The sequence below is a fragment of the Neltuma alba genome, unplaced genomic scaffold (assembly GCF_004799145.2).
Source record: "Neltuma alba isolate B1F8T4 unplaced genomic scaffold, ASM479914v2 tig00005775_pilon, whole genome shotgun sequence".
NCBI classification, from domain to species: Eukaryota; Viridiplantae; Streptophyta; class Magnoliopsida; order Fabales; family Fabaceae; genus Neltuma; species Neltuma alba.
In genome coordinates, this window is record NW_021634227.1 from 1 (window position 1) to 56,921 (window position 56,921).

The window sequence follows — 56,921 nt, forward strand, 5'->3', positions numbered from 1 at the left end:
ATTTTTCACCTATTGATATTTAAGGTTTCTTAGAGTAACGGCTTAAATTTGTTTTGGGTTCTTATTTTTTTCTCCCTGTAGGAATTGGTTAAGAAGTACTCTCTGAATTTATCAACTTCCCTATCTATATTTGGGCAAGCAAGGAAACTGAGACTGAGGTTCCCGCTGATGAGGCTGAGTCTAGTGATGAAGATGAATCAACGTGTAAGTTATGGACTTGGTTGGTAACTTGTCTATGTTACACTCGACACATCAAGAAACTGTTTAGCGAACATCCATTAAGATGTTATTTGTATTTGCACAATTTATGCTTATTTTATCCTATCTTTCTATTTCTCCATTTTCAGCTGAAAGCAGCTCTTCTGAGGAAGAAAGTGAAGTTGAAGATGCTGAGAAAAGTGAAGATGAAGAAGAAAAGCGCAAGACAAAGAAGGTCAAGGAAACTACTTATGAGTGGGAACTCTTGAATGATGTCAAAGCCATATGGCTGCGGAGTCCTAAGGATGTTACAGATGAGGAGTACAACTCAATTCTACCACTCTTTGGCTAAGGTGCATACATGCATACTTGCCTCTTCATTAATTATGGGAGCCTTTAGATTTTATATGGGCAATTTTTTCCCCTGGCAGTGACATCTGCTTATATTCATGTGAATTTTTGCATTTTGCAGGATTTCAGTGATGAAAAACCTTTAGCTTGGAGTCACTTTACTGCTGAAGGTGATGTTGAGTTCAAGGCGGTCCTGTTTGTGCCACCTAAGGCTCCTCAGGATCTATATGAGAGTTATTATAATGCAAACAAATCCAACTTGAAGTTGTATGTTAGACGAGTATTTATTTCAGATGAATTTGATGAGCTGTTGCCTAAATACCTGAACTTTTTTGAAGGTGCTTACTGCTTTTCCCCATTTCTTTTGTGATATATCGTGAGGATCATAATTTTTTACGATTTTGGGTAATTCTTGTATGTTTTGACATTGGGAGTAGGGTCTTGTTGATTCGGACACATTGCCACTTAATGTGTCACGAGAGATGCTTCAACAACACAGTAGTCTAAAGACATTAAGAAGAAACTCATCAGGAAAGCCCTTGATATGATCCGTAGGATTGCTGATGAGGATCCTGATGAGTCAGCCAATGAAGACAAGAAAGGTATCGTGTGATAAGTAATAAATATTACTCTTTTGATCTTTAACATATGACCTAACAGTTAATATTGATCTTATATATAAGACTTATTGAATATTTATGATTTTTTTTTTTTCAAATTATCTTTATCGATATTCCCTTGACAATGATCAATCCAAGTAGGAAAGGAAGGGGGGAATTAATGAAGATACTTAAGAGTTTTTTAGAAAGAAATGTCATATTAACTAATTTAACTAATATTCTTAATCTATTCAAATTAGTTAATTAGTTCCTATGTTAGGAACCGAATGAGTACTTCTGAGCCTAATGGGCTTCTTGAAGGAGAAAAAAATTCGGCAGTTGGTTAGATATCTTTCTCTTATGATCTAAAGTGGCACACTGATGATGAATGGTTTCATTAACTTCAGTATCATTAATTCTGAATTTTGATGCAGACGAGAAGTCCCCTGACAATGATGATAAAAGAGGTCAATATGCTAAGTTCTGGAATGAGTTTGGAAAGTCCATTAAACTTGGTATTATTGAGGATGCTACCAACAGAAATCGTTTGGCAAAACTTCTTAGGTTTGAGAGGTAACTTTCCTCACTGGAATTAAATTCCGTTGCAGCGTGCCTCTTTCAATACTAGATATTGTTTCTTCTCTTTCATGACCTGACATCGTAAGTTATACTTGGACTATTTACAGCACAAAGTCCGATGGTAAACTGACTTCTCTAGATCAGTACATCTCTAGAATGAAACCTGGGCAGAAAGATATCTTTTACCTAACTGGAACTAGCAAAGAACAATTGGAAAAATCTCCATTCCTTGAGCGGCTAAAGAAGAAAAATTATGAGGTGCAATTAAAAATCTGTTTCTGTTGATGTTGTTATGTTATTTTGATGATATACTTGATCCCGTCAACTCTTTGATCTCTGTTGGGTTGGTGAACAAGCCGATGCTATCTCTTCTAATTTCCCCCAAAACGACTACAGGTTATTTTCTTCACAGATCCAGTTGATGAATACTTGATGCAATACTTGATGGATTACGAAGACAAGAAGTTTCAGAATGTGTCCAAGGAGGGTTTGAAGATTGGGAAGGATTCAAAAGATAAGGAGCTGAAGGAATCTTTCAAGGATCTTACCAAGTGGTGGAAGAATGCCCTTTCCAGTGAGAAGGTTGATGATGTGAAGATTTCCAGCCGATTGGACAACACACCTTGTGTGGTAGTGACATCAAAATACGGTTGGAGTGCTAACATGGAGAAGATCATGCAATCTCAGACTTTGTCAGATGCTAGCAAGCAGGCATACATGCGGGGAAAGAGGGTTCTTGAGATCAATCCTAGACACCCTATTATCAAGGAACTCCGGGAGAGAGTAGTGAATAACGCCGAGGTACATTTCGGAATAGAATATTTCCTGTTTGCTTTTACTTTGTGTGTGAAGAGATGTCAGCATTTTATTTGTGGTTTGGTTTGTTGTGTTTGGTGTTGTTTTGGGTGGTGGTGGGGTGTATACTGCTGCTTCATCATTGTGGCATTAAGGTGTTAAGTTCAAGTACATGTTCCTTCGTTGATGCTTCTAAAATTCTTTACATCGTTTCTTAATAGGATTCTTGGTTATTTGTCTTTTTCATTGTTGATCATTTATTAAGAAGCCTGGCTCGCCATGTGTTTATACATCTTGAGAATTAAATCGTCTGGATTTGCACGAAGTGGTTGCTGACACAATTGGCTTGCCTTCACAGGATGAGAGTGTGAAGCAAACGGCAAAGCTGATGTACCAGACTGCACTCTTTGAAAGTGGCTTCTTGCTAGATGACCCCAAGGATTTTGCTTCCCGTGTTTATAGCTCAGTCAAGTCGAGCTTGAACATCAGCCCTGAAGCTGGAGTTGAAGAGGAAGATGACGCTGAAGAAGTTGAGGCCGATAGCGAAGTAAAAGAAGATGCATCTACTCCGAAGGTTGAAGCTGAGGCTACCAACGATAATGCTGATGTTAAGGACGAGTTGTAGATTTGAAAGGATTTTGTATTTCCATTTTCTTGGTTATATTTAGGATTTAGCCTCTCGAGGAAAAAGCTTTTGAGGCTTCTGCGTTTAACTTCGATGCCTACGAAGTTAGAGAAGGAATGCTATGGCTGTAGCCTGTAGCTTACTGTGATCATACTAATGTAATCCATGGAAATTTGCTCTGGCGTTTAGTCTACTATACCAGGAATTGAGATTTTGTCTTCTATCTACTGCAAATGTGGCTCCTTTCTTTTTCCTTTTTTTGGCTTTTTAATTTTTCATGATCAGGGAATTAATATTTGAAAAGCCATCATTTTCCGGGTTGATGGGGAAGAGCCGTCGGGGAGAGAGATGGAAAGTAGGCCGCCTCCTGGGGGCGCATTGTCATGGGCAATGACAATAAAAAGAGCCCTTAAAAGGAGAGTTGGGTTTAATTTATTTTGTTTTTGACATTTATTATTTTTTAAATTATTTTTAAAAGAGATAGTATTAATGCAACTAATTTAAAAAATATTTTATAAATAAATAATTTAATTATTTTTAATCTACTTAAATTATAAAGTAAATCTTAAGATATAGTATATTCATTTGAGCATATTCATATATTTATACAGGTATCTCATTCAATATGGATAATTGTGTCATTCCATTGCACATATTTATATATTTGTTTGTATTGGTTGATTTAAGTAAATTTTTGTTTATTTATCTATCTTGTATTATATAAGTCATAATTAAAAAGTTGTTTATATATTTCAACCGAGGGTTATATCCCCTACGCGGGCGCCTACCATGACGAGGCCCGAGGGGCTTGCCTCCCTTAATTTTTTGTGGGCCTGTTTAAAATGAAGCCGTTGAGCCTAAAACAAAGTCCGCGCTGCTCAAATAGTGGATTTAGACGAGAGTTGATGAGCAAATGGCTTTCAAAGTCTGCTGTCAAGGACGAGAGAAACTAGGCATTGGATCATCTGGTGCAGTTGGAACGGGAATGAAGTCAACCTTGTGACTTTGACGCAGACCCCCGCATGATTTACACTTCCCAAGTTGCACAGGTACCAACCTTCACATTCCGGCGAAGTTGGGTGGGACGGCCATTTCGACTTACTTGTACTCACCATATTACTCGAATTCTAAATCCAGAAAAGCCAATAGTCTCTCTTGCCTACGGTAAAAACTCCTTACATATACAGACGCACGCACGCACGCACACACACCAGGGGCATGAGATTGCAACTTCCTCAAAAGTAATGAAGCAACAAAGAATGAATTGCATGGAAAGCTGGGCTTTAACATAATTCCTCAAGCCTCAAATACTGCATCGTTTGGAAGATGAGTAAAATGAGAGTGACAATTGAGGCGGATGAGCAGGACACTGAATTTGGCGAAAGTGAAATGAAAAAGTCTGGAAGCCATGCACTGTCGCTCCCCGTTGGCACTTCCCCACTCCCATTTTCTGGAGCTGAATCTCTTGCCGATTTCTGACTGCATTTGTATATACATTTATAATGAACGTAAAAATTAATTTTCAAATGAGAAAATTAACAAGAAATTAAGAAATGATTGAAATTGAAAACATCAATCACACAATGGGATTATAACTGAGATATTGCATTGTATATTTATTTCCATGCAGAGCAGCCTGGCATCGGCGATATCTTTATGTGTCTGCCACGCAAATATGATTCAGGCATTAACTTGTGCCACACATAAAGTACGCCTAGGGGAGAAAGACCATAACAGAGCGAACAATAAAACTCCAATGAAAGTTCATTAGATTAAATTAATAAAATAAATAATTAGGTCCACCAAAAAAATAATTGGACGAACACATCGGACCACTTTACGAATTCACGTAGCTAGAATATTTTAATGACGAAATCATAAAAAGGAATAGAATCGGGTACCTTGCGGTGGCAGGGCAGAATGTGATTGTGTAATCCGCACCACTACACGTAAATGTGCTCGTGGAATCGTCGTAGGCATAGCTGTATGATTTGGGACATGCCGATTTGAATATGTGGGAATAAACCGACGGCTTACAAGTGGCGGGTGAAGCATACGCGCCGCTGCAGCAGTACTCGGGACTCCGAAATGCCTCACAGGCACTCTTGCAAGCCGCATGCTCCCCGACCCGCAACTCATTCGGGCACCGCCGATTCAGATCCGTCACGCAACCTGTGGAGGCGCAGGACCCCGAACCTCCAGCCGCATCAATCTGCACAGGCAAGTTGTAGCCGTCCACGAGGCTGACGTCGTAATAGTCTTGGCTACCCGACCTGATGGTGAACTCCGCCAGTGTTGCGGGTGGGGCTGCTCCGGCCCCATTGCACTCGACCTGGTTGGAGCCACAGTCCCCGGTGACGCAGCTACCCTGCCCGCTGTTCGGGTCGAAAGTACAGTCGGTTCGGCCCCAGAGCCTTCCAGACCAGCTGGGCGGGACCTGGAAACTCCGAGATCCACCCGGTTGAAGCTCAAATCCGGTGGTGCTCAGCGCGGAGGTGCCTGCATTGGCCAGAATGCCAGGCCACACAGTGTAGTCACACTTGTTGGTGACAGTGAAGGTAGCAGCCGATGCACCTATATATATATATATATATCCAATGAATCAAACGCGAACAGCCAAATATAAAAACTAGCTGACAGAGTAGGAATCGTGTTATGCAAATCGCAAGATATAATGATGAAGCAGAATTACGACGCACCCCTCAGAAGCAGAAGAGAAATGAGATGAATGCACAGGGAGTAACGAGGAAGAAAGAAGAAGTGCATTGAAAGACTGAGATGGAGTAGGAGGCGAGGGTGAGAAGTAATGTAATAAGAATATATGGAGAAGGAGGGTAATGAGTGATGATATGTAGCAGGTTTATTACAATTTTATATGGCGGACGTGACAGTTAGAGCTGCAGAAGTGAGAAAGAAGGGGAGGAGAATAGAAAGAGTGGAAGGAGAAAGAGGATGAGGTCATAAAGAGAGGTCGGGTAAGACGAAACGATGAAAATGCGAGCGAATGAGGGATGTATAAACGTGGAGGCAGGCTCACCAACTGCCCAACGGCAACACAACAGGGGGCGGGCGCTTCATTCTAAAGCAAACTTGGGCGGGTCTACTTCCTCTGGCATGTTCCCATTGGGTTTCCATTCCAAGTCTCGCGCCCTTGCATTTCTGACCTGGCTTTCTTCTTTTCTTAATGCAAAAAGAATTCGTAGATTCCATTGTACCAAGCCAGTCTTAATGATGCATGGGTGATGGGAAGACCACTGAAGCGAGGCATGCCATGGGTTTCATCATCATATTAGGGGTCATAATGACTTTTGGGGCACACCTTCATTTGCTCTGAGTGAATGAGAGCGCTAAAACAACAGAATCAAATGAATATCGCCAACGAAAACTGGGTATCTTCAAACTCCATACCAAGCCCAGGCATGCGCAGTCAACATTGACATGACGGAAACTTTACTTTGAATGTTACTATGATTGTGAGTTGCATAACTTAATTTTTTTTTTTTGGTAACCAGTTATATAACTTAATTAGCGCAAGCAAAAGCAATTTTTCTTCAAAAATCGTGCTCTCCTCTTTTTCATTTTTTATTTTTCTCTTATTCGCATATACAGATTCCATGCTGATTAAGATTATTATAATTGTAGGAGTAGATTTATCAAACACGGGACAGTGCGTCTCACATTTTCAACATGGAATCTACGTTGGTTATATTCCGAGTTACTTTGCCTAACAAGGATACAACGAGAAGTCAGAATCTCTCTCATTTTTCTGATCAAATATCTGTTTAGTAAAAGAATTTTTTCCTATACGGAATCACATTCCCAACTGTGTCCCAAACAGAAAATATCCATGTTCAATCAATCAGGCGCATCTCATGGCTTCACTTTGATGGGTATGAAATCCAAAGAAGCTCATATATTCATGCGAGATTCTACCATAAAACTTAATCCTACAAATGGAAGAACCCGGTCTAAAACCAGCTCTTCCCAGCCGCGGCAGTTTTTTTATTCTGTTTGGTCTCATAACGAGAGGACGTGGTTTCAATCAAACGCGGCCGGCCGCGCTTGCGTGGAACATTCCAAGTTAGAGTTTGCCCAGAGAAACGTCCAGTCAGGATGGCCGAGTGGTCTAAGGCGCCAGACTCAAGTTCTGGTCCTCGTGAGAGGGCGTGGGTTCAAATCCCACTTCTGACAGTTTTGCCATTTCTTTGGTTAGTGGGCTCCCCTTATACATTGTGCCAGCTTCTAGGCCCAACGACAAATCATAACAGATCCACTTTAATACTCCGCATGAGGGGCCCATGATGCATTTGGACATCTGTGCAGAAGAGTTGGTAAAAAGTAAAGACGCATCTGCCAAAAGATTTCCGGTTAAACTGACCGCTGTTTCTTTTCTCGTCGTTCGCTCAAACACGAAAACGTTTTCGTAGATCTGCGAGAGATCAAGAGGGGCTAATTAGTCTTTGACAGAGTTTTTATTTATTTTTTATTTTATTTTTTCATACCAAAATAATTAACCCTGCATTTATTCGGTCAGGTAAAACATAGAATTAGGATATTCACAGCAGAAATCATTAACGGGTAAAAGATGTAGTTTTATCTTTAATCTTATCTCTCATATGCATTTAATACCTCAATCTTTTTAGGGATGTAATTTCACCAATGATCTTTTTATTTTAGTGCAATATTAAGTCTATGTATATGTTTAGTAATGGGTAGGATTGCATTAAAATGACAAAAAATAATGGGTGGAATTGACTCCTCAGCCAATTATAATCGCAGATGACTTTTTTCCCCCTTAATTATCTCAAACTGTGAAGCATGGGCATCTGACTTGGAGGGGGCGGCGGAGGCAGCTTCACTATTGCAAAGGCGGCCAAATTATATTATGCATTAATATTGAAGGCGGGTGAAGTGAATGCTGCCTGGTTTGGTGTCGACTGTCATGTCATGCATATATATGTGGCGGCTTTTGTTGATTGCTCACCTTCGCTCTTCGCATCCCGCCACAACGTTCATACTACATGCCACGTGCTAACACTCGCATCATTTTTTCCCCTCCTTTGGCACGAGGGCGCGTTTATTTTATATTATCCCCTCCGCATCTCCGATACTTTCTTTGTTATTGCCCAAAAAGAAAAAATATAACCCCAAAACAAGAGTGTAAACTGGTAGCACTGATGGACTGAAATGCGAGTCCATTCCGTTCGTAAATTATAATTATTCAAGTAGTACTAAGGTCCTCCTACACTGTTATAAACTACTATAAAGGAATCCCATCGCCCCAATCCAAAATAATTCTAAACCATATAATAGGGAGGGGGAAAAAAACCGGTTCATTAGCCTCTCTGCCTACATCGCCTACTTTCTTTTGTCGTTCTTTTTCAACTGGCCAACTGCCACCACCGAAGTCCGCCTTCACGGTGTCGGCGCCAATGAGAGTCGGAGGGTGAGAACGGATGTGTCACGTCCTCGTCAGCTGCGGGCCAGCGCTGGGCCCGGCAGCTGGGGAGGGTCGTGGAAGACGTGGAAGTCAGTGCAGTAGGAGCAGGAGGCTGAAAAGCCAAACGGTCATTGCCACGCGAGCAATAGGCCCGAATTTGGACAAGTGGGTCCCCCCTGATATTTCGCTCTGAGCAGCAGCTCCTTCATACACAATCGTGCTGTTCCTTGGTGATGCGGGTGTGCTCCTCGTGTCTTCCCCTCCTTCCGATGCTTTCTGACTGCAAAACAACGCCCCCGTTATGATTTGTTTTGACCCTCTCCCCCCACAAACCACATAAAAAATCAGCCGTACTAATACAACCAAACCTGGTGTTAGGTGTCGGACAAAACGTTATGGTATAATCTGCGGAGGCGCACGTAAATGTGCTCGTCTTATCGTCATACGCGTAGCTGTAGGCGCGTGGGCAGGCGCTTTTGAATATCTCCGAGTAGGCGGATGGCCTGCAGGTATCTGGCGTCGCATACGCCCCGCTGCAGCAATACTGCGGGGAGCCGAATGCCTCGCAGGCGCTCTTGCACGCCACCCCTTGTTTCCCATCCACGCTCGCAACCTTGAGCTCTGACGGACACGCGCCATTCAGATCCCCCACGCAGCCCGTGCTGGAGCAGTTGTCGCCCGAACCCCCTTGAGGGACCACCAGCATAGGCACGTTGTAACCGTCTACCAGGCTGACGTCGAAGAAATCCAGGCCGCCATCACCGTTCAGAGTGAATTCTGCCAGCGTGGCCGGCGGTGCGGCCCCATTGCCGGCGCATTCCAGCGTGCCCGAGCCGCAATCCCCGGTTACGCACGAGAACTTGCCGCTGGTGTCCTGGGAGCAGAGAGTCCGACCCCAGAAGCGGCCTCCCCAAGAGGTGGGTGCAGAGATCGTCTTAGACTCTCCCGTCTGCAGAACGAAACCGGTGATTGAAAGAGGCGTAACTCCAGCGTTGGATAGAATGCCTGGCCACACCGTGTAGTCGCATTTGTTAACTATTGTGAATGTAGTTGGAATTACTCCTGCAAGTAAGCATACCACGAATACATTAGACCCCTACAATTTTAGAACTCGGGCCAATACAGCTATGACTATAATTTGATCTCGCATCATGATTCTTCGGAGTTGAAGCTCGATTACCTGATGCCGATACATGAAGTGTTAATAAAAATGAAAACAATAACGTAAGGCGGTCCATCCGCAAATCCACGGAGGCGACGGGCAGTGGCCAGTGAGAAAATTAAGAAGAATGAAAGAAGAAGAAAATATGAAAAGCAGGGGTTTGTTTATTATAAGGCAGAGCAACTGACCGAGTTGGAAGGCGTATTTATAGACGAGTGACCTCTTTTACTATTTGTTATTTTACTTGTCTCTTCTGACTCTGAGCGCTGAGATGTGAAGTTTATTGAAAAAAACATTGAAAAAACAGCTTATTGAAAAAGTAGCTTATGGAGAAGTGAAGTTGAGTAAAAGCTAAATTGAATAAGCTAAATTGTGTTTGGATTAGAGTTTAGAAAAGCAGCTTATTTGCAAAAGTGAGATTGATAAAAAAGTTGTTTGGATAATGATTGAGCAAAAGTAAGTTTGGTTATAAAATGACCAAATAGATGAGTTTTAATAAATAATAAAACATGATTAAAAAATAATTTCACATAATATAATGAAATTAAAATAATTTAATATGAAGAAGTCATAAAAATATTTTAAATATAAAATAAAATATGAAAAAATAAAAATATATTTTTAGGAGTATATTTAAAATAAAAGTATATTTCTAGCTTATTTATTACTTTCAATTAATTTTAACTAATTTTTTATTATCTACAAATTAGTTATTTCAGGCTTATAATAAGAACCAAATGAGATAATAAATTTCTTAACTTTCTCTCTCTCCATATTTTAAAAGCTATAAGTCATAAGCCATAAGTCATAAGCTGTTAATTTTAGCTTATAGCTTATTGTAGCTTTTCAGACAAAAGCCCGATTGCAAAAAAGCCCAACCAAACAGACCTATTATGTCATTCAGGCTTATGGAGCTTATAAGCTACTTATAAGCTCAAATTAAGTGATGCCAAACAGGTACTAAGGTGGCTGGGAATTGTCAGAACAGTTGGTGGGCCCATTCTAAACCTAAACGAGTCTGGACGTGTACGGTTGAAGCCTGCCAGGCGCTACCTGGGTCGAGTAACGGTCTTCTCTTATTCTGGCTTTTGTTTTTGCTTAAAATAATGTTCTGTCTTTTTAAAAAAATGTTGAGTCTAACTGAACAAGTGACTAATAATAAGTGCGATAAAATTCTTCTATAATATCTGGGTGGGGACTTCTTACCCACGTATTGTCTTGAGTTAGCAAGAAACGGGTTGAAGGCCCCCTATTATTCACCTGAAAATATAAGTGTGATAAAATCCATATCCTTTCTCCTGATGGGCTAAAATGCAGGAGAAAAAGGAATGCTGGCAATAAAAAATGAAAAGGAACCGTAGCCTATCGGAGGGGGCAGTTGCGCAGTTAGAAATAAAGAGATTTTTTTTTAATCCAAAATACCATACGGTCTTCTAGATATGTGAGCTCATTCATTTGTATGGATCAGTATGGCAACGATTAAAACATAAAAGAATGAAGAAATTGACAACTGCTCGCACTCGTAGGCACAGGAGAAGCACGATAATCCAATGATGAGAGTTTACATGTACATGGAAGGCACAGGACAGGCAACGGTCGTTTCCATGGAACCAATGATGGGAGTAAATTGGAAAGGGCTTTGCACTGGACTCCAAAAACCTCACGATCCTTGGTACAAGTTACCAGGGCCTTCCAGGTTCGCAACTCTTTTCCCAACCTTCCAACTCCCCCCTTTTGTTGCCTCACTGGCCACTGCATTCCCTCACCGCGCTAATTCGTACTTTCATTTAAATCAACTCCGATTAATTTTCTTTACTCAGAAAAATTGCCCAATATAATACTGCGTTGTACGGATATGATTCGGGAGTATTGCAAAAAAGAGTGCTACTAGTAATTAATAATATTATGATTGAGGGGAACAGGGGAAGCATGGAGCCCATATGGCTGGAGCTGGTAATTAATTAAGAAGCAATTGGGTGATTGGGTCTGAATTGGCAAGCTTTTCAATTCGCACACGTTCTATTTATTTTATGCACTCCTCTCCTGACCAGTGGATCCCGGCATGCTCCGTTTTACTGCGCAGCCGGTTCCTTCATCTGTGGGGTCCCGTCCGCCAAATCTCACAATCCAAATTAACTTCCACTCCCTACAAACAAGTCTGGTGGCGAAATTCGTTGGACCAACTGCTTCTGCATATTTAATTTCAAACATTATCCGAACTCACAGGCGTTGAAAAGTAGGCGAGTCAAATATGGGGATTAATAGCTGATTAAAATATCTTTCTTGTAGGGATTGGATTGGGCAAGTGAATGGGTGCATATTTCTGTGTTTCTCGATCCTGTCGCTCTCCTTTCGCTTGATGCTATCAGCCTTTAATTTATCGACTCTTCAAACCCCCCCGCTCCTTGTCTTGCCACTATATTCCCCCTTTTTAAGCCGCGTAATTGGTGGTGAATCTTTCATACTTACATGCGTGCACGCAATCGTTTGCATCAGTTTTAATTCATGTTTGCGAAAATCGGATGTGAAGAACAGGAGATCCCTGTTTAATTTCTGTGGTGCTACGAGCATAAAGAATATATCCCCTGCAATTAACACCAGTAAGGGTGGTGGTTACCAAAACCCACCATTATGGGTCAATCCTCTTCCAAGCCATGGTTTCCAATGGATTTGCAGCTCTTTTCCTTCCCACTCATACGCTAAGAAAAATAAAGAGTTATGCGCGCCATCTTTAAATTAAGCATCTTTAATTTCCTGAATAAATAGGCAATCAGTGTGTTTGAAACAGAGCATGCTCGTAGATGTAATTAACTTAAACGTCAGTTTCAATAGGTTTGAAACTAAGAATCAGGAAATATCTTCATAAGCAGCATAAGAGGGAGGTAAACCATGTATCGTGAAATAAATATCATTGAACAAAAGGGGCCCGAGAGAGAGAGAGCACTCTACCTTGGTGTCGTAAGGCACAATTGAATTACACAAAGATGAACAGCTGCCCTGATTAATAAGAAAGTGACTTCAAAATATCTTATTCGCCGTCCTAATAGTGTGCGGAGTTAGTATTATTCTTGAGTTCTGTAATCCTGGTGGATAATTCATTGGCATTGTTTGAAGTTATGTTCAAAATGAAAGAGCCACTCTATTTAATAAGAAAAAGAACAGTAGTTTCGGCTTACGAGGGAATTTGGGAACTGACTAGCTCGTTCATGAAATCCAAGAACAGCAGCCTCGTACTCCAAGCGAGCACGAAAGCTTCCCCTAACAAGTAATTGAACCTCTCTCCGACATCATTATCCCATTCACACGATGCACAGAATGACGAATTCGTTACTATCCACAACAGGTTTTGGTCAGGTATTGAGCCATGGTTGAACATGGTGCAAAGGGAAGACCAATCTCAAGTTGTTACCCAAATGATTGTATTTTATTGCTTCCAATCTTCACAACCAATTGGTCCTTACGTCTTTGAATCGGCCTAAAGTTTCTCACTGGATTCCCATAATTTTTTCGGAGGTCCTTTTGTCTTTTACACAGGACTTCTTTTTTATCTCTCACAGGTTCCTCAATTTGGTCTTTTGTGGGATCGTATTTTTCAGTTGGATTCTTCGTAAATAAATAAATCTCTCTTAATTAAATTTCTGCAAAAACAAATGAACACTTCCTCTAATCCTTAATATTAGAACTAGTTGACTAATTTGAGTAAATTAAGTAAACTAATTAAGTTAGTTCTTTGTAATAAGTATTATATTTTTTAAAATATCTTCACTAATTAAATGTATTGGCTAGAACTACTATTATTACAAGGATTGTTTTAAAAAAAATAGATAAATATGAGAGACAAAATATATTAGAATCTTATATTTATGATCAAAATAAAAATTAAATGAACTCTTATATTAAAAACCAGAGATAGTATTACTGATGATTTTCTTTACAATACACGTGCTGAATTTGAGCACCACGGTTAATTGCCAGTGCCCGGCGGTCACAGCGCTGCTGTATCCACGTCGAACGAAAGGGTCACAGCCTTGTAAACAAAGATACTAATAGTTTACCTTTGCTTTTCCTTACTTCTGCATCAGCTGTCTTAATCTGAACGTCGGCAAAACGAAAGCAACTTTTTAGGTTTTGGAATGAAGGGATGCGCGGAAACGCACAAGGACTCATTAAAGGAAACTCATGCTTGAAACCATCACAGAGAGTGATTCTATACATCACAAGAGAAATATTCATAATGACAGATTTCATCAAACAAGCAACTTTTCGGTTTTAATCATACGAGAAACATGTCATCTCATCTCGATCGGCAACTAGTTTTACAGCGTATATTTTCACTAAGACGTCACAACTTCCGTTTGATACTTCTCTCTAAAAGACTACCAAGAAATCCATGATAAACGAACCAGCATTATAAGAATATTGGTTCACAGTCACAAGTAGCATATCTCGCCTGCACAGCCAGAAACTAGGAGGGTTCTCCGTTTGAATCAGACTTCCATTTGACTCGTTCAAAATTTATTTAACCATTTCCAAGCGGGCACAGGCTGCTGTGTCTGTGAAAGAGAAGGACAACCAGTCTTTGAAAAGAGAGAATGTTCCAACCTCTTTTTGGAATTTGAATTTCAAGTTTCCATTCAATCCAGTTAATTTTTCTTAATCAAAGAACCTGTTTTATCTTTCCCTAATACAGTGCTCTTTAGCAAAACAACTAATTTAATTTACATATATTAAAAAAATTAATTAAATTAGTTATTTGTAATAAATACGTAATGGTTTCTTAAAATATGTTTTTTTCATCATTATCCTAGCTATTAATAGAAACTCTTTTTTATACATGCAACTAATAGATATAATTTAAGGGAAAACTATAAATTTAAAAAAGAAAGTGAATTAAAATATTATATTTAAGATTAAAACCAACACTCAAATTGGCTTTCACATTTAAGATTAAAGGAAGTATCAACTAATAAACACAAAAAAAAAAAAAAATCATATATCATATTGAGAACTAGCAAATTTAAAGGGGGGAAAATCATGTATAACTTTAGTATCAACAAATCAACTGTTCTCCGGGAAAAAAATTTGTGGACATTGATAAATACCTCTATAAAGATATATACAGAAATAAACAATATTAGCTGGAAAGAATTTCGTTAAAGGCTGGGAGAAAGCGGACTACAAAAGAGGTGAAGAGGAAAGCCTTCAATATTTTAAACCATCCAAAATATCCAAATGCGTGGGGCTCTCATGGTCCCAGCGCGGTCTGGCATCCAACTCGTTATTGGGCGAGCTTCCAACACTCCTGCTGGAGCGCCAATCTCTGCCCAAACCTTCTTTTTTCTTGGCCAACGCTAAATCCTCACTTCTGCTAACTCCTGGAGTCCTCTTCCTCGCCATCACCTCCTCCAGCAAACTCCTATCCTCTTCAGATAGTTTTATTCCCACCGTTTTCCTACTACCTTCTATAGATATCCAGTGCTGTATTTTTGACTGGAAATCAAGCCCCTTCGAAGGAGATCGATTGGCCATTGGCTTCATGGCATCGTGTCTATATCTTCCAATGCTCATCAACTGGTGCAGCAGGGTTAATAATTCAAGAAGGTGAACATCTATCTTCTGTTTATCCGCATAGTGAAGCGTCAGGAGGCGGATTATGTTGCTTTCTCTGGCTGGATCATCTCCAAAGTCACTACTGTACACAATAACGCAATAATCTCAATTTCATTGTCCACACAATCTTACATTCATAGGTCAAGGACTCATAACCAACCTTTTATTCGCCCATTCGCCAACCCATCCAAAACCTTGATGTGCTCTGAACCGATACCAATCCAATAAAATATCAATTGCCAGGACATTCAATTGTTTCTCACCAAATAAATTAGACCAAGCGTAGGACCCCAAAGTAAACAATTAAAAAAGTGGATTTTTTAAAACAACAATCTTCCATGTCTTACTTGGTCGTATTTGTGGCAAGTGGAACAAGCCATTGAAGAGTTTTGTCAATTTCAGCTTTGACCTGAGTAATGGAGACCTACGGGTAATAGCCATTTAGCATATTCCAACCAGGAAAGGAGGAATCCACAATGAAGCATGTAAGACAGAGAAACAAATTAATCAAACTTAGGGAGGACATACCTCCTTCTTGGTATCAATAATTTGCAAGCGGGATGGAAGAGAAGCCTTGATATTATTGGGTAACGCGTGATATAATGTGTCCCTCATATTAGGCTGAACAAACATCGGACGAGATGCCTAATAGAAATCAACTTTTTGATTAAGATTTCTACCAACTATATTAGCATCACACTACACAGTAAAAGTACATATTTTCCTCCATCCAAAACTTACAATCATATTTATCTGACTGGTAATATTAGCATAGTGCAGCGCAAGGCCAGCATCGCCTAGTCTTTGAGGGCCCTTACCATTATTGACAACTGCAACAGATATACCTGCCATAAATTCACATTTTCAAGGAAAATTTCAGAGTATGATAACAAGATGAACCTATCTTCGAAAGATTAATCTGTAGACTCTCTTGATCTGCTAACGAGATGTAGATGGTAGTTAATGGATTGATGGAAACAGAATTTTCATACAAGTTTGCATGGACAGGAACAGAGCATGGGTTATTTATGTCGGACCACAGAAGATATTTAGCAAAGAGCATTACGCAGTGTAAACATGGCTCTAGTAAAAAAATGAGAGGTCATAAAGACATTCCATTGTGAGCCTCCAGGAAGAAATATTGCAGAATTAGGAGGTAGCAAGTTTATTTTTTTTCCTACCAAGGAGTTTCCTCCAGCGAATGCACAGATGGTGTCCCTCACTTCATGCAAGCTCACACAGGAAAATGTTGCTTTATTCTAAATAGCATGAAAAGCATTTTATATGGCCAAATATACATGAGTTCTCTTTACGGAGAATCTTGCCATGCCAAGAGGATGAGTTAATTAATAAAGCAAGTTCGAACTGCATGGTTTAATCTAAACTAGATTACTAGACCCTTCCGTACAGGGAGATGGGAAATGTTGTTAATTTCACATTATAAATGGAGATGCATATGAGATGTGATCTGATACCATAATTTCCAAGTGACTCAGAAATTGCTTGATGCATATAGATCACAATATCAACGAGCTTTTCAACTATCTGAGAACAGAAAACCCAATAGAATAAGACAATAAACCTAATAAAGCGAAATACTAATAAAAATTTCAATTCTAAAACAGATATAAAATATCCATGAATATTTCATTAAGGCAGGGAAATGCCAGGAATTACTTTATTCAAGAAACAATAGAATTAAAATTAGGAAATATTATTTCCTACAGATTCCCAAAATTTATATATGATTTAAAATATACCCCCTCCAAATTTTGAGACCACAGAGACTTGTTTTTCAAGCTTCTTACAATCTTTTTTTGATGCTTCAGCTCACTCTGAAAAATTGTGAGGCTCTCCCCTGCAATTACATAGAAGGTGACCCTCAATCAGCAGTGTTATATAAATTATTCTCCCCTACAAACATTAGTTTTTTTGGGTCCACAGGGATAGTATATTTTTTAAGATTAACAAACAGCAGTGATTATCTGAAACCATTTCTTGATTTCAAGATAGCATGGTCACGGCAAATTTTGTCAACTTAATGTTAAACATGAATAGAAAGTCATAATCCAAAAGCATGATTAAATCTAAAATCATCATTGGCAAAGATATAGAAAATCAAGGAAACAAATTGAGCAAACAATATTGCTGTTTCTGACCTTTCAGAGGAAGATTTAGGGACTCCATTTCCTTAATCTTTTGCTGATAATCTTGTTCAAACCGGTCAAAAGCATTTAATTCATGATATAATTCCTATCGAGAATGGAGGGAGTTAGTTCTTTCAAATAGGAACTACTAGTTGATTAGCAAAAGCATAAAAGAATCAAATGGCCAAATTCTTCAAGAAACATAATTACAGCTGCATCTTATTAATTGCAGATATATAATCTCAAAACATCTGAGAAACAACATTGCACAGCATAAATGTAGGAAACCAAAATTACAAAATTGGGGGTGCTCAATCAGTTCTCCAAGGAGATAAAAGGTCACGTGAAGCTTTATTTAAGACTAAAATGAGCTTACAGCAGTATACTGAGCTAGAGTGGTCAACTCCTGCATTGTCTTTTCTGCCTCTGCCCTAGGTTGCTTGTCACCGAAGGCATCCAATTCTAATCTGATATAATTGAAGTCATTTAAGAATTAAATCAAAGCAAGTGAGCAAATAATTGTCGTAAGTTGTCATATAAAAGTAATCTCACCTTGAGAAATATCGATCTAGGTTGTGCCACTGGGGGTCCTTACATGCATCCCCAAATCTAGCTACTTCCCGCGAGAAGACATTAAATTCTTCCCTACGAATTGCCCCCCAAAAAAAAAAAAAATCAGAGAAATAGAACACGGAAGGGAGAACAAAATTGCACATAAGGCCTATAAGCAAATTAAGCCCCTACGGGAAAAATGCTATTCTCTGAACAAGGAATAACCTTTTGTCAGCTTCAGCAAGACTTAGTAACTCCTTCATATCAGTTGAAACTAGGTGTTGCAACCCTTCAGATTGTAAAACCTCCTTTTTGAGGGTCTGAATGTTCTCTTCTGAAAGTGATTGGAACAAAATTGATCCTTTGGTTATTGTGTTAGCTACTTCAAACGCCAATATAGATATTTTATTTCCTCTAGAAGCAATGCCAGAGGAAAAACCGGTACTGGTGTTCAATTTTGGCATGCTACTTCCAAGTGAGTCAAGAACTTCTACTGCCCTCTCGCCCGCTTTTCCCAAGAAGGAGCCTCTCTGGGTGACCTATCAAATGAAGAAGCTTCATTCATTAAGAAGTTTAAAAAAATGATATATGAAGGCTGGGCGTTCGTCTAAATAATCCGATGGACCACCACAGGAACTTATTTCTTAAAGAAGGCAAAAAATCGAAAGACGAGAAAAAAATCAAATTATCTCTCTCCGTAATTTGATAAATTCAGTTAGCCACCACTTCCCGAGTCTGAGAAATAAACAGACTGTTGCTGGAATAGGGTAAGGATCTGAAATAAGCAGACTGTTGCTGGAATCGGGTAAGAGTAATACAAATTCAGTAAGCCACCAAAGCATAGATGTAAATGAATTATTTCCGGGGTATTCAATCAGCTCCCAAATTCAATCACCTATCCACAGGATGGAAGGATGGTTTGTATTGGATAAGATTACACCCCAACAAGTGAAATAAATTAATAAACTAGATTGGAAAAAACAATTAAGTGCACAAATTTTCTAACCGTAATAATCCAAATTAAGCCAGTCACATAGTTAAACATTATTAGATTTTTCCAAACTCCAGAAAAAACATTGACTAGCAGTGATGATAAGCATTTCGTAACTACATGTCACAGACCGCTCATGATGACCACTAAGTGAAACGTACCCTCCATGCCCCTGCTCGAGTTGGAGTCGACGACTTCAGTTCACTGGAAAACGACAACTGGAGCTCATCAGAGTCTCTCTTCTTTTGCCTTTTTCCATGATCTTTCTTGCTGGAAGCCGGAGAGGAATCCCCTTCCCAATTAGTAAAACTCTTTTCCTTCTTTAGCTTTCCGGAGAACCCGAAATTCTTCCTTCCAAATTCTTCGTTTCTCTCAACAGTCCCCGCCGAGCAAACAGCTCCCATTATGCTGTATCTGAGCCGATGAAAAATCCAATGCCTGCACAAATTCAGTATATATACTAATTGACAAGAGGGTGGAAATTTTGTAGCGAGAGCTATGGCTCCAGGAAAATGGAAAAGCAGAACTGAAATAATATTATAAATTAATTAACTGTATCTAAATGCAAAACGTTCGGTTTTGCCGGGCTGGGTTCAAATAATGGCATCTAATGCTTCTTCCTTTTCTCCCCAGAGAATCCTGATGAGCCGCCAAAGAAAACCCTACCTACTAGGATTGAAGAATTCAGTTATCACAAGTGTCCACGAAGGTTTGGAATATACCTAATTACGGAGAGTATCCAGGTCGAATACCAAAGCCAGAGTAGAAGAACAGAAAACAAAGATCTTGAGTGAGAAAGAATAGGAACACAGGAATTGACCAGCTAAAAAAAAAGGAGAATAGTACGATTTTCGGGTTTGACTGGGGGGATGGGTGGATAGATGACATTCATAAGAATGCATTTGTGGGCAAATAAAGAAGGCAAAAAGAAAAAGAAATAGAAGGGAAACAAATTAAAAAGGAACGCGCAAATGGGAAGGAGAGGAAATTTCGTGGCAGGGGTATTGACTCGAATGAAAGAGAAATGTGCCAACCGACGACTCTGAGCTTCCTTCTCCGTCAGGGACTGCGTATGAAAGAGAAAAACGTGAAAGCGCAGCCGAAACCAAGTCCTACCAACCTATGCCTTGGATTTTCTGTGTCCACTTTTTACTCATTTACCACGTTTTTCTTCCGCGCTCAGTTCTTTTTTTTTTTTTTTAATGTCAAACGGAGAATTATTCAGAGGATAATTACTTTTGTTTTGGAGGGAAAACAATAGTTTGTTTTTTTTATTACAAAAAAAATAGTTTGGTTTTAAGAAAGTGTATAGTGGATCATTTTTACAATTTTAGTTGACTAAGCTTATCTTTGGTACGGGGAGAGGGAAAGAAAGGGAAGTTTTAATGGGTTGGACTTAAAAAAAACATTAAAAGTGTGATTATAAAATTTTAATTAAAAAAATGTAAGATAAAAGAACAAGAACAAATATAATTAAAATCTTTTAATGAAAATTCTATAAATTTTTAGATTGAACTAATAACAAATTTTTCTTTCTCTTCTTTTCATTTTTCTCATACCAAATAGATTTTTGTATAAAATCAAACAGACGCTTTTTTAATGAAAAACGACTAAGTTGGGCCTGAAGATTTGCAAAGCCTTATTTGAAAGTAACGTTGATTTCAAATATATTCAATAAGTACATTTATTTTGATATATTTATTGTTAACTAGCTTTTTTATTAATATGATCTGACAAATTGTTTCTCATAAAAAATAATCAATAATGGAATGAGACGATCGCGGTCGAGTGCCGATTGAATAATACGTTTCACGAATGTAATACGTAAACATGCACACTTGTTCAAGCTCTACGCAGCTCGGGTACTTACTTTGTTCATCCTCAATATGATGGCCCCCGGGAAAGCTAATATTTAATCCCCCAAGCTAAGTCAACCTGTTATGAGAATTTTTTGTTCTTGTTTAATCACTGGGTTAGTTCCTATATATATACGCTGTAATATAGAATTCAGCACATGCATATAATAGATAATACGTGGATGAACGTTGGCCCAAAAAAAAAAAAATACGCGGATGAAATAGACATTATGACGCGGAAATTAAACCTTCTGAAAGACGTGGACGTGGTTGAGCGATAAATTTCTGGCCTGATCATTGACAGCACAAAATAGCAGTAGTAGTTAATATGACACTTTTTTTAAAAAATAATTCTAATTATTGCAAAATAATATATATCTCTCTCCTATGAACTTTGGCCAAAGAAAAACTCATATGAACCAAAATAATATACGTGTTATCAGGATTAGTTTTCTTTTCTTTAAATAAATTAAATTTAAACGTATCAGAATTTACATCTCACAATTAATGCTATATAGTTGGGAAAAATTTAATGTTATGTATATAATTTACAGAAAGTTAGATTATTATACTCATGACTCATGAATGACTTGTTTTCACACACACACATATACTGACTCCTACATTATAATTGTAAATAACGATTCTCGTGTCAACGAGTTTTAATTTGAAGATCTTACAGTATACTAGAACCTATCTAGGTATGCCTCCTCGAGTGTATAACTAGTGACGTTGCAGAGCAAATGACATTTTTAAAATAATTCCGCCACACACACACATATATATTGTGCACGTTGTTTAACAAGAATAGCTCCTGAATATTTTGTATGCACGGTGCAGCTAATACGCACACATGCAGTAATAATTATTTAACATTTCAAACTGCATGTTGCTTTTTTTTTTCAGTGTTGTGTTCCGTCAAAAGAATTAAATCAAATTATCGAATAAAACAATAAATAGCATAATAATGTGCTGCGCGTGAACTAACACACATCCGTAAGAGCCACTTAAGGGAGAGTTTCCTTTTTTCTAAAATACTTTTTAAAAGTATTTTTATGTAAGTCGAAATAAAACTCTTCTTACATACATACTTTATATATCATAAAATTATTTTTAAAATTATAATTTGGCTTCCATTTAAATATCCCTTTATAGTCAAAAATCCCCATAGCGAGTCTCTGCAATTGAGTTCCCATGCTCTTAAACAACTGATAAAAGGCCAAAGTATTCGGAATAATCATACTCCTCCGGTCCTAATTATAAGACCCAATTGACTTATTTGAGGAGATTAAGGAAGTAAGTTAAGTTGGTTATTTATAATAAATAAGTGTTGTCATTCCTAAAATATCCTTGCTAATTAAGTATATTGGCTAAAACTATCATTATTAGAAGGATTATCTTGGAAAAAAATACATAAATATAAGAGACAAAATGGATTGGGTCTTATAATTAGGACCAAATAAAAAGTCAAATTGGGTCTTATAATAAGGACCGGAGGAGTATATACATTTGTTGGTATATGCCGCTGTATTGTTAGAAGGGCATAAGGGTTCAGCTTAACCATCCAACAAAGCAATGGCCGCTCAAGCGTGCATTTAAAAAGGCCTATACTCATTGCTGGATCAGATAATTTCCAAGTATGAGAATATTTATTAATTACATGCTTTCACATTTTGTTTTCCATCTGACTAGCTAAAACCTACGTATGTGCCCATTTGATTTGAGGGGAAGATGGCAGCCCATACACACACACACACACACACACACACACATATATATAGACATAGACGTCCTAATTTAATTTTGCGATAAAACTAGACGAAGCTGCTGGTCTGTTTCATTTTATTTCTAATGGCTCTGCCTTGACGTCTCCATGCACGCTGCAAGGTATCCGAAGTAGGAATAGCAATTCACCTCAGAATGAAGGTAACTAACGAGCCAACGTTCATTAAACATTAGCATGAACCCAAACCATCTCTGATGCTGATGCCTAAAACATTAATGATGATCAATGACAATAATTAAATATTCTAGTCTTATGATTCGCTGCGTTAACCACCAACTACGAAGCAGGAAGCGCCGGCCACTTACCTTTGCCTCACAATCCTAAACCCTAATCTAGAATGGAGAGATTTATTTGATCTTGAATGGAGAAGACGGAGGGATGGCAGTGTGAGGCTTAAGAGATCTGACCGCAGTCGGCAATGACGACGGGCTTGGAGGTTTTGCCGGAGGAAGATCCAACGGTCTCGATCGCCTTGACCACCTCCATGCCCTCCACGACCTGCCCAAACACCACATGCTTGCCATCGAGCCAATCCGTCTTGGCCGTACAAATGAAGAACTGCGATCCATTGGTGCCGGGGCCGGCATTGGCCATGGATAGAACTCCGGGACCGGTGTGCTTCTTGATGAAATTCTCATCTTCGAACTTGGATCCATAGATGGACTCGCCACCGGTGCCGTTGCAAGCGGTGAAATCGCCTCCCTGACACATGAAGCCGGGGATGACGCGGTGGAAAATGGAGCCCTTGTAATGGAGGGACTTGCCGCTGCGACCGGTGCCCTTCTCGCCGGTGCAAAGGGCACGAAAGTTCTCAGCTGTGCGGGGGGTAGTGTCGGCGTAGAGTTCCATGACGATGCGACCAGCGGGGGATCCGCCGACGGAGATGTCAAAGAAGACACGAGGGTTAGCCATGGGAGAAGAGGGTGGGAGATAAGGAGAAAGAGGAGTAGAGTGAGCAAGTGAAGAAGGGAATTAATAGGGAGCGGTGAGAAAGGGGGTTTGGTCGGTTGAGAAGAACGGGGAGGATCCCAATGTTAATGTTAGCATGCTCTGGCAGTCACAGCCTGGGATGAGCAAAAGCGGATCTACTGGCTACAGCCTACAACCATGCGCCTTCTCACAAGTGGATTTTGATTTGATGAGCTGAGCTGAGCCTATTCCCAGGCCACAATGGGCCTGGTGAAGTCATGTTGGGCTCTGACCCAAACTCCACTTCTCCTGCTTCACATGGTTTGGATTCTCTGTTAATCATATGTTATACTCTTCCGATCACTATAAAATAAATCTTATATTTAGAATCAAAAAGTATATTGATATAGTAACGTGTCAATAATTTGATGCCGGATTCTTCTTTATATGTGTGTGTGTTGAGCATCGTGACATGAATCATAGATGTATATGGTTTCAATGCGGACAATTTTACACTGTATAAGAAAAAGTGCCCTCAGTGTCGGTAAACAACACTCTGACAAATTTATTGGCAGGAAAATTCTGGTCAGCGAAAGTAGAACAAATTTAATCTATTAGTCCATGCCGCTTTAAAGAAAAGTATACTCGTTAGTGTAGATAATATATCTCATAATTTATTAATTTGTTCCAGCAGAATAGAAATTACAATTTAACTAGAGACAACAGAGTGTGAAATGATTCACTTCAAGATTTAATTATATATATTTCTTGTTCATAATTACGTGTGAATGTACACTCAGGACGTTATTTTTAAGAATTATATACTTGCCATGGTTTTAATTGTAATTTGATGATATGATATAAGTTAGTTTTGAATGAATAATATTTTATAGGTTGATTTTGCATATGATTCGTAGCCACTCAACAGATGCAACAGGGCCATAACAACAACGTTTCATTGTGTGAAGGACGATGACCTGGAGATATGTTTGTCTTAACCTGGCCATTTAACTAACTCTGGTTGTTAAATATATAAGCTTAAGTAGGTAAATGACATGCCTTGATCTTTCATGTGCTGATGTGGTAAATGGAAGCGCGGGGATCTGAATCTGATATTGGCGTGAAGAGCCAGTGCAAATCCGGGTCCCGCAATCATTGCCTCGGAGCGGGATAAACAGTGCCGGATCAGGTGTCGGCGCATGCCTATTTTGCTGATCTGCCCTCCCATTAAATTGACACACCACGAATTTCTCCGCGGGGGATTACTGCTTTCCGGGGAAGAGTCGGCTTCGTTGGAGGAGAGACGGGGCTGCTTCACCCCTGTGGAATTCAATCCAACAAAGTCTCACAATTCAAGTCTGCCCACGTGGCCAATTAGTGCCCAGGATGTTGACCCCTTATTCTATTAACGGTTTTTTCTCCTATGGGCGAATACACTTGTACACCTTTGTTGACAAAGATAATCATTGATCAGGGCCAAATCCTGTCTACTTTTAAACACAGAGGCCCTCCTTTTTTTTCTAACTCAATCCGTGGCATCCGACAATTTTTTTTTTGGCACCCTTCTGCTTACACATTTTTCTGTTCCTTTTTTTTTTCCTTATAACAAATAGGTACTATAGCTAATAATTACCGTGAATTTTAAGCTCAAAGAAGATTTAAAATATTAACATACTATTTTTAAATAGATCATTTATCACCAGCACATCACGTATCCAACAAAATATTCCGCAGATAACTCTATTCTACAATTTTTGCGAGTCGCGATCCTATCAAATATATCAGTATCACGAGAATGAGAACAATTTCTTCCGCATCAAGTCATATACTACTTAAGGGCAAAACTGTAAAACCCACAAATGGGGTAAGGAAAATAATAATAATTTTAATAATAGAAAGGGAAAACTCATCTACTAGAGGAACGTGGTTTATTGGTTCCCATGAAATTCTTAACCCTTTTAATCATGATCCTCTTCTGCCTCGCCTGAGCTGCCATGAACCTAGAGAGTTGCTTGTTAGCCAAACTTAGATCAGAGGGTTGAGAAGAATCAACTGGGATTGTGTCGTCGGGGTAGACGTTCAGATCAGGAATTCCAAACGGAACGATGCCTGATCCACTAGTTGACGGCAACGACGTCATTGGTTGACAAGACTCGCCCGCTTGGCAGGCGATTCGCTGCCCATGGTGATGACGCTGATCAGGATCTCTATTTTCAGCCATGGAAGGCGAGTTCCCCGAGGCATCGGCTCCTTGCAAGCCCATGTTCATAGAGGAATTCTCCTTTTGACGACCAACACTTAACTGTTTGGGAAAAAACAATTCAACATGGTTTAGACGTACATCAGATAGAGCCAGCGATAAAGTAACATAAAACTCAGGGATTAAAAAAAAAAACAAAAAGAAAGGAAAGAAACTCAAACTAAAGGAAGCAGAAAAAAGAAGGATAAGCATTATGGAAGGGGAGGAAAAGGAATAATATGGAGGGGCAAAAAAGAAAGGAAAAGAATTGACTACCTCTTCTTGCCGTGCTTTCAGCTTCAAATTGTGGGCTTTCAGATCGTCGTGATAACGTTTCACATTATCTATCTCCTGTTTGAATTTCACAGATCAAACAGTAAGCAAGAAAACCAGATACGGCACCTATCTTTTAGAACTAAAACTAAACGCCACGTCTGTCACTCCGGGCAGAGTAAATGACGGGGAAAAAACTTACCCCTAGAAGCAATTGTTTGCTTTTCGTCAATTCTTCTATCGTCCTCAAAAGGTCGTCTCTCTTCTACAGATTTTAATAACAACAAAAGTTCAAAAATTGGATAACGACGAGATGTATAAGCATAAGTAAATTATTATACATAATTATATAAAACAGTTTTTTTGTTAAAAAAAAAAAAAGGCATTCGAAGAATCGAAAGCACAGGAACGGCAAAATCCCGTTACATCAGAGCAAACAGAGGAGGAAAAACTCACGAAGAAGCCATAAGAGAGCAGAGTGAGATAATTAATGAAGGTGAAAAGACGAGAGCAAGGCAGCAAAACATACCCTTTTCCGGGATTGTTTCTTTTTCAAGACGACGGGCTTCTCGTCAGATTCGCTGGGAGAAAACGAAAGAGGGGTAGCAGGACTAGGAGCATTAGCCTTGACCACCGGTAAACTATCGGTGTCGGATGTCTGAGCAACACCATCTTTAGTAGCGGGATGCGACGGCGACGGCGTTTTAGACACTCGAAGACGGAGACGGAGAGAATGGGACTGATAAGAGGGAAGGTCAATTGCAGATCTCCTCCTCCTACAGCCCCAGGCGGATGGTAACAGAGAAGGGACCTCAGATTCAAAGACTAGTTGCGGCAGGCGAGCAAGGATTTCAAGAACTTGAATCTCCTCGGGAGTTAACATGGTGAGGCAGAGTTGGGAATCGAGGGGAATTGCCAATGCGTTGTTTTGCTCTGTCGCTCGCAATCCAGAGCTGGTCCAAGTATCCGCAGACACAGAGGAGCTTCAGAGCACTCTGGGATAGATAATACGGAGAGAGGGGAAGGGAGGGGGAGGGGATTGGATGAGAGGGTTGAGATGAGAGAGAAAAAGGGGGAGTGATGTGTTGGTGGTAGGGTGAGGGAGGGAAGGAGACGAAGAGAGTCGCAAAACTAAAAATAAAAAAGGAAAGGGGAAAACAGGGCGAGGCGGAATCATCTGACACGTGTCAAGGAGGGAAAGATTGAGGCTCACTAGGGTTTATATAGAGCTTTATATGGTAAAGCCTCTTCTGCGTCCACTTGGATCCTTGGACTCTCAGACCCCGAATTCTTTTTCTTCCATTCTCGCATCAATCCTCGTTCCTTCTGTTGCTAACCAAGTACCGCCTCTTTCATTTCCTCTTTCTTTTTAACTTTTCTTTTACACACATATATATAATTTAAAAAAATTAATAAATATGAAAAATAATTCTTATATTTAGGACCAGAACTAACTTAACAATTAGATGGACTGATGAGTATATATATATATTCACTCAGTGTGTGAATATCCGTAAGTAGCACATTTACCTTTTTATATTCGATCGAGCCCTTGAGGCCTCACTCGAACTCTTCTTCCCATTCTGTTTTATCCGTGCTTCCATGGTTTAATGGTTTTTATTCAACATCTATATAACTTGTTTTGTTTGTTTATGTTAATAATAATTAGTCTGGTTGTTAGGATATTTTATTTGCTCATTTATCGTCTTCATGAACCACAGATTGTTCAGAGAAGGAGGTAAAGCGTGGTGACATGGGAAGCTATCATCAGCGTTAAACTGAAATTTCATCAGTTCAACAAAAATAATTACCCAGTAATATTCGCTGGTCAAACAAACGAAGAAGGGAAATTAGGGAAGTGATTTATGTGATTGGAATGATGAGCTGCCTAAAATGGATATCAACTTTGAAATCGAGCGAAAATATAGGGAAATTGCTTGTGGTGGATGAGAGGAAGAGTGCGCGCTCAATTTTGGTCACCGAGGCCAAATAAAATAATGATAAGTGATAAAAACTACTAGCGGATCACAGGATTAAAATTTCAAAAGTGGTTTTGTTAGAAAGACACGAGTTTGTTCAAATATTCCTGTCTTAGGTTTTATGCGCCCAGAATTTTTAGTTAGCGTGATATCTTTTGTAATCCCAATTCCTACACCGATGATCTCATGCCACCCATACGAGCCCAATCTTTGTGCTGATTTCTCGGCAATTTTGCACGTTTGGACCCCTTAACAAACAAAATGCCATATGGACGCCAAATCTCATGTATTGATGATCATTGATTGTATAAATAAAATAATACCTTTTTCTTATTTCTTTTTTTTAAAAAAGGAATTAGAGGGGTCTTTTTAAGAATTGAAATATCAATAAATGATTTCCCCTTCATAATATAGCGGGGAAAAAGCTACAATGCACTACACTTGAGGAAAAATAGACTATGTACGCATTGACTAAATGATACGATATGACGACCATACATACCGTACAAAGGATATGCACCCATCTCGTTACTTTGTATTTGTCTTTGTCGTTCGAATTTGCAAAGCAGAATTGCATATATTCTTGTACTCATGTGATGCTCTCGCACTCAAGAAAAGAGTGCAAATATTCAACTCGTAAATTGTCGCAACAATATACTCCTCTGGTTCTTAATGTAGGACCTAATTATTGAGTTGGTTTTGGTCCTAAATATAAGACCTATTTCTCATACTTATTAATACTTTCTAAATTACCTTTATGGATACTTCCTCAGCCATAATCAAGTAGAAGATGAAGGGGAGGTATTGAAAAGATGATTATGGTGTTTTAGGAAAAACATGTCATATTTATTATAATTAACTAGCTTACCTAACTTTCTTAATCTAATCAAATTAGTTAAATGGGTCTTATATTAAGGACCGGAGGAGTATAATTTATGACTTGTTATATATTCATACACGTGGCTTGTCTTCACACTTATGCTTAAAATGTTTAAAGGATTCATTACTTTTTTTAATTTTGTAATGAACTGATTTTTTGATTAACTAACTTGTTTTATGCCATCATACTATACCACGTGATAGTGATAAACTAACAACTAGTATATATTCAAACTGGTGTTGCGTTTTATTGGACATGTGAAAATTTAGCTGAACTAAAACTTGAAAGCTCATCAATATTTACGTCGATGTTTATAAATCGTACATTTAAAAAATTCTCACATTTGCGGCGGCATTTAAATTTATAACTTCTTGAATTAATGACGAAATTCTTACTGGCTGAAATAATCTTCGTGAAATTGGTACTCGCTTGACAGAGAAGTATAGATACACATCTTAAGGTTTCGTAGGTCACATAAATTTCGAAGAAGTTGATAAATTGATGAACACAACTAAAAAGAAGCAGCTATATTTTACATTAATTAAAAAAATTATATATGAATCCATCAGAGGAGATTAGGAGAACCTCGAACAAAAGTTTAAAACACCACAAAATTTTTCCTTTAAATTAATATTTAGCTTTGAAAAATATTTTTATTTCATTTTAAATTTTCAAAACCATCATACGTTTCAAAATATACATATTAACCTGGTAATCAGAAATTATGAAATTTAAGTTTCCCAAACTAAAACTTCAAATCAACAAATAACAAAGAATGCTTTATTTATTAGTAAGTCAAATTAAATTATATACCAAACCAAACAAAGAAAGACAGAAAACAAACGTATTGACTTAATGACTTCCAAGAAAACGAGAGAATGCAGATGCCGCGCAATCCCCATACAGCACCCTCTTAAAGCCCTAACGGCGGCTGTTGAAGCAGCAGGACATTGAAATCCAAGAAACAAAATACTACTCCCTCCGTTCCTTATTATAAGAGACACTTGATGCTTATGCCATGTTCCTATATATAAGAGACACTTACAAGTTGTCTCTATTTTTGTGTTGATTTACTATTTTACCCATATTTATTATCTCCAACTCACACTCTCTCTCCCTTCCACTTCTCTTTCTTTTAATAATTTAATTGTTCTCTCTCATGCTCTCTCTCCTTATTAATGAGGGCATTTTGGAAAAAAAATTATACTTTTTATACATTAATTGTTCTTAACTAACTTTAACTGTTTTTTTGATCAACGTACTTCGGTTATTTGTCTCTTATAATAAGGAACGGAGGGAGTACTAGATAGACATTAAATCACTTGAGATGGTAATTCAGGAGTCAGACCAGGTCAAACCAGTCATATTAAAATATAATAATTTAATTAAAATAATGAAAAATAACAACATTAATAATCACTACTAACAAAATATAAAAAAATATAACAATAGTTTGATTGTAACAATAACAAAATATAATAATATTAAAAATTTTGATTTTTACAATTCATCAATAATTAAAATTAATAATCATTGGTATCAAGATTATTACTAAAATTTATTAAAATTTATAGTGATTGAAATATTAGAAGCTAAATGGAAAAAAAAAGACCAATAACAACATAATCATTTAAACCGGCTCACAACAATTTCTACCAATTCAATACCGGTACAACTCTTGACTGGTTTAATGCCTAGACCAAACCTACCACTAGCCGGTTCAATTCTTGGAACTCTAATGTTACTTATTTAGTTTAACATCACAAAATCCATCATATATGATTAAAACCAATTATAAATTACATTATCTATAAGTACTACCTCCAGTCTTTAATACAATATCTTATTTGACTTTTATTTTGCTCTTAAATATAAAATCTTAATCTACTTTATCTCTCATATTTACCTATTTTTTTCAAAAATAATGCTTATAATAATAATTATTTTAGCTAATAATATACTTGATTAATAAAGATATTTTAAAAAAAATAATACCTATTTATTACAAATAATTATATTAACTAATTTTCTTATTCTCTTTAAATTACCCAACTAATTCTTATATTAAACCCAAAGTTAGTACTTTACTTAACATTTAGGTTAGATAATTAATTAATTAAAAAGAATCATATTTTATTTATTTTAAAATTTTCCTGACTGCCGCATGGAGAGATTTATCTAAGAAAGTGGTCAACCCCATTCGCAGATATAAAACCATAGTGTCAATCACATTACAATTGTCTAAGATTTAAATCGAATGTAAGAGAAAAGTTTCGTCAACATGCCAATTACCGGAACAACTAGGCCTGTTTCCTTTTCTTGGCTCTGGGTAATATAAGCTCGTCGGCGGAGTCAGAGTCAGTGTCAGAGTCATCCTTCACTTTCCGCTTCTTGGATTGCTTCTGTGTGGAGGCCGCTTTCTTATTTACTACACAAGGCACAGGGGTGGATCGTGTTTTCTTCTTCACTGTTACGGATTGGCTGCGGCTCTTCACTGAAGTTGCTGCCTTCAATGGCGAACTCAACTTGCTCTGCAAACCTTTCTTTTGCTTCTTTTCATACACTTTCATTGCCAATTCCTCAGGAAGCAAACCAGATTCCATCATCCTGCAGTTACACTCTATTATTATGGTCCTTTTTCCTCTCCCACAATAGTAGCAACTATACCATAAGATAGATATCAAAAGTTTCAACAAGAAACCGTTCAGATCAACTACACTGAGCAACAGCACCGATACATATCCATTAAGGGCACTGTTCATTCCAAGCGTTATACCGGCAAAACAAATTAATTATCCAGAAGCTAGTAAAGGATAACCTTGTGGACTACTCTCCCTAAAAACAAAGAAAAGAAACGATAAAAGAAGCACACTTGCGGGAGATATCTTGCATTACTAGCTAGGGTAACAGTCAAACAGCGTCTTCCCCTTCATCCAATTTCAAACGCGCATTAAGGAACCATTCGCATATAATCATCTTACATTCCTTAATATCTATGGTAGATAAGATCTACAACTTTGGTATAATAATTGAAATTTCAAACAAAAATTGCAGAAGTAACTGAAGCTGAAGATTCAAAGACGTAAAATTGCAGCAAACTTGGTCTTCGGGTAATATTAGTCATTTTTTATGCCATCAGGTAATGAGAATATCTACAAATTTCTTCTGAAGTTCAGAATGCATTACTTCAATAATTCTTCAATGAATAACTCTAGACAAATTTAAAACAAATATATTAAATAAATACAACAAGAAACCCCACAAAACCCCAAAAAGAAAAAAGAAAACTTATAAAGAACGTGAAACTTGAAAACTTAAACATTCGGTCTCATATATTAAGGGCTCGTGTCTAACCAGACTATTTTTAACTATCAAATTGGGCCAGTTGAATCGCTAGCGATGAGTCCAGATGGATGTAAACTCAGCATATCACAACTCCAATGCCATGAACTCACCTAATTACTTAATCAGATAGGAACAACAACACAAGAATCATGGTTCCCATACTAGCAATGAAGAAAAGATAGATCTGATCTCTGAATTTTAAATCAATCCATTGCTAGGCTAAGAATTGAAATATTAAGGGTATCATATTACACATGCAAATCCAACATGATTGGCAAGAAAATATGAAAAGTTAGACCAATGCTTTTACCTCATGAGATCACACTGCCCATTTAACCCTTGATTTGAAAGTCACTAAGATAATCAACATGGTCAAAACATTGATATAGGTAGAACACTTGTAGCACAAGACCCTCCCAAATGCTGTAGTGTATAGTGCAAAGTGTTGTGCCAGCTATATTAAAGCACAGCACTAAAATATATAAACAACACAGTTTCCGATAAATAAAATGTGTATTGAAAACCAAACTCACATTAAAAAAATAATTAAGAAAATAACAACACAATATCAGCTAAGAATCCTAACAAGGACTTAGATAATCAAAGCCATCAATGTCTATTGAATCTGAGCTTTATCTTGAGATATCTAAATCAATTCCTCTTCATCACATATAAACATCCTAACATCATCAATGTTTATCATTCTAGGCAATCTCAATTTCCTCTTCATCTTGAGTTTTTCATTGTTCATCAACTATATCAAGAGTTTCGTATTTTAGCTTGCTGTCCGCCTTGCCAATTGATCACTCATTGCTTAAGTCAATATCTTTCAATGAGATGGGGCCAGTGGCATCAGAAGATTCAAATTTTTCTAGTCAAATCCCTGCTAAGCTATACTGAATCATAAACTATCAATCACTCAAGGTCAAGGATGGGTTGAGTGAATCTCCGACGACAGCCTATGCAAAGTATAGGACTGTCGTTACCATATAGTCCTGTAGCTCAAGAGCTACAACTATAGAGGAGCTACAACAGAGTTGCAAGACCATGTAGCATAGCACCAAGAACCATGCTGTAGAGCCTCAAGCTATGGCGGCCTATTAATATCTGTGAACATAGCACCGCAGAAGTGAAGGATCAAATCACCTTATTACAATGAAATTTAGCTCACAAATGCTGATATGTGCTTTGAAAGTTGCAATGATACTTTATTCCAGGCATATGCTTAATGATGGTCAAACATATCACCAAATTACACGAAGCATGATAATCCTTCTGTCAAAGTTTGTTAGTCATTCATCTAAATGCCTACTCCTCACTCACAGACGCAAGCGTTTCAAAGGCTCTTAATCTCTTATCATACTGACTCTATAGTGTTATTCTCCGCGGACCCAAGGCCAATCATAAAGGCTACCCCTTTATCCCACATAGTCGAAAGACAAATCATTAGTCTTTTCAACTGATGAAGAAAATAGAAGAAACAAAGCATTCAAAATAGCTTCCTCCAACCTCCAACACAACAGTTAAATTTTTATTTTTCAACATGCTATAAAAATGGAGATGGGCAGAAAAGCTCACCACAGCTGTGCCATTTCGCTATCGGGAGCTTGCTTGTACAGAGTTTCGTAAAAAATCCTCAGGGGGTCTTTCTGAAATATTTGTAATTAAAAAAAAAAAAAGTAATCATCACTCAAGCCTCTGCGCGACAAAGTTGGAATGAGCTAAAACATGAAAGCAACGGCACACCTCTTCCGGCGGATCCCGTTTCTGCCCAGGTAAATCGTAGACCTTCCTTTGTTTCTTCTGCTCGCTAGCAGGCTCACCTTTCTTCTTCCCTTCCTCTTTTATCTTATTCTTCTTCTTCGGTTCCTTTTGCCCCAAACAGTCACATCCATTAATTTTAATTTGGCTTGGTGATACAAACCTTTGATGAACTAGAACATAGAACTCCATCCATTATACAGAGCAAATATTTTACACTTAGCGGGGGCACGGAAGATGAACAATTAAGAGGATGATTAAGGCCCCTTTTTGCGTTTTAAAAGAGAAAGGTCGACAAACCTTTTTGAGGCTCACTGTGGAGCTCCGTTTGGCAAGTGGAATGTCATCGTCGTCGGCGCTGTCTTCAGGCTCTTCCTTTTTGACTTTAGGTTGCTTGGAGCGAGACGCGGAACTAGCAGCCTTAACGGGTATTGGAGAATCATCTGCTTCAGGTTCCTCCTTCTTCACTTTTGCAGTCTTGGTGTGGGGCTTCGCATTTGCAATCGTGGCCTTGATGGCCTTTTTGGAACCCAAACTCTTCTTGTCCTCTTCCTCTTCTTGATTCTCAACCTTCACGGCCGTTGAATCTTCTGGAGGCATTTCTCAGGAAAATCAAACGAGGATAAAAGGCGCAAAGGGAGGAGGGAGAAGCAGAGGGTTTTGCAAGTGAATCCGAAATCCGAATTCAGAACCCCGGGATTTCACCACTCAACTCTCAGGTTTTTAACGTTTGAAATGGCTTGGGCTGGTTCGATGTAGTGCGAGACTTGGGTTTTAATCAGTTCAGCGTTACGAGTTAGCCCAAAACAATGTCCTATCACCATCACTCTATCAGGCTTCAAGTACACCGCCGTTGGGTTTTAGTCTGTTGCAAATTTTTTTCCTAAATATCCTATAAATAGGATTAAAAAATGTCTTCTTTTTTTTCCTATCATATAAATAGGACCAGAAGAAAATGTGTATACATGCACATGCTCTTTTTTGAACGCTCAATGGATACCAGGTAACCAAAAAAAGAAAATATATGCTCGGTTTCACATTAAAAACTTTTTACTTCTACTTTTAGCAGTTTTCATTAAGGACAAGCAGACAAGCCAAGCTAGCCATTCCATTTTTTCCAAAAATAGAAAATTAGGCTAAGATAATCCACGATCGCACTTCAGAAAAGCATATTGTCAAAACGTTAACATAAATCACAATTCACTGCAGTCATAACTAATAATAAGAATACCATTCCGAATTCTCCCCAGAATTGACAATCACAACTTCATATTTCACATGTTTTTATAAACGAGGAGGGAGGGAGGGAGAGAGATCAATTATGAAAAAGCGGTCGGCGACGATTTTTTTTTTTTGGTATAGAATTTTTGGAAAGGGGTTGGGCTCACCCACGATCCAAAGGCAGGGCGAAATCTCCCTTCCTCCTAGGTCATACCAATATTGGGCAGGGTGAGCCATCAATTACCTTCAGGCGTTTACCTAGGCACCCAAGAGCTAAAATGCCTCTCCAAGTGCTGCGACTGGAACCACAACAAAGTGGTACTCCTCAGGGATCGAACACATGCCAACTTGGTCATATGTCTCACCCTTTCACCGGTTGAACCCACGAACGATGGGTCGGTCGCGACGAAATTAGGATCACGGAGAAGTGTTTCGCAAAAGCCACCACAAAAAAAAAAACGGAGAGAAAGGGGTGGGGAGGCGGAGATGTTAAAAAAAAGGGCCCCACGTTTCAGCCCACTGAATATGTGGACCAGTGGGGCTGATTTTTAGCAGCCCAACTCACTTATTCGTTGCTTCAGGCCAGGCGGAGCTAACCGGTATTACTAAATAATTTGGTTGTAGCAAAAAACTTTATAATTTGGTGCTCAATCCCTTTGACAACTGCGAATCAGTAATGTTCTGTGTTCATGGTTAAAAAATTACGTTCCTTTTTCATTTTACGTTCGTTGGCGGGAATTTCTTTGGAAGAGAAAGGCAGATTATTAGTTTATGATCGTCCGGTGCACTCAAATTTGTACTATTCTTTTATGTTTTATGCTTTCTGCGACAATATTACCATATTTATGATACTTCTGATATAACAAGTAAACATTTTTCTGAACACTAAGTAATTACTTCTATTAAACGTTAGAGCAGATTAAACTTGTAAATTTTAATAGGACACACATAATATTAAAATAAGTGTTTTTAAAAAGGAAAAAAATTTGGCAAAAAAAAACGACAAAAATGATTTAATCTCACTCTTGATGCTTGAAAGTGTGTTAACTTTATTTATATGAGGTATAATATGTATTAAATATAAATAAAGTTAAAAAATTGTTGAATTTTAAATTAGAGTTAATAAAGTTTAAGATTTTTTTTTGGTTGATTTATGTAAAATACATTGAAAGTTACCAGGTAAATCATATTCCAGACTGAATATCTTACCAGACTTAACGTTATTTTATTGAAAATCAGCTTGGTGTTCGCAATGATTATGATTGTGATTAATGATTCCGCCGGTCTGGCGAATCAGCGTTTTTAACGACGATTCTCTGCAAGCTCATATATGTTGACTCGCAACGCAAATTGTTGCACTCTCGCTAGCTTTTCTCTCATTCTCGTACGTGGTTTCGACTCCCAAACATTTAGACGAGTTTCCTATTTCTTGTAGACGAGCCAACTGTTGATTACAGAGTAATGTGGGAGATTTCGGAACTGGAAAAAAAAAAAAATCATTTCTTCGCCTCACGTTATCTGCATTATTTTAAATTTCAAATTTTGTGAGAGTCTTTTTTTTTTTACTCATTTTGTACGAATATATTTGTATCATACTGCCGTGGATAGTTTTTTTTTTGAAACAAAGTTTAATTAAATGTGTTATTGTATATTATTAATATACAGAAGATTTAATCCTGATTCTTAAAATCAAGGAGTGCACGAACTCAACTTTGAATATAATGATCTCCAACATTATTTATAAAATAAAAGTTAATACTATTTTTAGTCTTTAAAATTTTACATCATTTTAGTCCTTCTCTTTAAAATTTAAAACCAATAATTTTTTAAATTTGACTTTGTTTTTATTTCAATTCTTAAGATTGAAAACTATTAGTCTTTTTCTTGAAATTTAATCTTATTCTGATCTGATTAAAATTTTTTATTCTTAAAACAAGGTTAAACCCAAAATAAGATTAAATTTTAAGAATTGAAATTATTTGTTTGAAATTTCAAGGGCTAAAATTATTGGTTTTAAATTTTAAACAGTAAAATTAAATTTTAGAGAGTTAGTAACGGGGCGAGCTTGCATTGTACCACCAATATAACAGGGAGGGGGATGCTTTTGGCACATCAGCCTCGGCCAAGCATTGATTGAAGGAATTCACTGACACCGCGAGAACCCACTTGGTTTTCCATTATTGGTTGTTTTCGAGGTGAGCGTGACGGCCAATCACAGACAAACACGGACCCCCACTCTGATCCCGATTCCAGGAGCCAGTAACCTTTCCCCTTAATCCCAATGGCTTCTCGGCAAACCAACACAATTTTTAATTTTTTTGGATCGGAAACTAACACACAATTATTTGCGCCTTTAGCACCAATGTTAATTGCAGGACATGATGACGTGGAACTGGATTGACACGCTTTCATTTTCAAGTAATATGAATATGATTAGGATCTAACACTCTAGGAAAGCCTAGGTTGCATTCTTAATGTGGTTGGCTGATGAGTCGTCCTCTAAGTCCAGCTCGGCCTGCTCTGTCCTGGAATATTTGGTATGTATGAGCAAACGACAGCTGTGGCAGCGCCATGGTGGGCTTCCTCCTCCACAAAAACGCATTATTCTTAACACAGTCCTCCTCCATTGCATCCGTCTGATCCATTCGCTTTCAGCAGCTCTTGCAAAGCCTATCTCGCCGCAAGATGTCTGTCTTCCTGTCTCATCATATTCATTTACCCTTTTGAGCCTTAGCTTCAAGCCGAAGCACCGCCCTCATTTGGCATGCTCATCCCCACCTGCTCCAGCCATGTCATCTTTAACTTCTCCGTACGTGTGTTATTAGTAAGTGCCACATAATTTGTTAATAATCAACAACAATAATATGCCATGGCTTGCCCCGATCAAAGGGCCGAGGCAGCCAAAGGCAATCATCAGTACCGTGCCTGCCTAACTTCTTGAGTTGTAGGCAGTTGGTTGGTTCAAAATCGATGATAACGTTTTTAAGAGTAGAGTCTAATGATTGATACGGATGCAAGGTGTCGCATTGTTCAAAACAGAAACTGAGAGATACTGTGAGAAGGAGCAAATGGGAAGACGTTCTAGATACTTGATGGCATCCACCACGTAAAGAAAAGTATATCAGTTATTATCAGCTTTGCCTCTGGATGCTTCCAAAGCCGATTTTGGCTACCAAATGTTCCCTCACCAGTCACTGCCACCTCTTTCCAATTTCATTTTTCTTCCGCCTACACTCCATCCCAGTGGTTCTTGTCCCACAGTAACAAAGCGAATAGTGATGTACCCGCACTCCCTCCTCCGCTGCTCCTATAAATAGCCAACCCGCTTCCCTCATTCTCCGCACACTCAACCATAAACGAGCATTTCACCCATGGCTCTCTCAAAGCTTCTACTGGCATCTCTTCTCCTCTCTCTTCTCCTTCTCCATGACCTCGTCGACGCCGATCAAGCAGTACAGGAAAGCGTTATGCAGACGCCGGGATCCGTGCTTCAGCAGATAGGTAAGTGCTTCTGTGAGTTTGGTTGAAGAGAATAATAGCAGTGTAGGATGATGGCATGATATATGTTGTGGTGTGGGAATCAATTTCAGACTGCAAAGGAGCATGCAGTGCGAGGTGTCGTTTAGCGTCTCGGCAGAGGATGTGCAAGAGGGCGTGCGGGACTTGCTGCCGGCGATGCAACTGCGTCCCACCGGGCACTGCCGGCAACCAAGAAGTGTGTCCCTGCTATTACAACATGACCACCCACGGCGGCAGGCGCAAGTGCCCTTGATTATTATATACGCGACTCCCTCAGCTTCATCGTTACCTGCTCCGAGCTTCTATATATAATAGAACTCTCTTGTCTTCAATAAATATTCGAGCTCAAGCGCTCTCTTTCCACTGTGTGTACCGTGTGCCTGTCCTTCTCCGTTCTCCCACAGTACTTCTACCCTACAAAATCAATAACCATGCACGATGCGAGTGTGTGTGTGTGTGTTTTCGTAATTAATTTCAGTTGTTCTTGTTGTATTTGATCGTGTGTTGTGCTACAAATGACATGGATTAATATTTTGTGTGTGTATTGAAACTTCAAGTTGCCCATCATCATCATCATCAGAAAACGGAGGGGGTCCCGACACCAGTATTGCCTCTGAATTATAAATTATAAACATCACCGTCCAATACCTACGCTGACAAAAACATCATTTCGCTGTTCTTTCTTGACCCCACTCTTCAAGAATATCTTGAATAATGCGGCAATTATTATTAATAATTATGATTACAACATAAATATTTGGTGAGACTTAATTTTAGCCCATTCATCCACATGTACATGGCTGCGTTCAGTTTCAATAGTGATAAATGTCAATATATCAATTTAAAATGTAAAAGTTATATCAAGTTATGCTATCATGTGGCGTGATTCGTTCAATTTTCATCAATATACAAAAAAATATTAAATCCATGTATAAACATCAGTGCATAGTTTCTCAAGTTTTCATATTAAATCTTCAATGAAAATCCAAGGGGGCAAGAACTTCTTTTAATAATCTTTAACAAACAACATTTTTAAATACACACATTTGATCATCTAACTTTATATGAGATTCTATTTTTTTTAAAATGTTTTTTCAATCATTTAACCCCAATACTGTTAGCTTTTTTAAATGGTAGTTTTCTGCACCTATTATTATTATTTTAAAAATAAGACTTAATTTGTTGTCACTATGCAAGATTTTTTTTAATATTTAAAATTTTAATGTTACAATTTTTGTAATTAAAACTAATGATAATATGAAAGTACTGAAAGTATGTCTTATAAAATTAAGATATCAAAATAAAACTTTATATATTGCCATATTTTCATTGTTTGGGAAAAATACAAAAGCAAAACATCTAAATTTAATTAATTTTAACAAAAATTTAATACTACCTCCGGCCCTATTTATATGATCTCATTTGTAAATTACAAATGAGATTTTATAATTAGGACCGAAGGTAGTAATTAAATTTTAATTCAGAATTAAGAATTTTATCACGTTAGAGCGTACATGATAATCTTGTCGCCGGTGCATTGATTTTTTTTTTTTTCCCGGATGATTACTATTTTACTTATTCAACGTTTCAATGTTGAATGTCTTCCGTTTTCGTAACATTTAAATGACTAGATACGAGAAAGATCACACTCCTCCTAGGCTTCTCCACGTCAGTGGGATCGTATAGAAGCTTCATTTTCATGCTAGTAGAGAACCTCAGGCGCATGGGCGAAGCAGCAAGATGCAAAGTTTTATCTAAAATATTAAATTAGACTAGAATTCAAAAATAATACTCCTCCGGTCCTTATTATAAGACTCAATTTGACTTTTTATTTGGTCCTAATTATAAGACCCAATCCATTTTCTCTCTTATATTTATGCATTTTTTTCCAAGATAATCCTTCTAATAATGATAGTTTTAGCCAATATACTTAATTAACAAGGATATTTTAGGAATGACAACACTTATTTATTATAAATAACCAACTTAACTTACTTCCTTAATATTCTCAAATAAGTCAATTGGGTCTTATAATTAGGACCGGAGGAGTACACTGATTTATTGCTCTGTACTATATGTTCCCTGCTGACGATAGATTAGCGAAATCCATTTTCCTAAGAATCGTGCTTGTACATGGAATTTGAAGCAGCCAGAAGAGCAGCCCCTATGCCAGATCCATCTTTGGAATGTTCTATTACCAAATTGTTAGAGTTCTCAATTCCTAGAAGCTCCGTGACAGAGTCTCTTAAGTATGCTCTGTATTGAGGATAATTTTCGTATAAGCCCCCATCCACAGCCACAACTGCTCTCTTCCCGAAGACGATGCCTTTGGAATCCTGTTCCATTTTAGACAGAATCCCCACAATTCCAGCACCAGCTAAGCGCCCACCACGCTCTGTAATAGTGTCACAAACCTCTACAACGGTCTTCCTTGCATATATATCGGACTCAATCTGAAAAAAGGGAAGAAGGTTATGGAAATTGAGAACATCCAATAACAATTGCTATTGTCACTTGTCAGCAAGACTGCGAGTTACCCCTGCTATGTCGTAGAGGATCGATCCAACAGCTTGTAGATCATCCGATTGGTCCCGCTGCATTGCACATAGATCTGGGGTCCTATTGGATTCATTCAAATACATAGAGTGTAACCCAAACAAGACAGAGATGCAAAGAAAAGGTAAAAACTATGAATGCAGAATAACCAAAAAAAAAACTTTATCAATCTATGATCTAACTCTAAATCTTAACTGCAGCAAATTCAATCGTTACCCAATTATAAAAGGCTTGGATAGTTTTTGTGGCACAGAATTTCCAAACAAACCGCCCACTTGAGCCATTTTCAACAGCACTCTTCTTGCAATTTCACCTAGATACATTCCTGAGATTGTCTTCTCGAAAATCTGTTCATTAAGTATGAAGAGATAACGTTCTCATTGCTGCTCTGCCAACACTGAGGTTAAACCGGAAGATCGTTGTATGATTTACCTGCTCACCAGGATTGATGCTAGCTGCATCCATATCTCGATCGTATTCAGTTAAAGGGAGACCATTTGAGAAAGCCCCCCATTCAGTACTGATGATCTGGATTAAGGTATGTTTTTGTCAGATTAAAATATATTGGAAAAGCATATAAAGAATGTAATGTAATTAAGGTACTAACCATTCGGCCAGAGGGAGAGTGATAGCCCTTTAACTTAGGAATGGCATCGATCTGCTCAATGTAGCAAGCATTGGTTCCAGTACCCAAAATGACAGCAGCTGTGACATCATTGTCCCAGTACACTGCTCCAGCTAATGTTCCCACAGCATCATTCACCTATTTGATATCAACTAGAATCTCATATCATTGCAACTGTTTACATAAGATAAGCACAAGAATAACGTACCAAAGCAGAAACTCGCATGTCTAGTCCTTGCCTTTCCATAGCCTCGTTTAGACAAGCAACCACGTCTCTTCCTGCCTGTAAAGAGTTCAAGCTTTTCTCCATCATGCTAGTATTGGATAAATATATTTCTGCAACCATTACATAAAGCCAATTACAATATTAATTGCTCCTATTAGGCCACGTTCTTCATAGTCTGAAATCAGGTTCAACTTTTACCACTAGTTTTCAGTTCACATCTTGTCCGCCCAGGAATCCCTTTACTCCCCCTATATCTCCAGCAAGCAACGTTGGAATCCATCATGGAGTCAGCGTACTCACACACATCCGTTGGTGTTTTCAAGACCATGGCATTATAATTTTACTCAAAAAACTTATGCTCAAGCATTGTTGAGTACTAATGAGCATTCAAAAGAAAAATCCTCAAGCATATTGACAAATTAAGGTCAGGAACTGACCTAATAAACAATGCACCGCCAAATTACAGACAATAATTAACATTGGTGGTTTACAAAAGAAATGCATACTGTTCCAGAGACTGCGAAACCCTTGGTCCACTTGATCAAAATGCCAGAATCAATGGATGTCTGCTTCACAGGAAATGAAAAGGTGAATCCAACTTCCCTCTTTCTTCCCGGTGTGATGTGAAACTCATCACCCTGCTTCTGCGCAAATTTTGCCAACCCTAAAGCAATGAAGTCGAAAAGCTCCTGCAGCAGCAGGTGCTCTCAGATATTTCCATTACGGAAAGGCACAAAACAAATAAGCAAACATTTACGCAGGAACAACGTCAAAGGCCGACCTCAGAGGTACAAGACATGAGCTTCTGAGGTATGGATACTTGATCAAATTCTGTGGAAATCACTCGATCTTCCTTTCCACCCAATTGCAATCTCAGCACACGGAAGTTTGATCCACCGACATCCAAAGCATAAAACAATCCTTTCTCAGTCCTTTCAGAATAAGCAACATTTTAATTAACAATTGAAGGAGATAAAGAGATAAAGAAATAAAGACTATGGGGGCACTGAAATATAGGGAGAGGCTTAGAGAGGAAGATACCCAGTGGGAAGATTGTGAACATAGGTGGGTATCATGGGGAGGCCAGAGGCACCATCGGCGGCAAGGCCGGTCCGCATAGCAAGTGACATAGCGTCGGCCACGCGCTGAAGAACAGGCAAAGGAGTGGCACAATCATGTCTGAGTTTGGTCAGGAGGCGAGCAACAGAGACCGCATCAGATCGAAGGGCCATGGAGAATCGAGGCCCAGTTCGCCACGGAGATCGTGGAAGAAAGGATCCAACAGCCAGGGGAGGGGAAGAGATGGCAGCGACAGACATTGTAGCGGATGCTTTGTATGATGAATGTAAGGTTTAACGAAGAAGAAGAAGAGCATAGTAGTAGTTACTGGTTAGGGAGAGTGAAGGCGAATGTTATCGAACTTTTAAGGGGTCGGTAGCGGACCGTTCAATTTTTTTAGTTTTCTTCTTCTTGTTTTTTTTTTTGGTCGCAGCACTGCCCAGGTAATGAAGCCGAAGCTCCCGTCAAGTTGGAGTTTGGGGTTTGGGGCGGACAACACTGTCCCCCCAACATCTCTGCTTTGTCTGGATGTGATCAGATGCTCTGACCGACACCCGTGGGTGAAATGGGATGATGAGCCATTTATGGGGGAAAAAAGAAAAAACAAATGTAAATGGAAATTTTTGTAGTTTAAGATCGTACGTTGACTCTTAACTAGTCACTGAGTAATAAAATAATATTAACAAGTTGAAATATGCTCTGTAATAGAAATTCCTTTTGTTCTACGCCAATGACCAATCAAGCACATCTCCAACCCACGTTTCTTTTTTCATTGTTTGGTAACTACTACTCCCTCCGTTCCTTATTATAAGAGACAAATAACCGAAGTACGTTGATAAAAAAAACAGTTAAAATTAGTTAAGAACAATTAATGTGTAAAAAGTATAACTTTTTTCCAAAAATGCCCTCATTAATAAGGAGAGAGAGCATGAGAGAGAATAATTAAATTATTAAAAGAAAGAGAAGTGGGAGGGAGAGAGAGTGTGAGTTGGAGATAATAAATATGGGTAAAATAGTAAATCAACACAAAAAAGTAGAGACAACTTGTAAGTGTCTCTTATATATAGGAACATGCCATAAGCATCAAATGTCTCTTATAATAAGGAACGGAGGGAGTACTTATGATCCGTCATTAGAATGAAAGAGCATGTATCGTTATTTTGGATGTATTGATGCTTTTCAATGAGATGAAGTGCTGTGATTATGAGATTAACATGTTTATAATGTATATTGAATACATATTCATTCAATTCTACAAGAATAACATTCTGTCTGCTTTTAAAAATCTTATATACGTATATGCTGCTCTTTACATCAGACTAGTGGAGAGCTATATGATTGGGGTGCATTTCAAGAGAAAATATAGGTGTCTTTTGAACTTTGCGCGGAGCTTGAAAAGAAAATAAACTGCTAAAGTTATCACAAAGGATAGAGCTTGGTGTTACTACTTTTATATTTTATGGGAGTAAAGAGGATGGTGGAATATATAGATTGAGACGGCGGTATTGGAACGTTGATGATGATGGCAAGGGGTGAAAATGAAAGGCAGATGTGAGTTTCCAAAGCCGACCAAGCGAGGACTGAGCAGGAACGGAATGAAGCGAAGGCCCAGATTAAAGAAGTGCGGCTCACTCCATAATCCATTCCCGAATATAAAATAAGAGACGAACGATGACATGGCCGTATCTTATTAGCTTATGTCAGTAATCAATCTCCCTCCACGCAAAGTATCCCTCTTCAAATCCTTTTTTTTGTTCTCACTCTGTTTAATTACCCACACTCCGCACTTATTCTTTTCTCCCGGTCATATCCTACACCCCAACTCCACCCGTCCCAAATGCTGCACCATCTCTGATTTTAGCCTCCACTCTACCATCATCCTAAAATGTCTCCATTCTGCCCTTCATCATATTGTACATTCTCATGATTGGTTCCCCACATAGCTGATCCATCTACCACCTTACATTTCATGCAATAACTCGTTAATTATTTGTTACTTTTCCAGTCAAAGTTGGGAATTAATCCGCTGTGTAAATCAGCAGCACCCGACAGCAGAGGCATTTTCACTCTTAGAAGCAACGGACACTAAAAAGTTCCATCCCTATGCAACTTTTGCAATTTTTAGGACTCGCGTCCTGCTGAGGAATTACATGCCCGGGTCCAATTAGGTTTAACTGAAAGTCCATTTCATTTATGTCCGACAAAGACTACCACAGCATCAGGCATCAGCATCCACGGCCTTTTTATTCAACAGAATTCTAGTGAAGTGGACGCCAAGAAACGAAGCTCTTCTTTCATATTAATCTCTCAAACCTCGGTATTTCTTTTTTCAATCCCAGGAACTCACGCTTGTCACCAACCTTTCTCTGTCTCACACCAACACCGAGAAAAGGACATTCACACGAGCAGTAGCATCGACAATGAACAAGGAAGACGGAGTGATGTTGATGAAGAAGGCGGAGATTGATACGAGAGCCCCATTCCGTTCCGTCAAAGAGGCTGTTTCGCTGTTCGGTGAGAAAGTCCTAGCGCAAGAACTTTATGCCACCCAGCTCAAAGAGGTCCTCACTTCTCTCTTTCTCTCTTTGTATCCATCTCCTGGTACATCACACACACACACACACACTCATACATATTTTAATTTATGAATGTTTTTATAGCACGGTTTTCGTCTTTCTCTTCTTCCGACAACCCATTAGCCCTCCCAGTAGCTTCAAGTATCCCTGCATGCTGGATTGCCCCAGTAGTTCTTTTTATCAACAAGTGACCTGTAACCTTTGGCTCTCATTTTAATTCATTCTCTATATATAATTTCACATGAATTACTTCTAATCAACAGAGAGTTATATTAGTTCGAGACAGTCCTTCCTGTGCTAATATGCTGGTGCAGCCCACCAAATTCTTTGCTAATCAGCGTCATGAATAAAAAACAGAGCAAGTACATTGGGTGCTCATAGACAAGTCTGACTTTCCGAGGGTTGATGTTTGTTGTTGTTTCCATCTATTTGCCCCCAGAATTCGTATGGGGGAAAAATTCTCCAGTGTTGTGCTTGCTTCATGGTGGTGCAATCTTCAAGTGGTTAAAGCTGTTAACAGTCCAAGGATACGCTTGCTTGTGTTAGAATGTTCCTGCTTCCTTTTGTCATGTCGGGTGACAGAATAAAGACAGGGACACTGAACAAATAATAAATCACAGCTTAGGAATTTTTATACAATACTTAATTCCATTTTCTTTTTTAATTCTTTTGACATAACATACTGTATCTCAATTGCCTAGCTTTCGTGACTGTATCAATTCAACATTCTGATTCTGTTTTTTAATGAAGGACGGGGAGAGTGATGAGGAGTAGCTTTATCATCACTTCTTTAGGAATATGTAATTGCAAAATCGATCTATACGTATCATTAAAAATGAGATAGTCCTGCATAAATAATTGTCGGTGCAGGGGTAGGTGCTAGTTAAACTAAAAATTGAAACAACTCTGACACTTCACTTCACCCCCATAATCATTGTCTTACATTGTCAGTTTATCTATCAATGACATCACGTAGCAGGAAGCCCTGAGAGGCTGTCAAAATATCTGGTTTGTTGCTGTGCTGGTTATTGAAAATAGAACCAGTATGAGAATCTGATTATGATGCACATAAATGCAGTTCCAGAGGGGAGGGAATGAAAATGGGATGGAAGAGTCATCGAGGCTGGGAAGAGTGGCAGTAGAGCTAGAGGAGACGAGGCAGAATCTGGAGAGGGCGAGAGAGGAAAGCATGTTAATGGCGCATTGCCTGGCGTCTCTGCAGGAAGAGCTGGAACGTACGAAGCAAGAACTCCGACAGTTGAAGCAACGGGAGAACGAGGAGAAGCATGCAGTGGAATGCGAGATCGAAGACGTCAAGTTTGTTGAAAACATGAGCAAGTCGGAGCAGGAGAGGGTGGAGTTTCAAAAGAAAAGGTACGTCACATTTGCGAATCCTCCCTCTGTAGCTCATGTCATTCACCCACAGGGACCTGAGAAGCTGGAGAGGCATCCTTCTCTCAGGAGGAAGAAGAAGAACCCTTTGATTCCCCTCATTAGCATCTTCTCCAGGAAAAAGGCTCACCCTCAAGTTGCCTGAGCTTACTTTCAATACTTTTTACGTACTATGTTTTCACCTGTGCTCTACATTCTTTTCTTCATTTACTTTTTGTATCATACTAGCCGCTACCCTTTAACATATTCCGCCCAAGTGAGAGGACCGTGTCAGCGGAGACGCACATTAAGAGTCTTGTATTAATAACGCACCATTATTACATGCAAATTAAATTTCGTTGCCTTTTCAATTGTTTTTGTTATATTCTTACATAACATAGGTACTGACAATTAATTACGCCTCCTTATTCTGTAAATCAAAATGAGTGTAAACACGCTCAATATGGTATGAGGCTGAAGGCGTATATTCAGGATGCTTTATCACAAACAGTGAACCAACTCACGGATTATATGGACATAGCTAGAGAAGAACATTTACACTTGCAAGAGCCCATTAAAGTGATATAGATGCGCATAATTTCCAGGTACGAAGTTCCAAGTGGTTGTTCAAACTTATTGAAGGATTTCGTTCTCTTTTCAGTTGCTGAATCCTTTCGTTACTTCTCTTCCTCTCTTTTACTCATTTGACCCTGGAATTATAAATGGCTGCTCGGTTGGATCTGGTCCTTCATCATCATCTAACAAGCGCGAATAATAGTGAATAAACGGTTTTACCGAACCAGCGATCATTGACCTTATGGCAACCACAGGTTCTTTTTCGCTATTTCTGCTTGCGTAAATTAAGCTGCAAGCTTTTTGGATGAAAATAAAACGAGATAAGCAGACCATTGATCAGGGATTTTTTTTATACAAAAAATGGAAACCGGAAAGTTAGCGGTGGTAGCGTTATAGATAGGAGGGAGGAAAATCAAAAGAAGCACAATGAAATAGAGGAGCCGAATTGATATTGAGACTCGTATACAATGAATAAATGAGAATAAATCAAAAGGAACGAACCACGTGGCAGCCTTATCTGAGAAGGTCAGACGACATCGGAGTGACGAGGCTGGAGGTAGCCGTCTTGGGCTGACTTGTTGAAGAACTCAATGCAGTCGGAAATGGCCTCGTTGTAATGGGAGTAAGAGGAGTAATAGGAGCTGCAGGAGGTCTTTGGAGGGTCAAAACGGTCGTTGTGTTGGTGCTTATGAGCAGAAGAAGCCTTTCCGGAGAGGAGGAGGAGACGCGCGAGGATCTTGCGGAAGCGGGTGAAGAGCTTCATGGTCGAAAAGGTGAGGTTGAAGCTGAGAGGAGGAAGGTTGCAGTGAGGGTGAGGGCTCGTGTGGCCGTGAAGCGGCTCTTGTGCGTCTATGATGACTGGTATGACGAAGCTCTCCGTTTGAGGATTGCGCTGCATGGTCACCAGCTTCGCCCTGGGAAGTGAAATGCCATGATGAGTGCCGTTCATCTTTTAAAGGGCCAGCCTTTGAGAGAGCCTGCGATTATATTCCATTCTGGAGGGCCTTAAAGTTAAAGCAGCGCCCATGTGGCCACATCATTGGCATGGGCTTCTCCTGTTTTCCCAAACGGGGTTGGTTACAGCAGCTTTCTGGATTACGATCTAATTAAAATGGAAATCAGGAGCACAACATCTCGGCTTGGTCCTCCTAATTTGAGTTGTTCGGGTGGAGCTTTTGACAGGCCACCCATTGGTTAGTGGAAAGGAGTTAATGATGATGGACCCCGGCGTTTGATATATAAAACCTTGACGAATCTCCGGAAAATCCTTATTCTGGGACATGAGTGGAAGTGGAACCCATCCGACATGTCCAACGTTATCGCGAATGATTTGGCTACGCCTACCTAATTCCCTAGCTGTTTCTAATTCAATCCTCTCGGCTTTCACGTCAGTTTTCCAAAAGCATAATGCTAGAGTGAGCTCCCTGTCACGCTTTTTCTCAACTATCACTCTTTTCGGTTTGGCATGTTTAGAGTTGACCGCCCTTTTTCCTTCTGATGATTAACTTTTTTTAGTAGAAATTTTTTTTTTTAAAAGAAAATTTTCCCCTTTTTCGCAAACCGCAGTGTAGGACCAAGGATGGCTAGGCTTTCCGCCAGGGTATGCTCTTTCACCGTTAACGTTTTAAGATAATTATATATATATATATATATATATATATATATGAACCAGATTGCAATTCCTCATGTTAAGTTGGATGGAGCACGAAGGCCCTACCTGTCAACCATCATTTCTTCCCGCCACGTGGCTTGATTTCGTGGGGCTTAGGCCTGGCTTTTCCTCCAAAATCAGAAGCACGCACGCTTCCACTACTTCAAATTCTATCCCAACGCACAGCATGCATATTGGGCTCAGCCCAGTATTGAGACCTAATTAGGCCGAAATTACAATCCTAGGACATTTCACGGTTCACAAAGTTACTTCTCATGCACCTACAGGGATAGGTCAAGTAGAAGTCTAGAAGGGATTAGTTCCTCACAATATAAGAAACCAAGGTTTGAGTCTCTGTTTAAAGAAGGGTCTACATTTAGTTTCCGATAATGTTTCGAATAGAATTACTTCTAATAAGAGGATATCTATGTTTTAGCAAAAAAAATTGCTTGTCATGCTTGCCTCTGGGTTTATTATATTACTAACTGTTTTTTCAAAGTTGTCACTCGGACTTGTTATTACAATATCTAAACACTTTTACAGTATCCAAGGACTAATTAAGTCATAGGAGTAGTTTTTAAAGGAAATAATAGTAATAATTTTGAAACTTTTTCCCAATCGTAATATTACTTCTTCATTCAATTATTGTTTTCTTAGATCTTTAAATATCATTAATCTATCTGATAGGTCCTTGAATCAACTTCTGTTTCTATTTTCCCCATATTCCGCTCAACGAATCCTTGCTCAGTTACACCCAAAAAAAAAAAAGTACCGTGGTAAAAAGGGGGGCTTAAATTGGTCGGGTGTGCAAAACAAATATGGTTCGCACACCGGAACTAGACGAGTGGGCTTTGAAAGAAAAATAAGATTACCCGTAGGTGAAGCCAAGAGTAATTCTCCTGCAGCCTTTGATTCATTTTTATTTGTAGATTAGGAAATCCATTAGAGGGACTTCGTTTCTTCGTCTTGTTTAACACCTGCAAACTCGAACCATTTAAAAGTCCGCGCGCTCAGAAAATTACTTCCTAGCTACTTTACGTGCCGGTAAGAAAGAATCTTGAAATGTATGCCATGAGGCTTCCGTTCCGCAATGATGGTAGATACCTCGATTTCACGGTAGCTCCACTGTGAAGCAAAGTCGCGCGATACCCCGAATTAAAGTTATTCTAACACGTGCATCCTCCACAAAACGGTTCTATTTGCAATATACTCCCTCCGTTCCTTATTATAAGAGACATTTGATGCTTATGGCATGTTCCTATATATAAGAGACACTTACAAGTTGTCTCTACTTTTTTGTGTTAATTTACTATTTTACCCATATTTATTATCTCCAACTCACACTCTCTCTCCCTCCCACTTCTCTTAATAATTAATTATTCTCTCTCATGCTCTCTCTCCTTATTAATGAGGGCATTTTTGGAAAAAAGTTATACTTTTTACACATTAATTGTTCTTAACTAATTTTAACTGTTTTTTTGATCAACGTACTTCGGTTATTTGTCTCTTATAATAAGGAACGGAGGGAGTATTATTCTGTGATCCCGAGTTCAAACTGAACCTTGCTGTTAATTTATGATTTTGAAACGAGACCAACCACTGCACGTCCAGTGTCCCTAGTGTAGTGGGATATTTTCTCAAAAAATTAGTTGTTGGCCAAACAACACATATACGGTGGGATATTGGATTCGCTGAAACGGTTTATATATGAGTATAGTGTATATCGGTGTCCCCTAAAGTCCAAATGCCAGGGACGCTAAGAAAAAAACAGCGAACCTGCATGTGATGGCCCATATGTATGCAATCATAATCTTCGTGTTCTCCAAGACTCCACTCAAGAAGAAATAAAACAAGAGGGGCAAAAGCCATATTCTTCATTGTGCCTTGTTATGAAAAGCGCCGTTCGGTCAAAATACTTCAACTCCTCTCCTGCCTTTCAATTATTACAGATTATGCAGCCACTTTGACCGTATAATTACGTTTCCATCTATACATTCTTTACGTTCATACCCACAAGCAGCTGGACAATAATAATAACCAGCTCTCACATCGGCCTTGATAAGTTGATGTTACACCTCAGATAGGAGTATTTTAGGTAATTGTATTCAACACTAATTTATTTCAGATTGGCATTTTTCAAGAATCCAAACACGCGCCCTTTTCTAACAGAGCAACAGGGTTGAGACTTGAGAGGGCTCCAACTGCTTCCAGGGAAGAGCGAGTTGCCGAATGAACATTTAAGCCTCGCAATTGCGTTGCGTGAGTCTGCAGTGGCAAGCCCCACTTATTTATGGGATTGCTGTTTCTATCACGTGAACAATCCAAGTTTTCAGTGCCCACAATTAATGCCCGGAAGAAAAATCCAGTTTCACAGTTTCACTCAACCTAAATAAATTAAGTGAAGCCATGAAACTGGCACGTACTACTATATATTGAAAAGCACGCGCCTGCGTGCAGTTAAACAGTTGGCCAAAACTCATTAAAAAAAAAAAACGGGGGAGATTTTGTTACAGCGTACATCCTACAGCAAGAGATAGCACTGTACACATTAGACAAACAGTAGGGTCCACTGTCCACCCCGGCTTTATGCGGGAGCAGAGGAGGCGGGTGTAGCAGACCAGAAAGTACATCCGATCTCTGATTCTCAATAACGGTGACCTTCCTCAACATGGCATCACTTTGTAAATCACGACGAAACAAGGAAGGATAGCTTTCGGATTGAACACTACCAACTCCTCGAGATTCGAGTAGACCCCGGCGCTCCCGGCTACCGAGTCATAAGACCCAGCCGATACGGTCTCCTCCTCCGCCGGAGTCTCCTCCGCCACGCGCTTCACCCTCCCGGCAATGACACGGCACACCAGCATCGCCCTCCTAGTATCGTTACACTGCAAGGCGTCGTGGGCCCTACCGCTGCTGGCCGTGGTCCGCACTCCTTTGCAGTGTGGCTGCTCAGCCGCACCGGCACTATCAGACTTGCCCTGGAAGCCGTGGCGGATGATGGTGCACACACCGCAGCCGGGGAGCGAGCCGCACAAGGAGGAGGAGCCACGTGCACCCAAGGAGCATGAGAGGCTGATGCAGTGGAATCGCAGTAGCTCGTTGCCGTCGGCGGCGCACCTGGGGTTCTTCTTGACGCTGTACTGAGCACGGCTCTTCACTGCGTCTCGGCACTCCTCGAACCGTTGGATGGTGCGCTGGGTGTTGTGGACTTTGAGTATCCGCTCGATCTTACAGATGGGGCTGCCCTTCTTCAGCCAGCTTGACTTGAATATTATCTCCACAATATTTCGACCCGAATCCTCCGGCCCCAGCTCTGAAACTGTTGACCAAATGACAATTGCAGCATAGTAAGCTTCAGTTTATTATTCCCACTAACCTAAGAAAAAAATTAAAAATTAAAAATAGGTATAGAAGACGGGTAGCAGTCTACTACATTTTTTACGGGGCTATCGGTGGCCTTTCTAACTGTAGTATTTTTGAGGGCCAGTCACGAAGTTCCGCCACCTCATGGACTCAGATCATTTATTTCCTCACAGCACAGACAGCTGTGATCTGGCGCGAAGACCTTGAAGCTCCCACTAATGCGACTGGCGAATATATTGCCTCTGTTGTGATTGCTGGTGGAGTGGTGGTTATATTTGGTAAATGATGAGCTCTCAGGAAAATAAAATAAAATCTTCCAGTCTTTATATTTATTGATTTTTTGTATACTTTGGTGAGAGAATTAGGGAAATATGTTTATCATTATCCGTAGAAATGGAATGGATTTGCGCAAGATTGCCAGGATAAAGTTCCCAGGCAACCCACTTTCATGATGACATGCATGGGATGGTGGAGTCCTTTTTGTCTCCAAGTTTCCATTTTCATTGCGCAGTGCAAATTTTCTTTTCCTCAAAAGCTAAACCACGCCCCATCATGACAACGGATTAAGGGGAAACAAGCAACACTTTGTTTAGGAACGAGAACTTGAGTAATTATTAGAGGGTCCTGCTTGTCGAGGAGCGCTTTATGGAATATCGACCACAAAACTAAGTAACGAAATGCAAACATGTCGGGTGAAAGTGGAAGTAGTGGTTTAATATTAAAAGAAATGACTGATGCATGTAATGGTCAAAAAGAAAAGGGAAAATAAAGAAGGATAAAGAGTGATGATATACCGGCATGGCGAGTAGCTTGATGAAGCTCCAAGCTTTCCATCTTAGGGAAGAACTCTCCACAGTGAGGGCAAGAACATAGAGTGCTTCTCGGCATCGGGAGCCTGATATTTCAATCCAATGTTGATATTAATTTCTTTCCACAATTTGCAATTTTTCTCATGACATCATGAATAGCATTCCAATTGAAACGAACTGGAGACATGGAAATTAAATGAAAATCTTAACATTAATACTGGGTCTCGCATATATTAACTACCTGGAAGGGTCAACAATCATGCGACATTCATAACAGCCGGAGAGTTTCCTGAATTGCATCCCTCTAGAACATGTAGTGCCGTTTGGAGCGCCGTTGGATTTGGCCGACCGAGATGACGAGTTATTCGGAGGCTTCCGGCTCAGTAACCCGGCTTGCTGACCCAGAGCACTGCTCTCCGGCGAGGAGTTATCAGGCCTGTGAACAACGCGTGTGTTGCCGTGAACAACGTCTTTGAAACTACAGATGGAGCTGCAAGAAGATCCTAGTTTGGAGTAGCCCACTGGGGTGGGGTTTTTGGAGGGGTCGTGAACTCTCGACCCTTGGATCTGTTTGCAGGTGAGGAGATTCTTGATTTGGTCCCATGAAGACGGTGGTTTCTGCTTCTTCTGCGGCTTATTTCGCTTGCGCTTTGGGACTTGTGAGTCGGGACCTGAATCTGACTGTTCGGGCAAGGAAGTAAGGAGAGCCATCTCGAAAGCTAATTAAATCGAAGCAATTAAAAGAATGGAAGACAATGGAAGGAAACCAGAACAACTTCTCCCTGTCATGTAAATAGATACGAGAGAGGTCGAGGAGGGGGCGGGTTTTATATTTGTGAGCGAACGAATTGAAGGCGTCCCCGGAAAGGAGAGGCCTGATGGGATGAATGGGTAATAAAGGCAGGGCCCCCCTGCAGTGGGGCTATTTGCCTATTTCTATATTGATATACATAGCACTAGTACATCTCATTAACTGTCCCGGCTTTGAACTTTGTATTTAACATATATATAATGGGAATTACTTTGTCTCGTTCGCCCAACTCGACCCACCTTTGAGGCCTTCAGCTGCTATCAATCTTCCCAGAGTGAAAACCGCCATAATACATAATGTTATTCTGTGACCTTTTGGTGTGCTGCGTCCACTGGTCCATATATTTCATATTCTGGTTCTTTACTGTGCTACATTTTGTTTGGAAAGAGTGGTCTTGCCTCAATGGCAGGATCAGAAATTCTTGCCCCCTGTATCGCATCGCCTCATTTATCCAATATTTAAGGTAACTCACTTATAGGGAAAAAAATAGCATACTTTGCGTTTTGAATTATTGCCAGTTTAACACACGATGTTTTGTCTCCTTAATTCACATCATATTTTCGTCGTGTAAAGAGAGATGTGTTTCACATATGAATACACGCGAAAATTGAGCGCACCATTAAATAATCACGCCAAAGCTCCCATCTATATTGTTAATCAAATGAATGAACAGCTCATTTATAAGGTTTTTTTCATAATTTTAGGTCATGAAAAAATAATCCCCTGTGTTTGACAAAAAAACAAATAATCCCTTGGGTGTTTAATGTAGACGAATTTTCTTGTTATTTTTCAGTTGTCTGATCTGGAGCTCCGTATGTACTTCTAGCCTATTAATACAATGCAGTAACGCACGTCCTCTCGTTCATTGTGGGGAGACTGGCGCGCTCTTCTTTCTCATGCATGGAAAATTTTTTAGCATCTACTACTTTGTTTTTATGTCTTACAATGAATATAGTTATTTTCTTAAAATGTGTAGTATATATATCAAACAGGAATATAACTAAAAAATTGTCATATTTTAAGAAGGAGTTAATACAGTTTAATTTTTATTTTTTTTTTACTTTGAACATATATACATGCCCTGCAAATAAAACCAGCAGAGTAGAACATAATAATTCTTACACTTAAGATAGTTGACACTTTAGTATTTTAATTTTGTTTAAAAGTAGTGATCACTTCAAAATTGTAATGAAATAGTAGAGTATTAATTATATTTATAGAACTATTATACGAATTACTGGTAAAAAAAATACCAAACAAGGAGGAGAGAGTAGAAAATGATGATTGCTGTGGATGGACTGTGTTAATTGGCCAATTAGGACAGCTGTTATATGAATCATATTCTATAGATCATTTACAAGTGAAATAAAAAATTCTGTTTGTTTTGTGATGAATTCAAAACTAATTAAAATATTAGTCTGTATACGTATATCGGAAGTTAGGGACAGACACACTGACTTGTGGATCGGATTATGTGTTTTGTAAAATAAAGCAAGCCAATTCAAACGAAAATTCGAGGGGAATTCGTTTTTAATAGTTGATATATGGGGACTTGTATTTTATTTGGAAGCTAAGGTCAAACAAATTGGATGTTGAAGCAGAGAGCGTGGAAATAGAGAGGCGGAGCATCGGAACATGTGAGACCTCGGCAGTAAGTGACACGCAGTGGCGGCGGAGAAATAGGCAGTTGACCAGGATAATGCAGTTTCTCATGAGCCTTCCTCACCCTCTTCCCGTCTAGAATCGTCTGGCTAATTATGGTTGACTCAACTCCATCGCCTCATTAATTGGTTTTCGAAAGCTTCCCGCGCTCCCCACGTTAACCAAAATAATAATACTTTCAGTCTTAATTATAATACTTTGTTTTGTTTATAATGTCCACAAATAAAGTCTTTTAATCAGAATTAGAGGCAGTATCTATCAAACAAAACTGTCAAAGAATTCAATAATTTACCGTACCAATCTCCGTAGCTTAAAATATTTTCCCTCGCCGCCTTCACTGTTTTCAGGTTGTTGAAGGGTTTGCCCCTTTCGTTCTGGTTTATTTACTTATCTTTGTTGGGAAGTTGGATTTCTGGGAAGCTCATGAATCATGGCAACAAGAGTAAATAAAAAACAGTGACACGAGATCCGAGAAAGAAGATAGGGTAGGGAGGAGGGGCAAGTGAGGATGACGAGATGAGATGCAGCAGGAGCGGGTGGGAGATGATTCTAAGGCTCCGAAAAAGGCAAGGCACAAAGAGCCAACAGAGCATCCCATAAAGCACGCACTAGAGAATAAACACTCATACATACTCCAACGTGTTCGGTGGAATCTCGTTTTCCTATCACTTTTCCCTCCCCAAAACATATATCACACGCTTCCATTATTTCACCCTCCGCAGGACCCAACATTATCTTTGCCCCTTTTTTGATTCTTGCATATATCTGAACTCGGACATGTAGTTTGGTTGTGAACATTAATCCTGCATGCATGCA

The 56,921-nt window shown here is 39.1% G+C and overlaps 10 protein-coding genes, 1 non-coding gene and 1 pseudogene across 17 annotated transcripts; 4 read left to right on the top strand and 8 right to left on the bottom strand.

Annotated features, from left to right (window-relative positions):
• The first annotated feature begins 81 nt into the window (after nucleotides 1-81).
• Nucleotides 82-3,381, top strand: LOC114748652 (endoplasmin homolog; annotated as a pseudogene).
• Nucleotides 3,382-4,430: 1,049 nt separating this feature from the next.
• Nucleotides 4,431-5,731, bottom strand: LOC114748657 (thaumatin-like protein 1; the record flags this gene model as incomplete). Its single annotated transcript, XM_028937099.1, has 2 exons — nucleotides 4,431-4,626; nucleotides 5,049-5,731. Coding segments are annotated over 2 exons (879 nt in total), but the record flags the coding sequence as incomplete, so codon positions are not given.
• Nucleotides 5,732-7,254: 1,523 nt separating this feature from the next.
• On the top strand, nucleotides 7,255-7,338 carry TRNAL-CAA (transfer RNA leucine (anticodon CAA)). The gene has a single exon. It is a non-coding gene; the product is annotated as a tRNA-Leu (tRNA).
• A 1,012-nt stretch (nucleotides 7,339-8,350) lies between these two features.
• LOC114748661 (thaumatin-like protein 1b) lies at nucleotides 8,351-9,897 on the bottom strand. The gene is made up of 3 exons (XM_028937107.1): nucleotides 9,768-9,897; nucleotides 8,956-9,649; nucleotides 8,351-8,867 (listed from the first exon to the last, which is right to left on the bottom strand). Exons 1-3 carry the CDS (start codon nucleotides 9,823-9,825, stop codon nucleotides 8,678-8,680), a joined length of 942 nt encoding a protein of 313 aa, XP_028792940.1. The 5' UTR covers nucleotides 9,826-9,897; the 3' UTR covers nucleotides 8,351-8,677.
• Nucleotides 9,898-14,741: 4,844 nt separating this feature from the next.
• Nucleotides 14,742-20,109, bottom strand: LOC114748660 (uncharacterized). Of its 5 annotated transcripts, none has more exons than XM_028937105.1 (13): nucleotides 19,603-20,109; nucleotides 19,211-19,487; nucleotides 18,284-18,597; nucleotides 18,059-18,151; nucleotides 17,883-17,973; nucleotides 17,519-17,612; nucleotides 17,120-17,217; nucleotides 16,835-16,904; nucleotides 16,101-16,204; nucleotides 15,888-16,004; nucleotides 15,707-15,783; nucleotides 15,520-15,564; nucleotides 14,742-15,438 (listed from the first exon to the last, which is right to left on the bottom strand). In XM_028937105.1, the coding sequence occupies exons 2-13, from the start codon at nucleotides 19,451-19,453 to the stop codon at nucleotides 14,952-14,954; spliced, it is 1,833 nt and encodes a 610-aa protein (XP_028792938.1). In that variant the 5' UTR covers nucleotides 19,454-19,487; nucleotides 19,603-20,109; the 3' UTR covers nucleotides 14,742-14,951. The 5 variants fall into 5 exon arrangements, with proteins under 5 accessions (XP_028792938.1, XP_028792939.1, XP_028792937.1 ...); XM_028937106.1 differs by having other exon boundaries at nucleotides 14,742-15,441; nucleotides 17,168-17,217; nucleotides 19,603-20,108; XM_028937104.1 differs by having other exon boundaries at nucleotides 14,742-15,441; nucleotides 19,772-20,107.
• A 2,882-nt stretch (nucleotides 20,110-22,991) lies between these two features.
• LOC114748656 (peptidyl-prolyl cis-trans isomerase-like) lies at nucleotides 22,992-23,618 on the bottom strand. Its single transcript, XM_028937098.1, has one exon. It carries the CDS (start codon nucleotides 23,601-23,603, stop codon nucleotides 23,085-23,087), a length of 519 nt encoding a protein of 172 aa, XP_028792931.1. The 5' UTR covers nucleotides 23,604-23,618; the 3' UTR covers nucleotides 22,992-23,084.
• A 1,637-nt stretch (nucleotides 23,619-25,255) lies between these two features.
• LOC114748659 (uncharacterized) lies at nucleotides 25,256-27,716 on the bottom strand. Its single transcript, XM_028937100.1, has 5 exons — nucleotides 27,643-27,716; nucleotides 26,642-27,065; nucleotides 26,315-26,377; nucleotides 26,116-26,190; nucleotides 25,256-25,902 (listed from the first exon to the last, which is right to left on the bottom strand). The coding sequence occupies exons 1-5, from the start codon at nucleotides 27,714-27,716 to the stop codon at nucleotides 25,507-25,509; spliced, it is 1,032 nt and encodes a 343-aa protein (XP_028792933.1). The 3' UTR covers nucleotides 25,256-25,506.
• Nucleotides 27,717-31,144: 3,428 nt separating this feature from the next.
• On the bottom strand, nucleotides 31,145-34,789 carry LOC114748654 (protein IWS1 homolog A-like). Of its 2 annotated transcripts, none has more exons than XM_028937096.1 (4): nucleotides 34,378-34,789; nucleotides 34,063-34,185; nucleotides 33,895-33,965; nucleotides 31,145-31,578 (listed from the first exon to the last, which is right to left on the bottom strand). In XM_028937096.1, exons 1-4 carry the CDS (start codon nucleotides 34,675-34,677, stop codon nucleotides 31,272-31,274), a joined length of 801 nt encoding a protein of 266 aa, XP_028792929.1. In that variant the 5' UTR covers nucleotides 34,678-34,789; the 3' UTR covers nucleotides 31,145-31,271. The 2 variants fall into 2 exon arrangements, with proteins under 2 accessions (XP_028792929.1, XP_028792928.1); XM_028937095.1 differs by having other exon boundaries at nucleotides 34,063-34,263.
• Nucleotides 34,790-38,644: 3,855 nt separating this feature from the next.
• On the top strand, nucleotides 38,645-39,367 carry LOC114748655 (snakin-2). The gene is made up of 2 exons (XM_028937097.1): nucleotides 38,645-38,799; nucleotides 38,889-39,367. Exons 1-2 carry the CDS (start codon nucleotides 38,670-38,672, stop codon nucleotides 39,068-39,070), a joined length of 312 nt encoding a protein of 103 aa, XP_028792930.1. The 5' UTR covers nucleotides 38,645-38,669; the 3' UTR covers nucleotides 39,071-39,367.
• Nucleotides 39,368-40,592: 1,225 nt separating this feature from the next.
• On the bottom strand, nucleotides 40,593-43,766 carry LOC114748653 (hexokinase-2, chloroplastic). The gene is made up of 10 exons (XM_028937094.1): nucleotides 43,266-43,766; nucleotides 43,006-43,156; nucleotides 42,731-42,913; nucleotides 42,207-42,281; nucleotides 41,981-42,136; nucleotides 41,806-41,901; nucleotides 41,590-41,720; nucleotides 41,355-41,436; nucleotides 40,872-41,270; nucleotides 40,593-40,611 (listed from the first exon to the last, which is right to left on the bottom strand). Exons 1-9 carry the CDS (start codon nucleotides 43,541-43,543, stop codon nucleotides 40,932-40,934), a joined length of 1,491 nt encoding a protein of 496 aa, XP_028792927.1. The 5' UTR covers nucleotides 43,544-43,766; the 3' UTR covers nucleotides 40,593-40,611; nucleotides 40,872-40,931.
• A 1,847-nt stretch (nucleotides 43,767-45,613) lies between these two features.
• On the top strand, nucleotides 45,614-47,584 carry LOC114748663 (WEB family protein At1g75720-like). Of its 2 annotated transcripts, none has more exons than XM_028937109.1 (2): nucleotides 45,614-45,844; nucleotides 46,938-47,584. In XM_028937109.1, the coding sequence occupies exons 1-2, from the start codon at nucleotides 45,704-45,706 to the stop codon at nucleotides 47,394-47,396; spliced, it is 600 nt and encodes a 199-aa protein (XP_028792942.1). In that variant the 5' UTR covers nucleotides 45,614-45,703; the 3' UTR covers nucleotides 47,397-47,584. The 2 variants fall into 2 exon arrangements, with proteins under 2 accessions (XP_028792942.1, XP_028792943.1); XM_028937110.1 differs by having other exon boundaries at nucleotides 46,944-47,584.
• A 4,221-nt stretch (nucleotides 47,585-51,805) lies between these two features.
• On the bottom strand, nucleotides 51,806-54,457 carry LOC114748662 (uncharacterized). The gene is made up of 3 exons (XM_028937108.1): nucleotides 53,874-54,457; nucleotides 53,618-53,718; nucleotides 51,806-52,779 (listed from the first exon to the last, which is right to left on the bottom strand). The coding sequence occupies exons 1-3, from the start codon at nucleotides 54,341-54,343 to the stop codon at nucleotides 52,121-52,123; spliced, it is 1,230 nt and encodes a 409-aa protein (XP_028792941.1). The 5' UTR covers nucleotides 54,344-54,457; the 3' UTR covers nucleotides 51,806-52,120.
• Nucleotides 54,458-56,921: the final 2,464 nt, after the last annotated feature.

What these genes read in the sequence shown, in the direction of transcription:
- LOC114748661 (XM_028937107.1), bottom strand. Translation starts at nt 9,825, where the DNA reads ATGGACCGCCTTACGTTATTGTTTTCATTTTTATTAACACTTCATGTA. An exon ending in ACTTCATGTATCGGCATCAG is followed by an intron (nt 9,650 to 9,767) that starts GTAATCGAGCTT and finishes GCTTACTTGCAG; the next exon opens with GAGTAATTCCAACTACATTC. An exon ending in TGTCCGACACCTAACACCAG is followed by an intron (nt 8,868 to 8,955) that starts GTTTGGTTGTAT and finishes GTTGTTTTGCAG; the next exon opens with TCAGAAAGCATCGGAAGGAG.
- LOC114748660 (XM_028937104.1), bottom strand. Translation starts at nt 19,453, where the DNA reads ATGGGAGCTGTTTGCTCGGCGGGGACTGTTGAGAGAAACGAAGAATTT. An exon ending in CTCGAGCAGGGGCATGGAGG is followed by an intron (nt 18,598 to 19,210) that starts GTACGTTTCACT and finishes TTCATTTGATAG; the next exon opens with GTCACCCAGAGAGGCTCCTT. An exon ending in CCAGTCAGATAAATATGATT is followed by an intron (nt 16,005 to 16,100) that starts GTAAGTTTTGGA and finishes GATTTCTATTAG; the next exon opens with GCATCTCGTCCGATGTTTGT.
- LOC114748654 (XM_028937095.1), bottom strand. Translation starts at nt 34,677, where the DNA reads ATGCCTCCAGAAGATTCAACGGCCGTGAAGGTTGAGAATCAAGAAGAG. An exon ending in AACGGGATCCGCCGGAAGAG is followed by an intron (nt 33,966 to 34,062) that starts GTGTGCCGTTGC and finishes CAAATATTTCAG; the next exon opens with AAAGACCCCCTGAGGATTTT. An exon ending in AGCGAAATGGCACAGCTGTG is followed by an intron (nt 31,579 to 33,894) that starts GTGAGCTTTTCT and finishes GTGTAACTGCAG; the next exon opens with GATGATGGAATCTGGTTTGC.
- LOC114748656 (XM_028937098.1), bottom strand. Translation starts at nt 23,603, where the DNA reads ATGGCTAACCCTCGTGTCTTCTTTGACATCTCCGTCGGCGGATCCCCC.
- LOC114748655 (XM_028937097.1), top strand. Translation starts at nt 38,670, where the DNA reads ATGGCTCTCTCAAAGCTTCTACTGGCATCTCTTCTCCTCTCTCTTCTC. An exon ending in ATCCGTGCTTCAGCAGATAG is followed by an intron (nt 38,800 to 38,888) that starts GTAAGTGCTTCT and finishes AATCAATTTCAG; the next exon opens with ACTGCAAAGGAGCATGCAGT.
- LOC114748653 (XM_028937094.1), bottom strand. Translation starts at nt 43,543, where the DNA reads ATGTCTGTCGCTGCCATCTCTTCCCCTCCCCTGGCTGTTGGATCCTTT. An exon ending in GTTCACAATCTTCCCACTGG is followed by an intron (nt 43,157 to 43,265) that starts GTATCTTCCTCT and finishes TTATTCTGAAAG; the next exon opens with GACTGAGAAAGGATTGTTTT. An exon ending in GTTTCGCAGTCTCTGGAACA is followed by an intron (nt 42,282 to 42,730) that starts GTATGCATTTCT and finishes AACTCTTTACAG; the next exon opens with GCAGGAAGAGACGTGGTTGC.
- LOC114748659 (XM_028937100.1), bottom strand. Translation starts at nt 27,716, where the DNA reads ATGGAAGCACGGATAAAACAGAATGGGAAGAAGAGTTCGAGTGAGGCC. An exon ending in GCTCGATCGAATATAAAAAG is followed by an intron (nt 27,066 to 27,642) that starts GTAAATGTGCTA and finishes TACTTGGACCAG; the next exon opens with CTCTGGATTGCGAGCGACAG. An exon ending in TGAAAGCACGGCAAGAAGAG is followed by an intron (nt 25,903 to 26,115) that starts GTAGTCAATTCT and finishes TTTCCCAAACAG; the next exon opens with TTAAGTGTTGGTCGTCAAAA.
- LOC114748662 (XM_028937108.1), bottom strand. Translation starts at nt 54,343, where the DNA reads ATGGCTCTCCTTACTTCCTTGCCCGAACAGTCAGATTCAGGTCCCGAC. An exon ending in ATGATTGTTGACCCTTCCAG is followed by an intron (nt 53,719 to 53,873) that starts GTAGTTAATATA and finishes TTGAAATATCAG; the next exon opens with GCTCCCGATGCCGAGAAGCA. An exon ending in TCAAGCTACTCGCCATGCCG is followed by an intron (nt 52,780 to 53,617) that starts GTATATCATCAC and finishes TTTGGTCAACAG; the next exon opens with TTTCAGAGCTGGGGCCGGAG.
- LOC114748663 (XM_028937109.1), top strand. Translation starts at nt 45,704, where the DNA reads ATGAACAAGGAAGACGGAGTGATGTTGATGAAGAAGGCGGAGATTGAT. An exon ending in ATGCCACCCAGCTCAAAGAG is followed by an intron (nt 45,845 to 46,937) that starts GTCCTCACTTCT and finishes ACATAAATGCAG; the next exon opens with TTCCAGAGGGGAGGGAATGA.